Source organism: Chenopodium album, chromosome 3 (genome assembly GCF_948465745.1).
Source record: "Chenopodium album chromosome 3, dcCheAlbu1.1, whole genome shotgun sequence".
Taxonomy (NCBI): Eukaryota; Viridiplantae; Streptophyta; class Magnoliopsida; order Caryophyllales; family Amaranthaceae; genus Chenopodium; species Chenopodium album.
This window is the reverse complement of record NC_137836.1, coordinates 73,476,847-73,548,935: the sequence shown is the minus strand read 5'-3', so window position 1 is coordinate 73,548,935 and position 72,089 is coordinate 73,476,847. Positions and strand designations below refer to the sequence as shown.

At 33.0% G+C, this 72,089-nt stretch overlaps 3 protein-coding genes and 1 long non-coding RNA gene across 6 annotated transcripts; 2 read left to right on the top strand and 2 right to left on the bottom strand.

Annotated features, from left to right (window-relative positions):
* Positions 1 to 36,872: 36,872 nt before the first annotated feature.
* Positions 36,873 to 39,042, top strand: LOC145625351 (serine/threonine-protein kinase PBL27-like). Its single transcript, XM_081678410.1, has 5 exons — positions 36,873 to 36,945; positions 37,674 to 37,864; positions 38,014 to 38,209; positions 38,345 to 38,709; positions 38,875 to 39,042. The coding sequence occupies exons 1-5, from the start codon at positions 36,873 to 36,875 to the stop codon at positions 39,040 to 39,042; spliced, it is 993 nt and encodes a 330-aa protein (XP_081534536.1).
* A 2,359-nt stretch (positions 39,043 to 41,401) lies between these two features.
* On the bottom strand, positions 41,402 to 47,553 carry LOC145616585 (uncharacterized). Of its 3 annotated transcripts, XR_014107665.1 has the most exons (6): positions 47,001 to 47,553; positions 46,822 to 46,898; positions 46,581 to 46,652; positions 45,701 to 45,743; positions 45,059 to 45,158; positions 41,402 to 42,018 (listed from the first exon to the last, which is right to left on the bottom strand). It is a non-coding gene; the product is annotated as an uncharacterized LOC145616585 (long non-coding RNA). The 3 variants fall into 3 exon arrangements; XR_014107664.1 differs by lacking the exons at positions 46,581 to 46,652; positions 46,822 to 46,898; positions 47,001 to 47,553 and having other exon boundaries at positions 45,701 to 46,107; XR_014107666.1 differs by lacking the exons at positions 45,059 to 45,158; positions 45,701 to 45,743; positions 46,581 to 46,652; positions 46,822 to 46,898; positions 47,001 to 47,553 and adding an exon at positions 42,779 to 43,155.
* A 4-nt stretch (positions 47,554 to 47,557) lies between these two features.
* On the bottom strand, positions 47,558 to 52,929 carry LOC145616578 (TATA box-binding protein-associated factor RNA polymerase I subunit B-like). Its single transcript, XM_081671331.1, has 4 exons — positions 52,105 to 52,929; positions 50,696 to 51,517; positions 50,440 to 50,567; positions 47,558 to 49,049 (listed from the first exon to the last, which is right to left on the bottom strand). Exons 1-4 carry the CDS (start codon positions 52,613 to 52,615, stop codon positions 48,429 to 48,431), a joined length of 2,082 nt encoding a protein of 693 aa, XP_081527457.1. The 5' UTR covers positions 52,616 to 52,929; the 3' UTR covers positions 47,558 to 48,428.
* A 10,445-nt stretch (positions 52,930 to 63,374) lies between these two features.
* Positions 63,375 to 65,078, top strand: LOC145625349 (uncharacterized). The gene is made up of 5 exons (XM_081678409.1): positions 63,375 to 63,474; positions 63,516 to 63,658; positions 64,156 to 64,275; positions 64,327 to 64,497; positions 64,617 to 65,078. The coding sequence occupies exons 1-5, from the start codon at positions 63,375 to 63,377 to the stop codon at positions 65,076 to 65,078; spliced, it is 996 nt and encodes a 331-aa protein (XP_081534535.1).
* Positions 65,079 to 72,089: the final 7,011 nt, after the last annotated feature.

Genomic DNA, 72,089 nt, shown 5'->3' with positions numbered 1-72,089 from the left:
TCTTTCGTACGTTTCTAGATCCGTTATTTGTGTAGAATTATTGGTATTTTATTGAAAATAAAATTCTAAACAAAAATTTTTATCCAAATTTTCTTGAATATAGAACTCTTAAATAAATTTTTTATCCTACCGAGTCTATCCAAATTTTATCCTATTATATATATATATATATATATATATATATATATATATATATATATATATATATATATATATATATATATATATAAATCCTAAGTGCCATATTAAAGTTTAATTGTTGCCTACTTGGCATGACACTAAGTGTCGCTAGGTTTAAAAAATATATTAACTATTTATTAGTTATTCTAGGGGGTCATACTATACATTACATATTTCACTAGTTGGGCCATGGGGGGCCGGTCCTCCATTAGCCCCTCCCCCCCTCGTGGCTCCGCCCATGCTTACATATCATGATGTTAGTGATATCCCAGTTCGTTTGTTGGAGTTTTTCATAGTGACTTGGTGAGAGAGAGGTCTCAGGTCCGATTCCCCACTTTGAGCATTTTTTTTTTACCCTAGATCAATAAAGATTATGATAAATTTAAGTATGGTATTGTTGAATTACTACTAATAAAACCCATATTTTGCGAGAAAGTACCAAGTAAAAAAAAAAATGTTGTAATCAACTAACTAATAAAGGTAAAATGTTGTAAAAAAACTACCTAAGAAAATGTAAACTATTGTATAATACTACCTATACCAAATATTCACCATTAATCGACCTCAGAACACTCTAAACTGCTTTCATTCCCAAAACTAACACAACTTGCTTGAAAACCAACCCTCACGGTGGTTTTGGGAGTGTTCTAAGGGGGATCAACATCCAAAAATTAAATCAATGGTGAAATTTCGATTTAAGGTAGTATATTACAACATTTTATACACTACAAGAAAAATCTCTTTTGGTAGCGATTATTTCGTAGCGATTGTACATTAGCTACAATATGCAAGTACGTTTGTGAAATAATTAAGGATGCCGTATCATTTTTACAATCGTCGTGGTTTTCCCATATAAAATCGATACGGAAAATATAATAATGCATATCCACACTATTTTTAAACATTTATATAATTTTGAGAAATCGTATCATTTACAATCGCCACTAAATCCTAAAAATCGATACGAAAAGCGTTTTCAACACTAGATATATAAATATTGTTTGACAAAGAATACATAAAATATGTCATAGTTTATTGGTGAAACATTTAATATAAGTGTTTGAAGTTGCATAATGTTCGAATCTTGTAAAGATCATACGCATATTTTTTTTTTTTTTAAGAAAATGAGTTAAATATTTATAGCGATTGTAAATTGTAATCGCTACAATAATTACCACGATTTGATGTAGTTTTTCGTATCGATTATTGAGGCCAACCCCAGCGATATTGACAACCACTACTAAAGGCTAAGACAACGGGGGATATTGTATCGAATGACCATTCGTTGGGAAATCTTTTTGTTGCAATTACAATCGATACTAAAGGTTAAAATAATCGATATGAAAAGGTTATTTTCTTGTAGTGATAATTTATAAGGTAGTTTCTTATAACATTTTTTTTTATTAGGTAGTTTCCAACAAATTTTAGGTTGTATTAGGTAGTTTTTGACAAAAAAAAAAAAAAAGAAAACCTTATTTTTATGTATTAAATTCAAATATGATCCATTTCTTTATTCCACAATTTGAGCTATAATGTTTTTTTAACTAAATAACTAGCTATGGTACCGAATTTAGGGCAATGAAAACTTTCAAATTACATTAAAACAAAATTGTCAAACATCATAAAATCATCTCCATTATTCTCATCAACATTCATGACAGAAAATAAGTATAAACACTTTACTATATGAAAATAACAATAATCCAACAATAATGAGAAAGAAGAAAATTTAAATTAAAACATGTAACATAAGATTTAATTTTAAATAAAAGTGCACATAATTGCAAGAGGAGATGCTAGCAAGATCACAATTCTTAATCAAACAACAGCACCTCGAATCCTTGATCCTTAGCCAATACGTTGAACACGCCTTACGCCTATGCTCGGTCTCTCGGCCTAGTGGCTGCAGTCGTGCCAAAAACCCCCAAAAGAAGAAGTACAACAATAGAGCGGACCCGGTGTTGGTATTACGCTAGTGAAAATAAAAGTATCCGTACAAACTAATCCTTCGCAACAGTCACTATCAGTCTTGCAATCATAACCTTTTACGACGCACCACTGCGCTGAAGCCATATCTATAAAATTACAACCAACATTAATTGTTAATTAATTAACATTCGTTTGAAAATAATCGATATACATAAAACAATACATTGAAAGTATAAACATATGAGATTGATGTTTAATTTAACCTGATGCAATTAGGATTAGCAGTAATGCTACGAGAATTGGCTTCATATATTTGATTGAATGAGACGCCATTTTTTAGATCTCTAATTGAGTTATAGCAAATTACTTAATAAAAGTATAGATTAACAATAAGTATATTTGATTGGTTAGAAAATGGATTTACATCTTTGCTATTTATAATGGCTTTCTATGATTAAGTCAGTCAACTTATTATATATTTAGCAAGCTTAATGTATGATTTAATATTATCATGAGAATATAAGAGGAACCTTCAATCATGTGATCAGACCAATTAAAAAATTAAAGAGATGAAGCAAGGGAAGGTGATACCGTATTACCGTGATAGCTAATTAAGTAATTAGGTGACACGTATGATTTTAATATGCTTATCTTAATCAAAGTGTAGGTCAATTATTCCTTCAAAAAAAAAAAAAAAAAAAAAAGTGTAGGTCAATCATATTCTACCTCAACAATAATCAATGCAAACTAGTAAAGTTTTATTTTATTTAAGTCAATTAAATTGCCTAAAACTATATGTCGGTCAAACTATAACACTTACTAAAACACGTAGCGAGTAACATTACATTACTATATAAAATTAACTAGGTTAAATCCCTTTCCATGCTAGGGGATCTTTATACATAGTTATATATTATTGATTGAGAAATATTATAATCATAAATTAGTCAAGAAATAATAAAAGTATGTGATATGTTAATTTGATATTTGCAATTTTAACTGTAGCTTCCAATACACAACTAAAATAAAGTAGGCAAAAAATCTGAGCAATATTTTTTTTATTGTAAAATAGGTCAATAATTATTTAAAAATATTGATTTTTGTTATATATTGCCTAATTTTTTTTAAAAAAGATTTGTGAATAAATACTTTATTTTAAATATAAGGAAAATGATATACATAGCTCTTAGGGCTATTTATAAGAAGCTAAAAAAGGAAATAATAGGAAAAGATTAATATTAATTACATCGATCTGTGTGTGATTTTGTCTTGAATTCCCAACTTAATTCTATTTTAGGAAGTATATTTAATGCTTAAACATAGTCCTAAGTGCTACATATATCATTACCCTAAATTGCTAAATATAATAATTATCACATGTCAATATGGAATATGTACAAATATATATATATATATATATATATATATATATATATATATATATATATATATATATATATATATATATATATATTCAAGTTGGAGGTGATAGCTTGTCTCAAGAGCTTTCCAACGTCTGGTCATAAGCTCGATTTGGTTAAGAATCGAGGGAGTTATGGCTGTTTTAAGAATCGAACCTAGTTACTTATGAGTAATTGAGGCAAAATGTGTAGCCTTTTGATTTCTAGAGTAGGTTCGGTCGAACCAATGAATAAGTTCGACCGAACCACCTCATGTTCGACCGAACTATGGGAAGGTTCGGTCGAACCATCGAGCCCTGTTTAGCGACGCGATTTCTTTTATTTCGCTCGGGATGTAATCTTAGTCATTGATCTTCTAGCACTATATATACTCTTGTATTGTCATTGTAGAGTAAGAAATGAGATGAAGGGAAAGATGTAGAGATAAATAGAGCCTCATGTAAACCCAAACACTTAGGATTTGAGTGTTTGAGAGGGTGAACTTGGGGTGGGAGCTTTAATGGTGATTGAAGCTTGTAATCTACATTGTTTTTCACCAAATTGTTACTCCATAGTGGATTGGTGGGTTTTTCTCTCGGTTCTCGGGTTTCCCACGGTAAATTCTCCCTGTCTCGTTTATTGCTTGTATTTTCGTATTCGTTGTTGTTAATTGTCTTTAATCGCAAACTTAGCTAGCACATTCGTAATCCCTTTCATGGTCAGCATCGACGATGGTAGAGACATCAACCACACCCGTCAACTCGTAAATAAACCATGGTAGATCATCATCAAAGGTAACATTTTCTCGAACGTAACCCTCCATCATATCGGACTACTGTGGTGTAATGACAAAAATAGCCCTATAATACTTGTTGGTTGGTTCCGTCCACAAGATATTATGGTTTTCTTGGTAAATGGATTCTGGATCATTGCAATGATAGTGGATCTCAAGCTTATGGTGAAAGAAAAGGGAGACTCCAATCTCATGACTATCAATTCTCGACAAGTAGGGTAATCGTTCAATGGGGTCAAGGGTCATGGAACAAACTTTGTAATTGCTATCGAAAGGATTCAAAGTTGAATGTTGATGATGGTGTTCCATTGCTCAATTTGTGATAAGATGAAATTGATAAAGACTACGTTTAATTTTGGTTTTGTAGGTAAGAAATTGTAATATGGTGGTTCGGTTGTTGAATATTAACTAATAATTTTAACAAAGGTAACAAGTTATGAGTTGATGAGAAGTTTTTACTCTGAAATTTATAGGGGATTTTAGGGGAATTGCATAGGTTTGTTCTTTGCACAAGTTAAAGTATCCGGGAAAGATTTAGTTGATAACTAAAGCAAGTATACGATTAAATGTAAGATACTCCATATCTTTTTATTTCTATTTTTTTTAGACATAATCATATTTTCCTAAAGGTTTTTTTTTTTTTTTTTTTTTTTTTTTTTGGGGGGGGGGGGGGAGGGGAAGGAAATCTTATTTTCTTAATTAAGTTAAGTTATTTTTTAGAGAAGCATATTATATCCTTAATTAAGTGTTGGAAATATATCAGATCTCTAACAAATACTTAATTAAGTTAAGTTAAGTTATTTCTTCAATATTTTTTTTCAACAAAATCTTTCAGCATAAGCAAGTAAAGTTATTTCTTTAGTGTCAACTGTCAAGTAAGGCCCTGTTCTATTCACCTTTAAAAAATATTATTAAGTAAAAATAATTTCAGTTCAGTTCAGAAAAATTAATTTCAATTCAGTAAAAATAATTTCAGTTCAGTAAAAATAAGTTCAGTTCAGTAAAATTCAGTTTTTTTAAAGAAGAATTATAATAGAAAATCAGTAAAAATAATTTCAGTTCAGCAAAAATAATTTCAGTTCAGTAAAAATAATTTAAGTTTAGCAAAAATAATTTAAGTTCACTAAAAATAATTTCAGTTCAGTAAAAATAATTTCAGTTCAGCAAACATAATTTAAGTTCAGTAAAAATAATTTCAATTCAGTAAAAATAATTTCAGTTCAACAAAATTAAGGTGAAGAGAACAGGGCCTTAGAGGAAATATCGTATCTCTAACAAATTAACTTCTATAAATATTTATTTACTAGGTTAGAACCCGTGCGATACACGGTTTATATAAAACTTATTTTTAATTTGTACATTTTAAAAGTAAATCGCTATTATACATGAATGTAAATAAGAATTACGTATATTTTATAATTTTAAAATTTTTATTTTAATCAAAATTATATAGTATCTGTTCAATGTTAACTAATTCATAGATTAATGTAGTAGGTCATTTATTAGTGTGTTATTTAAAATTGTTTCAATAACCTACGATAAATTGAAAGATATTAGTTGTAATGTAGAAGCTTCCAATATTTAATTTTTAAAAATGTTAAATATGATAGCTTTCCAAAAAAAAAAAAAAAAAAAAAAGGAAAGATGACATCATCATTGGATTTAGGCGGGGAATTTTTTTTATTGAGAAAGCGACACATGGACAATGGTGATGTCAGCAACTTTTGTTTTACTAATAGTTAATAGATTTGGAAAAATACACATGTATCCCTTATAAAAAGCTTACAGTGAAAAAAAAATACATGAAATAATATAGTAACATTTATTCAACTCTCCTTTTTATTTTTTATTTATTTATTTTTTTTAAATAAAAGAGCCATAAATCCACAATGATGAGTGATGACAATCGATATCAAGATTACCAGTAACCGGAAGGAAATCTTTGACCACTTGAGCTTTCCCTCACTCTTAATTATGAAAGATACGGAGTATAATATATAGCTCAAAACATTAAACCAAGTTATTAATTATTCCAAGATGTTAGACTTACCAATTTGATGATCTTAGCATTATATTACAGAATTAAACACAAACAAGCCCAAAAACAAAGACAAATTTTTAAATAAATTGAATGTACAATAAAATAGTGTACATCCGTTATAAAGTTACCCAAATATAAATAAAAGTTACCCTGACATAAATAAACGTACGTCATGAAGTATTTATGTGGTTTTTTTTTTTTTCATAAAAGTTAATCAAAAATTTGTAAAAGCGGTCCTAAATTTGATAAAAGTGGACTCTTGATGGACTGTAAATGTACGATACATCTTTAAAAACAAAAATTAAATCAATAATGAAAGGTTATCTTGTTAAACATCAAATGGACATACTTTATGTTGGGGATCAGAACTTTCTTTATTAAATGCAATCTTTATCCATTAAAAAAAAGGAAATAATTTGAAGTTAAAAGATAAAAATTTCCTTATTTTAACCCATCAAAATTAAGGCACCGCTTTAATAATTCTTGTAGTGCAAGCATAATAAACTCGTATTTTCTTATCTCGTCAAAACCTAATTAATCTAGCCACAAAAAAATATACTCTTACCTTCATATTCAATCATGAAGAAGCCATCGAAAGAGGACTTAAAAGTTTGCTCCGTGACCATTAACCCCATCAAACGAGTAGCTTCGTCGAAAACTGATACTCATGAGATTCGTGTCTCTCTTCTCTTTCGCCATTGGCGTGAGATCTGCCTAAGTAATCCAGAGTGCCTTGCTCAAGAAGACCGCTACATCTTGTGGAAGGAGCCATTTAGCAACAAAATTTTCGAGGTAGCTTTTGTCATTAAACCCGAAAATCCTGATATGGTTGAATGCTACATGACTAATGCCCTAAGAACTTGTAAGACGAATCTGCCTATTTACGTGAGTCCCGGTGTTTTGAGTTTTGTAATTGCTAGGGTTTCGCAATGCCTCCGAGAGAATGTCGTCTTTGATAAAGATCTTCAAGGGTTCCGGTTCGAGTTGGCGGGTGTTGTTGATGTATCTACCGTACTCGATGTTGGTCGCGATGTATATGACGAGGGAATGGTGAATGTGATAGCTGTCTAGGTGTTTAGTTAAAAGTCAAGAAATAAGTTGTTGCAAATGTTAAAGATGATTTCAAGTTTATAAATTCGATTTTTTTTTTTAATTACACAAATTATGATATATAAATATTGCATTTTTGTACCCATTAATAATCGATATTAAATTTTGTAACTTAATTGACATGTGAGTTAGTTACTCGTTACTTTCATTATTGTCTTCATCGTAATGTATGGTTGGTGCACCCGGGTGCACTATGCGCATGGTGCACCCGAAAAGAACATTAGATATATTTAAAAGAACATGGGCGAAAAAAAAAACATTATAGATATTTATAAAGAACGTGAGCATAATATGTTCTTTAAATTTGATTATTATGTTCTTTGAGTTTGAACTATATGTTCTTTATATTATACAATATGTTATTTAATGTATGTACATTTATAATAAAATTAAAAAAAAAAAAAAAAATCAATCACCTGAGTAACTAGAAAAAAGAACATGTTCTTTACTGTACTATCATGTTCTTTTTGTAAAGACTTTATGTTCTTTGGCTAGAGGTGATCAAAGTTAGACCGACCCGGCTTGATTTTGGACGGGTTTTGGGCATAATTTTTTCGCCCCCAAATCGGGTCGAACCCGACCCGTAAATTTAAATTTTTGGGCGGGTTTGGGATCGCGTTTTATGCATTTTAGTTGATTTTTTTTACTCAGCCCGAAAAGCCCGCACGGCCGGACCATTTTGGGCAGGTTTGGGCACAAAAACTTCAGCCCAAAACTTGGCCCGATTCGAGAAGTGAGCTGATTTTTTAACCTTGGCCCGGTCTACCCAATGATCACCTATATCTTTGTCAAACACGAACATGTTCTTTTTTGTCAAATATAATGTTTTTTTTTCAAACACGTTCAACCACCCAAGTAACCATAAAAATAACATGTTCTTTTTGTAAAGACTTTATGTTCTTTGTAATGTCATGTTCTTATCAAATACAAACATGTTTTTTTGTCAAACGCAGGTATGTTCTTTTTCAAACACTAACATGTTCTTGTTTTTTTGCCCATGTTCTTTAAAATATGTCTAATGTTCTTTCCGGGTGCACCATGCGCATGGTGCACCCGGGTGCACTATACTATTTTCATCTTCATCGTTTGTAACTTTGCACATTGAGATTCTTATTTATTAGTATTATATCTATGATTTAAGTCAAAATATTGTATACACCCGGTTTTCATTAATTTACTGTACATCGGGTACACTTTTGTCATATTTAGTGTCACTTTTGTCAAATTTAGTATTACTTTTGTCAAATTTATCAATGAAACATAAATAACTTTTATATATGTCAGGGTAACTTTTGCACATTTTATTGCCACTATATAGTTTTATTTAAAAGTTTGTCTACAATAAAATAGAGTGGTCGTGAAGCATTTAATAAACAAAAGTATAATACTCCATTTATGTCTAACTACATAAAGTTTCAACAAAAAAAATAAGTAATTTTGAACATCATATTATTTGTCTTCGATCAATATTATATTCTACGAGTATATTGTTTAAAATAAAACATCTGATCTCTACTCTAACAAATACGGAGTACTTATTTTGTTGTTGATATATTTTGGAGATTTTTCTTTGACATAATCTTTTCTTAACTAAGGAAAGTTTCGTCAAAAAAACTAAGGAATGTTCATTGTATTTTATCCTCACTATCATTTATTTCCTTGATTGGTTAAAAGGGATGGTACCACATGACATCCTGTAAACTGTGACAATTTTATTATATAATTAAGTTCTTCTTCTACCACATGACATAAGTATAACAATTTGTAGGTGATTTTTTGTACTATTTAAGGGTCTGTTTTCATTGACTAAAATGAGCTGAACTGAACTGGACTTATTAGAGCTGATTTGAATTGAATTGAACTGAACTTATTAGAGTTGAATTGAACTGAATATTTTATAAGCGAAGGTAATTAGGAGCTGAACTGAACTGAACTGAATTGAACTGAATTGAACTTATTAGAGCTGAGCTGAAGTGAACTGAAGTGAAAATAATCGTATGAGAACAAACCCTAACTCTACTAATTTCAACTTGAATTATTTTTTGCTTTTAAGTAGAGAAATAAAATTCAAGTAAAATTTTAGTGTTAAGTTAATCGCATGGACATTACACTAAACTAATAAACTTACCAAATTAATTATATGTAATTAAACACACAAGAAGAAAAAGAAAAAAAAAAAAAAAAAAAAAAAAAAAAAAAAAAAAAAAAAAACCCAAAAAAGATTTTCATTGTTATTAGAGATAAGATACTTTCCACATTTTATTATGACACACAAACAATAATGTAAATATAATGTAGATAGATACTTACGCGTAGATGTTTTTATCAATTCAAATCCAAATTCAAATCAAATACTTATCACTTTTCCTTGGTGTGCAAGAATAAAATAATTCCCTTATAAATACTCCCCTTATTAAAAGCTTTTATATTTATTGTTTCTTAATTACCTTCATCCACCAAAAAAACCAAATAAAAAATAAAGAAAGTAGCCTTAAAAATTCTACTATATTTCCAGCAAACAATTTCAACAATGGAGATGATCAAAACCCAACAACCTTCAACTTTGAAGCATAACAAAGATGAATTCAAAACTTGCTCCATAACCCTTAACCCCATCAAACGAGTAGCCTCGTCTAAAACCGATACTCATGAGATCCGTGTCTCTCTTCTCTTTCGCCGTTGGTGTGAGGTCTGCCTAAATCCAGAATGTCTTACCCAAGAAGACCGCAACACCTTGTGGAAGGAGCCATTCAACAACAAAGTTTTCGAGGTGACTTTTGTGATTAAACCTGAAAATCCCGATATGGTAGAAAGTTACATTACTAATGCCCTAAGGACTTGTAAGAAGAGTTTGCCTGCTTACGGCGTGAGTCCTGGTGTTTTAAGGTTCGTTATTGCTAAGGTTTCGCGGTGCCTCCGAGAGAATGTCGTCTTTGATAAAGATCTTCAAGCGTTCAAATTCGAGTTGGGGGCTGTCGTTGATGTCTCTACCGTCTTGGATGTTAGTCATGCATGATATATATGATCAAGAATAATGATTCGGATTTATGTTTATCATTCTTGCATTGTTTGTAGGAACAAATTTAGTACTTGTGCTTATATAATTAATGTCAAAGCTGTATTTTTCTTTCTTTATCAATTTGATTATTTTTTTTTTGTAGCACTCGGCACAAATTTTTGTGTCTCTTTGTACACCGAGTATGTCTACTTCGAGAACTAGATTATATATTAGAATCTTTTTCTATACAAAAATTGCAATGAATTTAAGTTCATCTATACAAAATTACGAAGAAAAAATACCATAGTGAAGTACGGAGTACAACATATCGATTCAATATGAACCAATACGGCAACAACCCCTTTAATGTCCAATTAATATAGAGGTCAAGTTTGGTAATTAGAGTTTTGACAAAAAAAAAAGGAGTTATATATAGGGATGGCAATGGATCTGGACCCGACCCGGATCCGTGGATCCAGATCCGTTTTTCACGGATCCGGGTCTTCAAATTTTGGACCTGACGGATCCGAGTCGGATCCGGGTCCTGCTGACAAAAACGAATCTGGATCTGGGCCCTAGACCCGGATCCAAATCCGTGGACCCGTTTTTTTTATTTTTCCTATTAAAAAAAACTAAAATTGTTTATTTCTTTATTAAAAATGTTGATAATTTTAGTAATGATAAAGATTAACCTTTCAAGAGAAAGAATTTTGGATGCTTATATTATATATATCATCGTTATTTTTTCACTTGGTTAATTTGGGGTTGAACTTAATAACTAACAACGTAAGTTTGAAATAAATTTTTTGACCCGAGCATTACATTTATTGCAAAAAAATTAGGCAAAATATATTGGACCCAGATCCGTTGGGCCCGACGGATCCGAATCCGGATCTTCATTTTCTAGACCCGACGGATCCGGGTCGGATCTGGATCCTATATACTAAAACGGATCTGGATCCGGGTCCAGATCCGACCCGTTGCCATCCCTAGTTATATACAATTGAAGGTACTAAAGTTTGGGGAAAGTTGCAGTGAAGGTACTCATGTTTCAAAAGTTGCAGGTAGAGTACTCACCAAAAAATTAACCTACTGTAACAGGTTAACCAAACAAAAAAAAAAAAATTAAAATTCTGACATTTATGTAGAGGGTAGTGAAGTTTGCAATTGTTCAAGAAATAGAGCAGTTAAAATATAGCCGTTACAACTCCAAAATAACTGACTTCCATATATATTCATCTCCATATCCAACTTCTCCACCTTGCATCTGTTGGGAAAAAAAAATTCAGAAGAAGCAATTACAAAAATTACAGAAATACAAAGTTAATTTTGATAATCAGCCACAACAATAGAATTACCCAAACAAAATACAAGATGATGACAACAAAAACATGAAAATCACTTTTTTAAAAAAAAACCCCGAAAAAAAAAAAATTCATGAACTCTGTACAAAAAACACCTTAAATGGCAAAATTATGTAGTTAAAACAAAAAAAGGGAATATACCTTCGGTAGATTGCAGCTGGGCTAACTTTGCTTTCTTTCTGGAAGATTCACACTCACACTCCCACATTAATGGTGAATTTTGTTGAAGAGGAGGTACGAGGTTTTATTTATTTATTTTTTATTTTTTATTTTTTTTGGAAAGAAATGCTCTGCTTTTATTCTGAAAAAAAAAAGTGATGAGGGAAGCTAATGGGGTGAAAAGGTAAATAAAAAGGCATACACCTTTCTAATTCTAGCGCCAACTAGAGGTGTTCAAAAAAACCCGACCCGAATGTCCCGACCCGCTGTCTCGGCAACTAGCCGATGGGAATTTTTTAAAAAAAAACATGTTTTTTCGGGTTGGGTTTCCGACCCGGGAAAACTGCCTTCAATCCGGGTCGGGACATGGGGCGGATTTTTTCAGAAACGGGTACCCGAATACCCGAATTAAAAATTAAAAAAAAAAAATTACCCCCTCAAACTCCTCACTTCATCAGACCCCCAAAGCCCAACCTAATTTCACGAAATTAGGGTTCTTTCCCCTCTCTCTCTCTCTCCGCCGATCCCTCTCTTCCTCTCTCTCTCTCTCTTCCTACCTCACTCTCTCTCTTCATGCAAATCGAAGCAACAACAACCCCAACAAATCGAAGCAAATCAAAGACAATTCTCTCTCTTCGTCCCTCTCCTTCGTCTCCCTTCATCTTTGTCTCTCTTTCTCCGTTCCCATTTCTCTCTCTCTCCGTCCAGCAAATCGAAGCAACAACAACAAAAATTCTTAGCAACAATTGGAGTATTCTTATCAACAGAGAATCGGTGATGTGCTTGCTTCGGTAAGGTGCGGTGACTTCTCATGGTCAGATCTACAAGATTACAAGTTTCCAATATATTAATGGAGTATACTTGTTAATTAGGGATGAATATGTTTACCCAATTTAATATGGGTTTTAGTGTTTTATAATTCAATTAGTAGTAAATTGATTTTCATTGTGTTTGGATTAGTATACTCAATTATTCAATAGATTTGATATTGTTGGGGTTGTATAACTTATTTTTATTCAATTATACTGATAAGAAATTATGGATGAAGATTATTATTGTCTTTGATATGTTTTTCTACTGGATTATTTTCATTTCATGACTTTTTTATCAAAAAAAAAAAAAGATCCGGGTACCCTATGTCCCGACCCGAATAATTCGGGTACCCGGGATAGGACAAATTGACAAGTACCCGAAACTCCGGGTACCCGGATTTGAACACCCCTAGCGCCAACATCAGTGTAATGATGATTTTCGCTTCCCAAAGTACAGCTGAGTGGACATCTTAGTTTTTTTTTTTTTTTTTTTTTTTTATTCGAAAAAGGGGTAAACCGGTTACAGGCAATTGCCACCGGATTGTTAACCTACTGTAGTGGGTTCAATACCCTCTTTGCACAAATTGAAACATTAGTACCTTCTTTGCAACTTTCCCCAAATTTTAGTACCTTCAATTGTATATAACTCCCAAAAAAAAGCATAAAGTTAGAGGCCGGTTTAATTAACTACATAAATCATCTAATAAAGCCTATTCACTTCAGCTTAATTTCTATTCAATTCAGTTTAGTTTAGCTCCAATCAGTTCAATTCATTTCAGTTCCAATCAGTTCAATTCAACTCTTAATTTCCTTCTCTCATAAATATTCATTTCACCTCAGTTCATTTCAATTCAGTTCAACTCCATTCAGTTCAGTTCAATTCAATTTAGCCCAGTTCGGTAAATGTGAATAAGCCCTAAGTATTCTTTGCCACTCTAATGCCTCTAAAGCTCTAATTAGCATTTGCATATGCCCTAATTAAAATATACCCAAAAATCATGTTAAACCTGGTGGTGATCAAGATGGGCTTGTACAGTCGGGTTTTAGACATACAAAAAATCCGCCATGAAGTCATGCTCGGCTTGCCTAGTAATTTTTGAAAGGCCAATCATTTTTACAAGATTTGTTGATTTGATCAATTACTTTTTAAGCCCATTCCGATGAGTAGGGTAAACGTTCGATGGGATCAAGGGTTATGGCCAATCATTTTTAAGATTTGTTGATTTGATCAATTACTTGCTCTATCTAAGGCTACGTTTATTTCGGTTTAATTTTGTGGGTTAGAGATTGTAATATGGTTGTTTGGTTGAATATAATAGCTAAGTTTTAACAAAGATAACAATTTATGAATTGAGAAGTTTTATCTTTAAGATTTGTTGATTTGATACCATTTTTTTAGCCAAATTTATCAATTGTTTTACATGGAACTAGTTTGTACCCAGTGCGATGCCCGGGTTATTTATCGATTTTTAAAATAAAACATTTTATCTGTATATGTTATTTGAATTTTCTATTCATGGATTAATAATCACTTGACAGTCTTGTCCGTTTATGGGTATTAATAATGTACAACCAAAAAGAACGGTCGTCTAAAACTGTGATCTCTTTTCATTTTCTCTTAATATATAGGGAAAGATTGGTTGAATGTTAAGAGTTAAGAGAATGGGTATATATAATCACATGTCTATTTGATTTTTTATTTTTTTTCCTTTCGTACGTTTCTAGATCCGTTATTTGTGTAGAATTATTGGTATTTTATTGAAAATAAAATTCTAAACAAAAAATTTTATCCAAATTTTCTTGAATATAGAACTCTTAAATAATTATTTTATCCTACCGAGTCTATCCAAATTTTATCCTATTTAATATATATATATATATATATATATATATATATATATATATATATATATATATATATATATATATATATATATATATATATATATAAATCCTAAGGGCCATATTAAAGTTTAATTGTTGCCTACTTGGCATGACACTAAGTGTCTCTAGGTTTAAAAAATATATTAACTATTTATTAGTTATTCTAGGGGGGTCATACTATACATTACATATTTCACTAGTTGGGCCATAGGGGGCCGGGCCTCCATTAGCCCCTCCCCCCTCGTGGCTCCGCCCATGCTTACATATCATGATGTTAGTGATACCCCAGTTCGTTTGTTGGAGTTTTTCATAGTGACTTGGTGAGAGAGAGGTCTCAGGTTCGATTTCCACAGCTTGCTAAATATAATAAGTTGACTTGCTAAATATAATAAGTCAACTTATTATATTTAGCAAGCTTAATGTATGATTTAATATTATCATGAGAATATAAGAGGAACCTTCAATCATGTGATCAGACCAATTAAAAAATGTTGAAGAAAAATTAAAGAGATGATGCGAGGGAAGGTGATACTGTGATAGCTAATTAAGTAATTAGGTGACACGTATGATTTTAATATACTTATCTTAATCAAAGTGTAGGTCAATTATTCCTTCAAAAAAAAAAAAAAAAAAAAAAAAAAAAAGTGTAGGTCAATCATATTCTACCTCAACAATAATCAATGCAAAGTTTTATTTTATTTAAGTCAATTAAATTGACTAAAATTATATGTCGGTCAAATTATAACACTTACTAAAACACGTAGGGAGTAATATTACATTACTATAGAAAATTAACTAGGTTAAATCCCGTTCCATGCTAGGTGATCTTTATATATAGTTATATATTATTGATTGAGAAATATTATAATCATAAATTAGTCAAGAAAATAATAAAAGTATGTGATATGTTAATTTGATATTTGCAATTTTAACGGTAGCTTCCAATACACAACTAAAATAAAGTAGGCAAAAAATCTGAGCAATATTTTTTTTATTGTAACGTAAAATAGGTCATTAATTATTTAAAAATATTGATTTTTGTTATATATTGCCCTATTTTTTTTAAAAAAGATTTGTGAATAAATATTTTATTTTAAATATAAGGAAAATGATATACATAGCTCTTAGGGCTATTTATAAGAAGCTAAAAAAGGAAATAATAGGAAAAGATTAATATTAATTACACCGATCTGTGTGTGATTTTGTCATGAATTCCCAACTTAATTCCATTTTAGGAAGTATATTTAATGATTAAAAATAGCCCTAAGGGCTACATATATCATTACCCTAAATTACTAAATATAATTATATATATATATATATATATATATATATATATATATATATATATATATATATATATATATATATATATATATATATATATATATATATATATATATATATATATATATTCGCCAAGTGTTGTGCCACGTAGGATAGAGTTATATAGAATTCAATTTGTAGGATAAAAAAATTAGTTTGTTTAGAATTTTATTTCAATCAAATTTGGATAGAATTTTAGGATAAAATTTTTAATTTAGAGTTTTATTTTTGATAAAGCACCAATATTTTTATCATAGAATTTTATTTTTTTAATAAAGTACAAATTAAATTATAATTTTATTGAAAAAATAATTAGATTATAACTCTCATAAATTATCATATAAATTTATTTTTTGGATCATAATATTTTTCTGGAGCGAAGGAATTAGTTTAAAATGTACCACATCCATTGTTTATAATATATCCTAATCAATTAAAATAATATATATAATTTTATTACTGTGTGTAGACCTGTAAATCAGGTCGAGTTACCTATCATTTTAGGCAGGGTCATTATTTCAGTTTACGGGTCAAGAAATATTTTTCACCAATATTATTATTATTAGTCATTATTACATGTCTACAAGTTTAAATCGTCACAAAAACACATCAATTCTTAACTAATTTTGAATCAATAATATGTTTTAAAATTTGACATATAGATTAAAAATATATCTTAAAATTCAATAAACAACCCGGGCATCGCACGGGCACAAAACTAGTATATATATATATATATATATATATATATATATATATATATATATATATATATATATATATATATATATATATTTATTTATTTATGATTTTTGTAAATGATTTGTTTCCTTAATTTAAATATTTTTTTAAAAAGAAAAAAAAAATTAAGGACACATCAGAAGATGACATGTGTCATCGCTGGTGTGTCTTTAAGTATATAGTATTGATTGATTGATTGATTGTAACAAAATTATTAAAAGTCGCTTTATCAATATTAAAATTACTGAAATAACTTGTTGCTACATGCAAGATTACAAGTACATACTACAAGCACTGAAATTTATTAAAACTTTTAGAATTACATTGTTTCTTGACTCCTACCAACAATTAGTCTCCAACTAAACCCTATATATGACCATTGTCAAGACTCTCGGACATAGAACATCACCAACAACCAATATTGTAATGACAATCGTTGTCACGACTCACGATAGATCATAACTGGTCAGCATTGACGATGGTAGAGACATCAACCATAGCCGTCAACTCGTACATAAACCATGGTAGATTGGTAGATCATCGTCAAAGGTAACATTTTCTCGAAGGTACTTGGAAACCTTGGCAATCACGTAACTCAAAACACCGGGACTCACATAAGCCGGAAGATCATCCTTCTTACAATTAATTAGGGAATTTGCAACGTAACCCTCAATCATATCGGACTTCTGTGGTGTAATGACAAAAATAGCCCTATGATCCGGGAAAGATTTAGTTGATAACTAAAGCAAGTATACGATTAAATGTAAGATACTCCATATCTTTTTATTTCTATTTTTTTAGACAGAATCATATTTTCCTAAAGTTTTTTTTTTTTTTGGAAGAAAATCTTTTTTTTTTTTGACAGAAAGATGGGGATTTTATTAATTGCTCAAAACAACAAATATTACAGCATCTGAAGCACACTCAGGCACCTCCTCCATCCAAATTCTCATCTCCTCAAACATAACACTACTTTGAGCAAGACGTTGAGCTACCCCATTCCCTTTTCTACCCACATGTGAAGAAGCAAAACTATTACAAGAATTGGCTAGCTTAAGAATATCACTAATAATTAGTCCAAATCTGGAATTCTGACTTTTTCTATGTGTTAAATGCTGATGCAACTTCAAATTATCAGTTTCCAGGATTATGATTCGAAAGCCAGCTTCTATGGATATTGTGAGAAGATGTCTAGCAGCAAGGGCTTCTCCAATGTCCACCTCGAACTCCTCTTTCACTCTCCAGCTTGTAGACAGCAGCACATCACCCAGGCAGTCCCTGGCCACACCCCCAAAACCGGTTGTTTTGTCATTGAAACAGGCAACATCAGAATTGATTTTGCAAACACCTGCAGGTGGCATCTTCCAGCCTTGATCAGTCACCGTATTCTGAGTAAAAGGAGTTTCTCTTACTTCAGTAGCTTTAATAAACTCACCCACCAAATTCACAGCTCGTTGGATAATAGATTCAATTGTGAATGATTTTTTATCAAAGCACCACGCATTCCTTTTCAACCAAATGCCCCACAACAGACTCCAGAGTATATCCCACCACTCTCTCTTTTTGTTCTCTTTCATTTTTTGCTGGCAAAAGGAGTTGAAAGAGATAGAATTTTCAGCATCAACATTCAAACGGAGGGGGGAGAAATACCAAATGCTCTTTGCAACAGGACAAAAGAAAAGAGAATGCATAATAGTTTCAACATTCTCTCCACAAACAGGACAAACATCATCATCACATATGCCTCTTTTTTTCAATTTACATCTCACAGGTAACCCTCCATGAAGAGCACGCCAGCCAAAGTTCTTGACCTTGGGAGGTACATTTGCATTCCATAACATCTTCCAAATATCATTGCAGGGGTTATTTGACGATGACGTACCAGCAGCTTGCACAGAATGTAAAAAAGCAAAGTAAGCGCTTTTAACAGTGAAATCTCCAGTCTTTGTAAGCTGCCAAGTCCACCTATCCATTTGAGGGAAAATAGATAGTGGAATATTCTTTATTTCACGAGCCTCCCACTCCACAAAAGTGCTATCTATCAGTTGATAATTCCACCCTCCTTCCAATCGCAGCTCATGAACATAATTTGGTCCAGCAGGATTAATTTGTGCTCTTGGCAGTACCTTAAAATTGGGCAAAGTAGGTACCCAAGGATCACACCAGATATTGATTGAGCTGCCTGAGCCCACCAATTTACAAGCCCCCAGCCTCACCACATCTCTTGCAGAAAGAATTGATTTCCATGTATAGCTTGCGGTAGGAGGAACTTTCGCTTCCATTAGCTCAGTGTGAGGGAAATACTTTTGTTTCAGGGTACGGACCATCAGGGAATTCGTGTTGTTGATTAATCTCCAGACTTGTTTAGCCAGCATTGCTTTATTGAAACACAGTAAATCACGCATTCCCAGACCTCCTTCCTTCTTAGACACAATCAATTTATCCCATGCCACACCATGCTGTCTTGTGTTCCTCTTTCTTCTGACCCCAAAAGAAATTACGACACATACGTTCAATTTCCTTCAAGATGCTAATTGGCAAGTTGAAGCACTGCATTGCATAAGTAGGAATGGCATGAGCAATTGATTTAATTAATACTTCACGCCCGGCTTGAGAAAGATAACCCCCTTTCCACCCTTTTAATTTTTTCCAGACTCGATCCTGAATAATGGAGAAAATCCTTTTTTTTGAACTCCCTAAGTAAGTAGGGAGTCCAAGGTATTTGTCATGTCCTTCTACGGCCTTAAATGATAACTTCATCTGAAGCATATTCCTCTTCTCTGGCTCAACGTTTCGGCTAAAAGAGACTTCCGATTTCTCCATATTCAATTTTTGTCCCGAAGCAATCTCATAGGTGGACAGAATATCAAGCACATTATCCACTTCCTCCTCATTTGCTCTAATAAAAAGCAAACTGTCATCCGCAAAAAATAAATGTGAGATCGGATCCACTCTTTTTCCAATCTTCACACCATGAATGATTTTCCTTCTCTCCGCATCTCTAAGAAGGGTGGATAACCCCTCAGCACAAATGATAAAAAGAAATGGTGACAATGGATCACCTTGACGCAATCCTCTAGAAGGCAAGAAACGTCTCGATGGCTGCCCATTTACAAGAATTTGAAAGGAGGCAGAGGTCACACACTTCATCACATTTGTCACATAGCCACTCGGGAAACCCAACTTCATCATCATGCTTTCCAAAAAAGGCCATTCCACTCTATCATAAGCTTTACTCATGTCAAGCTTAAGTCCCAAGAAACCTGTCTTCCCCTTCTTCTTCTTGCGCAAATAGTGAAAGCATTCATATGCAACAAGAATATTATCAGAAATTAATCTCCCTGGCACAAATCCACTTTGGGATTCATGAATAATATCAGGCAAGACCAATTTCATTCTATTAGCAAGAACCTTCGTCACAAGCTTGTAAATCACATTACACAAGCTAATAGGTCTGTAATCAGCAGGAGACTCACATTCTTTCTTTTTGGGAATCAACACAATGTAAGTTTTATTAAACGACCCAATGTCACCCCCATTATTCAATATATCCAACACTAAGTCAATAATATCCGGACCAACAATATTCCAAAATTTCTGATAAAAAAGAGCACACATACCATCGGGTCCAGGTGCCTTTGTAGGGTGCATCTTTTTGAGAGCTTGAGTAACTTCATCCGCTCTAAAAGGATCAGCAAGCATAGCTATCATGGATTCTGAGACACGAGCATCAACCAAGTCAAGAACCTGACCCGTATCCATCTGGCAGGATGATTCGAATAAATTCTCGAAATGAGTAACAAGAACCTCCGAAATTTTTTCTTCTTCATTAAAAGAGTTGCCAGCTTCATCTGAAATGGCTGTGATGCTATTGCGTTGGGCTCTTTGCTTGGCCTTGGCATGGAAAAATTTTGAATTTTTATCTCCATTTATTAGCCAATCTTGCCTGCTTCTCTGCTTCCAATACAATTCCTCTCTTTCTTCAAGCTCATCTAATCTCTCATCAATGGCCTTCATTTGCTTTAGAACCTCAACTGTTTGCTCCTCCTCCATGAGCTTCGACATTTGGGACTTCAAGGTTCTCATCTCTTTGGCAAGGCTGCCAAATTTTCCTTTACTCCACGAGCCTAGTCTTCCCGCCGTATTGGAAAGATTAGATCTCACATCCCCCCCTCCATCCCATGCTTCGCGAATGATATCCATACACGAATCTTCTCTTAGCCACATCTCTTCGAATCTGAAGATTCTCTTTATTTTTTTCTTTTTTTTCACACAAGCACGCTCTTTGACACACAAGAGTAAAGGTAAATGATCGGATTTTCTTTTTTCAAGGTGAGTCACGAAAGCCCCTGCAAACATCTTTTTCCACTCCGTATTAGCCGTGAACCTATCAAGTCTCTCTTGTAAATTATCTTCTCCACTTTGATTGTTGAACCAAGGGAAAGGATATCCAATATAGCCCAGATCATCCAGCTTACAAATGGTAAGAGCATCCCGCATAATAGCAGCCTCTGCATATTTGAAGTTGGCTCCCCCTTGTTTTTCCGTAGACCACATCATCAAGTTAAAGTCGCCTCCAACAAGCCACGACATATTATTATTAATTGCAAGACTTTCCAGGAGAGAGCCAGTTCTATGTTTATTTCCATCCTCCGAAAAGCCATATATCCCCGTGAATCTCCACCAATCCTACTCCGCACACTTCACCTGAGCATCAATATGATTTAGAGAGTATGATTGAATTGAATTGTTCCAATCGTCCCTCCACAGCAATGCTAAGCCCCCACTCCGTCTTCTGCCTTCCCCTGTACACCCAACCGCCACCATCCCTGTAAATTTCAGCTTGTTTTTCACGCTTTCCATCTCCCCTTGACTAAGCTTTGTCTCTTGAAGGAACATCAAACCGGGATTTTCCTAATCTTATTTTCATAATTAAGTTAAGTTATTTTTTACAGCAGCATATATATTATATCCTTAACTAAGTGTTGGAAATATATCTGATCTCTAACAAATAGTTATTTCGTCAATATTTTTTTCAACAAAATCTTTTCAGCTTAAGTAAGTAAAGTTATTTCTTTAGTGTCAAGTAAGAGGAAATATCTTATCTCTAACCAATTAACTTCTGTAAATATTTTACTTTTTTGGAAAAATACACATGTATCATTTACAGCTAAATATTAAAAAGCTTAAAGTGAAAAAAAAAAATACATGAAATAATATAGTAACATTTATTCAACTCATCTATGCATAATTTTGTATTACATAACTAAATTTATACGGATCGGAGTACCACGTTATGAAAGTTTTTTGTTTTTTTAAAGAGCCACAAATCAACAGTGACGGGTGATGACAATCGATATCAGGATTATCCGTAACAGGAAGGGAAGCTTTAACCTCTTGAGCTTTCCCTCACTCTCAATCATGAAAGATACTAAATGTACGGAGTATAATATATATATAGCTCAAAACATTAAACCAAGTTATTATTCCAAGATATAAGACTTACCAAATTGATGATCCTAGCATTATATTACGAAATTAAACACAAACAAGCCAAAAAATAAAGACAAATTTTTAAATAAATTGAATGTACAATAAAATATTGTACATCCGTTATAAAATTACCCTAAAATGAGCAAAAGTTACCCTACTATAAATAAAAGTTACCCTGACATAAATAAAAGTTATGAAATATTTATACTTTTTCATAATATTTAACCAAAAATTTGTAAAAGCGATCCTAAATTTGATAACAGTGAACCCCGATGTAAAGTGAATGTACAACATTTGTAAAAAAAAAAATAAAAATAAAATAAAAATAAAAATCAATAATGAAAGGTTATCTTGTTACATATCAAATGGGCAGATACTTTACGTGGGGGATCGGAACTTGCTTTATTAAATGCAATCTTTATCCATTAAAAAAAAAAAAGAAAAGAAATAATTTGAAGTTAAAAGATAAAAAAAAATACCTTATTTTAACCCATCAAAATTAAGGCACCACTTTAATAATTCTTGTAGTGCAAGAATAATAAATTACCTCTATAAATATAAGGTTTAAACTCATATATTTTCTTACCTCGTCAAAACCTAATCTAGCCACAAAAAATAAACTCTTACCTTCAAATTACCGAAAAATTCTAATGGAAAACAAAAACTATCAACCTTCAATAATGAAGAAGACATCCAACGACGACTTAAAAGTTTGCTCCGTGACCGTTAACCCCATCAAACGAGTAGCTTCGTCGAAAACCGATACTCATGAGATTCGTGTCTCTCTTCTCTTTCGCCATTGGCGTGAGGTCTGTCTAAGTAATCCAGAGTGCCTTACTCAAGAAGACCGCTACATCTTGTGGAAGGAGCCATTTAACAACAAAATTTTCGAGGTGGCTTTTGTCATTAAACCCGAAAATCCAAATATGGTTGAAGGTTACATGACTAATGCCCTAAGAACTTGTAAGAAGAATCTGCCTACTTACGTGAGTCCCGGTGTTTTGAGTTTTGTAATTGCAAAGGTTTCGCAATGCCTCCGAGAAAATGTCGTCTTTGATAAAGATCTTCAAGGGTTCCGGTTCGAGTTGGCGGGTGTTGTTGATGTATCTACCGTACTCGATGTTGGTCGCGATGTTTATGACGAAGGAATGGTTAATGTGATAGCTGTCTAGGTCTTTAGGGGTTTAGATAAAAGTCAAGAAATAAGTAAAATTTAATTACTGTAATTAAAACCTAGTACTTGTTAATTTGCTATCATTCTTGTATGTTGTTGCAAATGTTAAAGATGATTTCAAGTTTATAAATTCGATTATTTTTTAAATTACACAAATTATGAAGTAAGTTGCATTTTTGTACCCATTAATAATCGATATTAAGTTTTGTAACTTAATTGACATGTGAAAATAATCGTACGAGAACATAAACTGAATTGAATTGAACTGAACTTATTAGAGCTGAGCTGAACTGAACTGAAGTGAAAATAATCGTACGAGAACATGCCCTTACTCTACTAATTTCAACTTGAATTATTTTTTGCTTTTAAGTAGAGAAATAAAATTCAAGGAATTTTTTTTTATCGATTTTATTAAACAAATAATTCAATTATTTTTCATGAAACGGATGTAGATAGTAATGTAAAAAAAATGTTATTTCTAAAGGATACAAGTATATATTAAACAAAGTATAATATGATGGAAAATTTATAGTCCTCTCACAAAGGGGGAAGAAGAGTTTTGAATTTATTTATTTTTCTTGAACAATTACAATATTGATTGGTTAAAAGGGATGGTGCCACATAACATAAGGATCTGTTCACATTTACTTAATTTCAGTTCCAATCATTTCAATTCAATTTAGTTCAACTCCAATCAATTCATTTCAATTCAGTTCAGCTCTTAATTTCCCTCTCTTATAAAATATTCATTTCAGCTCATTTCAGTTCAGTTCAGCTCCAATCAGTTCATTTTAGTTCAGTTCAGTTCAGTTAGGCTCCAATCAGTTCAGTTCAACTCAGTAAGGCTCTGTTCTCTTCACCTTAAAAAAATAATATTAAGTAAAAATAATTTCAGTTCAGTAAAAATAAGTTCAGTTCAGTAAAATTAATTTCAGTTCAGTAAAAACAAGTCCAGTTCAGTAAAAATAAGTTCAGTTCAGTAAAATTCAGTTTTCTTAAAGAAGAATTATAATAGAAAATCAGTAAAAATAATTTAAGTTCAGTAAAAATAATTTAAGTTCAGTAAAAATAATTTCAGTTCAATAAAATTAAGTTCAGTTCAGTAAAAATAAGTTCAGTCAGTAAAAATAATTTCAGTTCAGCAAAATTAAGGTGAATCAAACAGGGCCTAAATGTGAATAGGCCCTAAGTATAACAACTTGTAGGTGATTTTTTTTTGTTTTTTTTTTTTTAACTTTTTAACTCTATTAATTTCAACTTGTATTATTTTTTGCTTTTAAGTAGAGAAATAAAATTCATGTAAAATTTTAAGTGTTAAGTTAATCGCATGGACATTACACTAAACTAATAAACTTACCAAATTATATGGAATTAAACACACAAGCTAAGAAACCAAAAACGATTTTCATTGCTATTAGAGATAAGATACTTTCCACATTTTATTATGACACACAAACAATAATGGAAATAATAATGTAGATAGATAAAGTTTACGAGTAAATTATGAGTAATTTTTTTTTTTTTTTTTTTTATCAAATCCAAATTCAAATCAAATACTTATCACTTTTCCTTGGTGTGCAAGAATAAAATAATTCCCTTATAAATACTCCCCTTATTAAAAGCTTTTATATTTATTGTTTCTTAATTACCTTCATCCACCAAAAAAACCAAATAAAAAATAAAGAAAGTAGCCTTAAAAATTCTACTATATTTCCAGCAAACAATTTCAACAATGGAGATGATCAAAACCCAACAACCTTCAACTTTGAAGCATAACAAAGATGAATTCAAAACTTGCTCCATAACCCTTAACCCCATCAAACGAGTAGCCTCGTCTAAAACCGATACTCATGAGATCCGTGTCTCTCTTCTCTTTCGCCGTTGGTGTGAGGTCTGCCTAAATCCAGAATGTCTTACCCAAGAAGACCGCAACACCTTGTGGAAGGAGCCATTCAACAACAAAGTTTTCGAGGTGACTTTTGTGATTAAACCTGAAAATCCCGATATGGTAGAAAGTTACATTACTAATGCCCTAAGGACTTGTAAGAAGAGTTTGCCTGCTTACGGCGTGAGTCCTGGTGTTTTAAGGTTCGTTATTGCTAAGGTTTCGCGGTGCCTCCGAGAGAATGTCGTCTTTGATAAAGATCTTCAAGCGTTCAAATTCGAGTTGGGGGCTGTCGTTGATGTCTCTACCGTCTTGGATGTTAGTCATGCATGATATATATGATCAAGAATAATGATTCGGATTTATGTTTATCATTCTTGCATTGTTTGTAGGAACAAATTTAGTACTTGTGCTTATATCAATTTGATTATTTTCACATTTTAAAAGTGGTCAATTTTATATGAAAGAAGAAAAAAAAAAAGATGTATATAGAGATATTGTAGATGGGAAGGCTAAATATATACATATATATATCATTATTATTTGTTTGTCAAAAAGAAAAATAGTACAGAGTTTGTTGTGAATTTTAAAACACTAATAGTCAAAAGAGTATTTTTACAAAACTCATTTTGTTAATAAGCTCTTTGTACTTTGTTTGATTTTTCGTATTTTATTTTAGTAAATATTAGAAATAATAAGAAAATAAATATATCGTAGTTAAATGTTTCATGTGGTTTAGAATACTTCTATAACTATATACTAAAGGCGAAACCAAAGATGACACGTGTCAACTTTTGGTTAAAAAAATTTCCGCCAAAACTTTTTTTTTATTTATTTTTTTTTTTTTGCTTTTGGTTTTTTGTCAAAAAATCTTCTTAGAAAAGATTTAATATACGTAATACAAAGTATAATATTTTCATTCCTTTATAACAAAAATAATACTTTTTCCTTCCAAAATAATCATTATGTTTCTTCCTTATATATTATACTCAAATATTAATTATTTCATTATTTGATATGTTAAGTATCTTTAATTATATGTATAATTTTGGTTTCCTATCTTTATCTAATAACTACATATTGTAACATTATGAATTTATGATGCAACCGATGTTTTATTTTATTAAGCATACAATACAATTTTTTAATTAAAGATTAAATTAACAAACCTGTCAGATTTATATATACATTTATTTTTTTGGATAAAATAAAAAATACTAAGTACGTAGGTAATTTTAAACATATATCATAACTTTTTAAGTACTTAAAATAGGAATTATATGGGTTAAAAAGTTTTTAAAAATATTTTTGCATCAATACACCACGGGTTTTATGTTACACCACATGCCCAAATTATTATTACCACGGGAAATCTTATTGTGATATTATCTATGCGATAATATGACCTTTTTTTTTAATTATATTTTCACATTTTAAAAGTGGTCAATTTTATATGAAAGAAGAAAAAAAAAAAGATGTATATAGAGATATTGTAGATGGGAAGGCTAAATATATACATATATATATCATTATTATTTGTTTGTCAAAAAGAAAAATAGTACAGAGTTTGTTGTGAATTTTAAAACACTAATAGTCAAAAGAGTATTTTTACAAAACTCATTTTGTTAATAAGCTCTTTGTACTTTGTTTGATTTTTCGTATTTTATTTTAGTAAATATTAGAAATAATAAGAAAATAAATATATCGTAGTTAAATGTTTCATGTGGTTTAGAATACTTTTTGACAATTTAATTTTTGAAATTAAATACGAATTATTATGTTACAAGCACTAACGATAATTATAATTATATTGTTACACCAATAAAAGTCTTAAAATTACCGTGCATAGCACGGGAACTAACCTAGTATACTTATTATTATAGAAACCTATGCTAGGAAATTGGGAATACATAATAAACCTATAATAAATTATCACCTAATTAATCAATAATAAACATCTAAATAGCTACTCGATCTACAATAAGGACAAGTATGATTCTTCGGAAGCCAATTAAATAAACATTCTCTATGAAATAAATGTTTACAACGAGTCATCTTTATGATTTCCTCTTCACTTGACATCTTCTCAAAGCAAATCGAGCACATACTATCTTCACTTAATTCCTCTTGTTTTGCCAATAATCTCATTCGCCAATTTTGCTTACATGGCATTTGAATTATTTAATTCTAAAAAGAAATTAATAATCTCTTATTTAATTCGATACTATTAAGATTTATAATCCTATATGGCGCGCTGAGAAAATTAGATCCTACGTGGCTCTCTAAAAACTCGGGAAAAAACTCCCTTTTATATATATAATATTAGATTAGATTATTGTTAGGGTAAGCGTTTATTATTGTTAGGGTAAGCATTTTTAACCAAAACCTAGATCGGGTCAACCGACTTAATGGAAAATACAAATTGATAGGTTTATAGTTTATGAACCGTACAAATTCTAAAATAGACCTGGTCTACATTAAGTTTATTGTAGACCAACTACTGTCACGTGAGCTTTCTACGGGCAATTAATTTTCGTTGTTTCCCTTGCTTCATTACTCTCATCTTAGCTCTACCAATTTTACTCTGCCCCATTTTCTCTCTCTACCATCTGCATTTTTTTTTTATTTTTCACTTCAAAGATCGAATTACTCTCTATATGCACACTTTCAAGCTCTGTGATCTTCTTCTTCAATGGTGAAACGCAAGGTGGTGGAACGCCTCTTAGAGCGCGAGGAGGTGGAACACAAAACCGTGGTAAAATCTCTTACTTCACCTTGATTTTTCAACTTTGTAAGCTTTTTAAGGCTTTTTTTTTTTGCTTGAATTTTTGTTCATTAAAAACGAATTAGGGTTTCAATTTGTTCAATCCATGTATAATTATAATTATAATTATAATTAAATTGAATTTCGTTATTTTATTTTTTTTAATTAGTTGTTTGATTTAGGTAATTAGGGTTTTGATTAAATTTATCAGAAGGTGTTTGTGGTGGCTGAGTTGGGCGAGTGAGGCGAGGGTGTGGTTGGCGCGAGTTAAAAGTCTAGGTTTAAGTGAAGTTTGTTAGGGAGTATAAGATGTATAATGTTGTTGTTGGTGCGACTTCGATTTTCGAAGGAATGTATTATCGTAGTAGTTGTCTGCCTCCTGCTTCTGGCAATGTCAAGATTAATTCTAATAAAGCTTTAATGGAAGGTGTGGGTGTGGGGCTTGAGGCTGTTGGTAGGAACAGCGAAGGGGAGTTGTTGGCTGTTAAACTTGATGGAGAATGATAAAAAATCTTACAAAATTATCTAATTTCCACAACCTCTCCTCCTACTAATACCAAATCCCTCCAGTGTACCAAATTATATAAGAGTTTTATGTTGCGGAAATGCACAACTCAGGTAGCATTGACGCTAAAATATTATACAGCTCATTTCACATTTCAGAGTAAAATCTTCCTTTTACACCCTGTTCCACATATGTGATGGTTGCGAGAATGCGAGGTTTGAAATGCTAGCTTGAAATCTGAGTTATGTGAAAATCAAGCTCATATGTGATGCTTGAATGTTTGTAATGCTATCAAGGAGACGAAATGGCCGTTGATGATATTATACTTGCAGGAGAGCAATGTGAGTGTTTTTCTTTTAATCATGTTAGACAAAATGGCAATGTGAATGCGAGTTTCCTGCTAATGATGTAGAACAATCCTTTGCAAACTCTTTCCCCAAGGCTTTTTAGCTTTTGTGGATTTACACTCTGGTTGATTTAATAATATTGCTTCCATGTTTTCCCCTAAAAAAAAGCTTTATGGGCATGATATATAAGTGACAAAAGTGTAAGTTGGGTTAGTTTAATCCATTAATTTTACTTAATTAGTTTGATTAGTTGTAGATTTAGTTTGATAAGCTTGTATGAGTTTTGTCATGCTATATCTTGTTCTTCTTTAAATTAGTGAAAATTGTTCACTTTAATTTAAAAGTCTATTAGCTCAATTGGTAGAGCATTGTGCAGCTGCTCAATAATGTAGGTTCGAATCCTGCATAGGCTATGAAAAGCTGATTATCATTAAAGGGTGACTTCATTTAAATAAAGGTTTCAAATCATAACAATAGTGACCATATAAATTGGTCAGTACATGTGTAAATATGGGTTATTATGTTAGTTTAAATAAGATTCACTATATGTAAAAATAGGGCAGCTATGACTGTATTTAAATAGAGGTCATTATAAGTGTAAATATGCTTTGATTATGTTTAAATAGGAATCACCATGCATGAAAATAGTATTACTACAAAAAATAACTATATTCAAATAGGATTATTACATGTTAGAAAAAGGTCACTATATTCAAATAGGAGTTACTACATGTAAAAAAAATATCACTAGATTCAAATAGGGTTACTACATGTAAAAAAAAAAAGGTCACTATATTCAAATTCTACATGTAAATAAAAAATCACTATATTCAAATAGGGGTTACTTCATGTAAAAAAAAGGTCACTATACTCAAATACTACATGTAATAAAATAAAAATAAAAAAATAAAAAAAAAAAAAAAAGGGTCATTATATTCAAATAGGGATTACTACAAGTAAAATAAAGGTCACTATATTAAAATAGGGGTTAATCACCACATGTAATAAAAAGCCACTATATTCAATTAGGGGTTAATACCATGTAAAAAAAAGGTCACTGTATTCAATTAGGGGTTACTACATGTAAAAAAAAAAAGGTCACTATATTCAAACAAGGGTTACTACATGTAATTTGTGGTTGGTGCACCCGAGTGCACCATGCGCATGGTGCACCCAAAAGAACATTTAGTATATTTAAAAGAACATGGGTAAAAAATGAACATGTTTTTATTTTCTTACAACTTCAAATCCATCACTCTCTTCTCCTGCAATTTCTCACTCCTCTTTCCCTTCCTATCACTATCTTTCTTGCTGCCAATTTTTACTCTCTTTTACACCATCGTTTTCATTTAAGAATTTCAATGAATTTGGGTAAAAATCATTTCCAAAGTACTCATTTTCTCTCTCCATAACTTTTCTCTCTATCTTTTTCTATTTTTCAAAAAAAATTCAAAATAGCAAAATTGTTCATCTTCAAAGTGAAACCCAAGGGAAAAATTGAACTTATTTCAACAATTCAACCTTCAAACTTAAACAAATGGTGGATTCAAGTAAAATGTAAGTATAAATTTTGTACATGCAAATTGTTTTTCTTCAATAATTTTAAAGTTAAAGTGTTTAATTTTGTGAATTTGGGTTTTTTTTTAAAAAAAGAAATAATAATTAAAGCTATAAAGTACAAGTGTTCAAAAAAGAACAATTAGAGGAGAAAGAAGAATAGTAATGAATTGAAGCCAACTGAAAGATAACCAAGCAAGGTTAATTTTTCAAACACTAACATGTTCTTTTTATTCCAAGTTCTTTAAAAAATGTCTAATGTTCTTTTCGGAGGTCATGTTCTTTGGTCTTGTATGGACCCGGTCTACAATAAATTATTGTAGACCCAAAATTTGACACTTTCAAATAATATAATCACATTCTGGATTATATAATCACTTTTTTATACTATATAATTATTTTTTTCTGAGTCATATTTTGAATTATATAATCTTAAAATCATATTTTGAATGATGTAATTTACTATTTGATACTTTTTATAATGATAAGTTCACTTTTTTAGTGATACATTTACATAACAGTTTCAGAATGATATAATCACTTTTGTAGTAATATAATCACATTTCGTATGATATAATCACATTCGTATGGTATACTAGAAGGTTGGGTCTACATTAAGTTATTGTAGACCGGGTTTATTCTAGTTTTTACCTTTTACCAATCATATATCAGGAAAAAAAAGCGCAAATAAAATAAAATAAGTTTCGGTTATATGTTTTTTTAACGAGAAATTCTGGTAATATTCTATAATGAAATAACTTTAAATAAATTAATAAAAAGCAAGTAATTTGCACTATTTATTTGCAAACAAAATAAAATAATAAAAATATCTATTCAAAATAAATAAATAAATAAATAAAATAAAGTGAAATGATACACTGATATACATATGGTCATCGTCTCATCGACTTGTAATATTTTCTCAATTCCAAGTTACTTACAATATTAAACTGGACACACTTGTCGATGCACATGTTTGACTATCGATATTTTTTATAATATATTTATAAAACCTATAAAAAAATTTATATTCAGAAACGAACTATACATTAAAATAGATCCAATAACATTTAACATGATTACATTGACTTTATATAATATCTAAAAAAAATAATTAAAGTGAGATGTGCAAATAAGACAAAAGGTCAAAATGTTGCGAGTAATTTATGATAGACGGAGTAATGAAATATTTTTGACTTTATATACCAAGTACGAGCACTATGCCTAAAGAAAGATACCACATACTTCCTCTGTTTTAGTAATACTGCAATAACTGGACTTTTGCACCATTGTTTGACCACAAATTATCATTTATACGTGAAATAAAATATAGTCATGTGAGATTTTGTTAAATTTATTTTGTAAAATACTTTCACGATATCAACTTTTTATAATTTTTACTCTTATATAATTATAAATATTTAGCATATAAAATGTGTTTTGAGATGCGTAATTTCATTTTTAAAGCAATACTTTAGAACAAAGAAAGTATATTTTTTTGACAAGGCATAGTTTATTTGTTTGGTTTTTTTTTATTATTATTATTATTATTTTTTTTAACTACTTGCATAGATTCTTTTAAAGACAAATTAGACCGGCAAACTTTTTACAAAAGACAAAAAAGACGAGCATATAGCATATGAAAAAAGCAATAAAGATAAAAGCATAATAATAATAAATAAATACTCCGTATATGGTTCAATTTCCTTTTACTAAAAATAAAATATTCTATTTCCTTAAATGGAAAGTTTATTTTTCACGGACAATTTTTGATTGGCCACGGCCCATGGGACAGAATAGAATTTTGTTTAGGTTTATTGAAAAATGAAAATGCTTTTGGGAAAAGTAGATTTAATACTTCGTATACCGTTTTGTTGTAATTGGTCTAGTTTAATTCAATATTCCCTTTAGTTTTGATTGGAGTGCTTTATTACTTTATAGCATCAAACCCTATCCAGTTCTAAATCCTAGGTGCCGGATCAATATCGATTTGATAATCAATTTTTTCACTTAAATGTACTTATCAAAAAAATAATTAAACTTCTAAATTTAAGTTTCATAATTACTTTATACCTTAAATAATTACGTAGTATTTTGTAATATTATTATTAATTTACTCGAAAAATATGTGATAATGTTTTTTTTTTTTTGAATGTGATGATGTGTTTAATTACTGTTAAACTAGGTTAGTTCCAGTGTCATGCACGATAATTTTCAATAATTACTATTAAACTATCATTAATTATAATTAGTTTTTTATAAAAAAAAAAAAGGTTTTTCTAAGCTATACCCCTAAAGTATTTGAGTTTCTAAAGTGTATCTATGCTTTTTTAAGTTTCTAAGTTGTGCCCTTCAACTCCTTATCAATACTAAAATGTACCCTTATTAGTTGTTTAAAAGTTATTTGAGAGTGTGATTTCGTGGTTTCAGTTTTCATTATTAGGGTTGCGGTGGCTAAGATTTATTTCTCCTACCATTTCCTTACCTTTTATAATCTTTCTATTAAATTTATAGTTAACTTTAGGTAACGTGGAAGTCCCAAGGAGGGTATCATTCATTAATGCTAGTGAGTTGAGGGGCACAACTTAGAAACTTGAAAAAGCATGGGTACACCTTAGAAACTCGAATACCTTAGGGGTATAGTTTAGAAAAACCCAAAAAAAAAATCTAAAAATATAGCTGATAAATTTGATCAATATAAAGGGTTACGAAAGATATATTAAATATAAAATTATGTAGATTATAATCAAAAGTATATCAATAATATTTTTTTATAAATACATAAATATTTGAGTTAAAAATATGTTAAATCTATTTTATTTTAAGTTACTATATTGTATAAGATTTTGAAGTTATTTTTGAATAAGATTTTTTTAAATACAATTTTATATCAAAAAAAAAAAAAAAAACACTAAGGACACACCAGGAAATGACACTTGTCATTAGTGTGTCTTTTAGTATATATATATTTTAAGTTACTATATTGTATAAGATTTTTTTAAATACAATTTTATACCAAAAAAAAAAAAAAAAAAAGGACATACCATGAAATGACACGTATCATTGCTGGTGTGTCTTTTAGTATATACTACCTCCGGTTCATTTTACTTGCAACAAAGTACAAGTTTTCGGAAACCAAGGCAAAAGATTGAAAACATGATTATGGGAAAATAAGGGTATGTGATTAACTATTAATCTAACCAAAAAAAAAACAAATTCAAACTTAATTAAATTAAATAGCCCACCACCAGCAACACCACCAAGCACCAAGCATCACCCAGCAAACCCCGACGCACCACCACCACCTCACACACCCAGCTACCCCGACGCACCACCACCACCTCACACACCCAGCAAACCTCGACGCACCCCACCACCACCTCACACACCCAGCAAACCCCGACGCACCACCACCACCACCCACGAACCCAGCAACCCACGAACCCACCACCACCATCCCTCGCACCTAGCATTGTCGGTCCACCAACCCACCAAACCAATGAAACCATACCCACCAAACCTCACCAACCCAGCAAACCCATGAAACCAAACCCACGAAACTAACCCACGAAATCCGCCGATCTGAAACACGAAACCCGACCCACTGCAACCCCCCGCCGCTCGTAACACCATGAAGCCACCATGAAAATGGGGTTGGAGGAGGAGAGAGAATATTAAATGGGATGAGAGTTTAATTAAGGTTGGGATTTAATTTAATGAAATCAGATTTGTAATTTAATAAGGGTGTTTAAGAAAAAAAAGTAAGGGCATATATGTCATTTTATAGGCCAAAAGTTACCAAATAAGGAAAAAAATTGTTGCAAGTAATTTGAACCACCCCAAAATGAAAACTGTTGCAAGTAAAATGAACCGGAGGTAGTATATTATTAATGATTATTGATTATTGATGATAATGGTACAATTAAAAGTGGTCCCACTTACCTATCTCTCTCCTCTCTTTTTTTCATTTGTTATGCATTGGCAAATGTGTAACCATTTTTTTTTCTCTTCTTATTTATTTTTTTATTTATTTTTTTAAAAAACCTACGTGATTCATTTGCTACTCGTATTGATTTACAACGATAGGAAGTTTTTAAAGAATAAACATAATTTCCTTAAAAAAAAGAAAAACGAACGCAATAATATTTGAGAGATTATATAATCCCCAACATTTCCTAAGTTTTCGAATGTTCCTACAATATCTTATTAACACTTTCACATTAGATACTTGCATTTTTTGTCATTGTCATTTGAGTTTTTCCCCGAGTTTTTAGAGAGTCATGTGAGATTTAATTTTCTAACCGCGTCATGTAGGATTATAAATTTAAGTGATAACCAATTAAATAAGAAATTATTAATTTCTTATACAATTAAATAATTCAAATGTCACGTAAGCAAAATTGACGAATGAGATTTAAAGTTTAAATTAATTAAATACAAAATATTATCTTTTGAGATTAGGAATTTTATCTAATATTATAAAACTAATATAATAACAATTTTAATCACATAAATATGAAAAATATTTTTTAAGAAAATACTAGCAAACCGTGCATCGCACGGGGTTCATCTAGTAAAATTGAAGAAGAATATTTGAGAGGTTATGTAATTCCTGCACCATTCCGTAAGCTTTTGTATTACAATCTCTATACACACTTTCACATACTTACATTTTTCGCCATTGTCATTTCCTTTAAGCTTCAAAGACATTCATTTTAGCATAGTAAACGCCCAAGGTATGCAACACTATACTGACTGATATTTAAATAATGCTTGATCTTTATTGATTTCTTTAGTGTTATTTACTTATAGTACGAGGTATGTCAGCATTATATAAATATTTTTTTTTCAAAAAAAATATTATTTTTATTTAATTAATATTAATTTATAGTACGAGTAGTAGAAACTAAAAAGAAGCTTTGACTTTTTTTTTTTTAAAAAAAAAAGCGGCTAGTTCATTAATCATCCAAAAGTACATACAGGGCAATCTCGTTAGGCACGTGATTTTCCCAACATTGTTCACTACGCAACCGCACTAACCTAGCGAGGTGGTGGGCAAAAAAGTTCCCATTACGCCTTACATGAGACCAAATAATAGAAGAAAAACTAGAGCTAGCTACACTTATATCTTCAATAATACCATCAACAGAAGCAAAAGCAAGGGAATTCTTTTTGAGCTTGTTAACTAAGAGTAAAGAATCAGATTCGAGGATAATATCCTTGAGGCCGAAATCTCTCGCCTTCTTTATGCCACACAGGACTGCTTTGCTCTAGGTTCGCACCTCGCTTTGTTCAAGTATGTAGCATTATTTTTTCACTAAGAAAGTAAGCAATATTATTAATCTCAAGCTGTAATACTCGCATTTCGAATCCATTATTGAGACTATCGACTCGACACATTAACCGTTCGAGTCAATCTCAAATTTGAGTTGACCTCACATGAGTGGAGTTAAGACCAACTTTTTACTAACTAAAGCTCAATTAAATTACCCACAAGTTTTCTTGTAGATATTTTCATTTTTATATATGTTAGGTGGAGGTGATTTAATTTTTTTTTTTTTTAGAAATGACTATTTTTTTTAAAAGAGAAAATTAACGTAAATAATCCCACAAAAGTGATTAAGAAAGAAATAAAAATAGCGGTATTTATTTGTTCAAAAAAATAAAATTAAAATAGCCCTAGTAGCGGATGATTTTCAATATTTCATAGTGTAATTTGGTGCACAATTTGTCTCTGTGTGGAATTTGTATGTTGACAATGTGATGTGTTGTGGACTTGTGGTGTGCAGAAGTCACTGTCCCGGTCTTGTTTCACCCATCCTTTTGATGTATCGAATATTTTCCTTTAATCTTTAATAAGGAAGGTTCCTTTAATCTATAAGACTTAGATTTATAACTAGAAAATATGTCATTTAAATGAGAAACATGTTTGTTTAATAGTTCATCAAATGACTTGTCAGAACCTACTTTAACAAACTCCAAGTAATAACAATATATAATTTAGCATAACAACCGATGAATTCAGCATGTGAAAAGCCACTTTAACAATTACATTTATACATGTGACCAATTTTTCGTTCATGTTTTGATATTTTATGACAGTTCAAATCAAATTGTGAGATACTATAGTTGCTAAGATCATTTATGCATAATTTGATAAAACGCTCTCTCTGTATACAAGAAATTTTTGTATGATATAGTGTAATCAATAAAGCACTTATTTACTTCTTTACCATTAGCCCTCTAAAATGCCATGAATGTTAATTAATTAGTCACTAATCTCAACCTGTATAATCAACTCTATTTAACTTTGATGGAATATAATTTATTATTACAAAAATTGATTAATTGAAAATAATTTCAGGCAAGTATAGTTTGGGAGTTGGCCTGAGTTCGTTGCCTCGAAAATTATGAGTTGTTTCTGTTTTGGTGGCTCATCTTCCCAACACAGCAAAGAATCCAAAAGGATTACTGGCAAACTAGGTAAGTATTAATGCAATTTTAAATTTTGAATTATATATTATTTATATTAATCAATAGTTAGCCCTAAATTGAAATCTTGAATATGAAATTTTGGGTCATGTTAATGAATTTAATAATTTTGTATTCCCCTGCTCGTTTATGTCCAAAACCCTCCTTATAGTTTTTGTAAAAAAAATTGCATAATAATCTCGAAAATATTGTTTAATTTTTACCTTCATGCCCTTACTATGCATCTTAGCTTATTATTTGTTGGCCTTTATTTATTATAATAATCAATGTCAAGTCTTCTCTGGATTAGATTTTAATACTTGCTTAAACAAAAGTAATTGCACAAAATGTTCAAGCACAATCTATCACAATTGCTACTTAGTGATCTCTCCGGAATTGCTTACATTACCAAGCTTGTTTTGCCAATGTGTGTTTTGCCAAAGTTATTGTATCGATTTCATCTGATTTCTAGATTATCAACTAAAATTTTCATGTTCTGATCTCTTTTTAGCTTATATCACCATATATTATGTCTTTTACAATATTATATGGGTGTACTTATGTGTCATCAATATGCTTTAACATGCATTAACATGAAATAAGTCATTAACATGCAATAAGCTACTAATCAATTGAAGTTCTCCCCTAAATTTCATGCCTTTATCTTACATAAAATGTTTATTTTTGTTCAAAGGATTATAAGTAATCAACTGATGACTCTCCTCTATTTTCTTCTTCAGACGACAAAGAGCCTAATACAGCTGAAAGAGTAGATGATATTGAGGTCATTGACGATAGTCTTCCAGTTGAGAAGCGTTTATCTTATCAAGAGATAGAAATTGCTACAAAGAAGTTTAATCCGGAGTGTCTAGTGGAGGAAGCTGGCATCTATGGAAAAGTGTATAGAGGGACACTCGAAAACACTGGAGAGGTATAAACAATTAAACATGGACCTTAGTATGCTTTTTCTGCCTGTTTTTAAATGAATTGAATCAAATTCATTTTTCTGTTTATTACTTTGTGATTTTCTATCATGTATTTATTATGATCTGTTCTTCTTGATCGCTTGCTTGATAATAGATCGTAGCTATCGAGCATTTGGACAGGAGGGGATCACGTCGACGAGGTAGAGACTATCTTTTACATGTGAAGATATCGAGTCGCCTCAATCATCCAAATGTGATCCGTTTGATAGGATATTGTGATGAAGGAAATGATTGTAGATATTTAGTGCATGAATATCTATCTTTGGGATCCCTGGACAAGTATCTACACGGTAAAAAAAATTATCAACTTTTATTACATTGTTATCTGATTTTTAACCAAAATCTTATTTGTTTCAAGCTGATTTCTTCTGTCGTCGAAAATTTTGAAATTTCAGATAGGTGATCCCTGCAAACGCGACCTTTAGATTGGGACACGAGAATGAAGATAGCGTCGGGCATTGCTATGGCTTTGGAATATTTGCACAACAAAGCCGACCCTCCAATCATCTACCGCAACCTATGTCCCTTTACCATCAGCCTAGACGACAACTTTAATCCCAAGCTTTTTGATTTTGGGTTATCTAAGGTTGGGCCTTTCCATAGTGAACCGGTGGTATCCAAGAGGATTGTGGGAACCTATTTTGCGCCGGAGTATGGCTATGAAGGCGTGTTGAGTTTGGGAACAGATGTATTTTGCTTGGGATTAGTTTTATTAGAGCTAATCTCAGGGCGACGATCCTATGAAATCGCAAGTGCATATAAGGAGCATAAGGGCAATTGGCAATCTTGGGTTAGTTTCTATTTCCCTTGTTTTATATATACAAATGCAAGTTTAACTTCGGAATTTCCTAAAACTAGAACTAATTATGAGATACAACGTTTGTTTTATCAAGTATGCTGGATATTGGAGGACCAAAAGAGAATTTTAGACTTAGTTGATCCGATTCTTTATCAGGGGGGTTTTACATTTGTTAGAATCTACCAAGCACTCGTCGTGGCAAACATGTGTGTTCAAGAAAAACCAAAAGAACGACCCGTGATGAGCGATGTAGTCTCTATCATCCGGTACATTTCATCCGAGGAAAGCCTTGAAGATGACAACATAAATAATCTACCAATTTAGAACAAAGCTTGTGTAGTAGTGACACTGTAGAGGTTAATGAATCTTGTATATATTAGCATTGAGGCTGACCCCATTGATATCGGATATCAACAAACAATATTGTTAATGTCATGGCAATCTTGTAAATAGTAGGTTTGCTTTTTGGAAAGTATTCATAAAATATTGAAAGCTGAGTTGGACTCTGTTTTTTTTTTTTTTTTTTTCATTTCTTTTACAAAACGTGTTACGGATCTTGAATTGACGAGAAGAGTAATGGACGTTTACTCCTCCACTTTACTTAGATCTGGGTTGCAGGAGAGAGAAAATCAAATAAAAAAACTTCATGAGGAAATCAAATAAAATAAAAAAAACTTCAATTTCTATAATTATCAGGATAACAAAACTTAAAATTCTAATTGCATCCACACATTACAATACTCTAGTACAAATCATAATCATCAAATTATAGAACAATATCCAAATTCAATAAGTTCAATTACCCAATTTTACGAAATCAAACTAACGAGGTAGCCATGCCGTCGCCGGCAAAATTCATCATCATTTTTCTACTCTTTCTCTTCTCGGTTTTCTCCACCTATTTTTCAGATTCATTCATCGGTTTTTTCTTGGTCCGCATGAAATCTCCCTTCACCGCTTCGATGCGGTTAAAATTGGGTTATTCGAAGTGATCAAAGCCGACGGTTTGGTTTAGGGCTCGAGTTCAGAATCTGGTTCGGCAAGAGACGGGTAAGGTTCGTTCAGGCCAGTATCTGGTTTCGGTTCAGTTTTTTCGGATGAAGGCAGTGAAGGGGGGGGGGGGGGGGGGGGAGGAAACCATCGAAGAAAAGCTCATCAATTGATAAAAGAGTAGTGCTACAGCGGCGTCGGAGTGAATGAGGGGGTGGAGAGAGAGTGAGAGTTCTAAGGTATGGGTTTTAAATGAGGGTTCAGTAATCTGACGTCCATCGTTAACATCAATATTGGAGAAAACAAGGAACTCGTTACGGGAAGATCCATGTAAACTACGGAATGCCGGAAATACCAATTCAATTTGCCCATCATTCAAATGGAAAATAGACTAAAATGCCCTTGATATTAACAATACAAGTTGATATTGAAGGATTTATGTCTTCGTCATGTGCAATTACTAGATATATATAAATGGATCAAATTATAGAGATAATTAAGTTTGTACATTTGTTTCGTCGCCATATCATAGCTAGAGGTACCAACGATCTTTAAGCTAGTAAAATAGGCCAAAGCCCACTTGGACGGATCCTATAAGGTCACACAAAGGGCCTAAATCGAGCACGAGAGGACGAAGCCCATGACGGGCCTCATCCCCTAGTATGGCCGGCCATTTAGAGAAGGTTTGAGGGTTTTGGGCTTCCTAACCTAGTCAAATTATAATGTGATTATAAGTAGATTGACTATTTGCCTAGGTTTTTGCATAGCAATTCGATTGATCAGTAAGATCAAAACCTGAATTAGCAAACACGAGACCAAGCCCCTCAAATCTCTCTCTCTCTCTCTCACGGCACTCTCCTCCTCCCTTGGCGCCGGTTGTGGTGATTCTTGGTGGTGGTGGTTCGTGGTGGTCGGTTAGTCCATTAAAGGTGGTGATCGTGGTTTTCCCTTTCACTCGACCAATCTAGTATTGGTGGATGACTCGTTCGAAGCTCGTGGACTAATTAGAGAAGCAACGCTTAAGACTCTATTCTCTCCCTAGTTTGCCAGTCGATTAGCTTCGTGGAGATCACGCTTTAAAGGTATGATTATGTGTCTTGTGTGTTATGCATGCGATCTTGGGATTAAGTGCTTTATGAATATGATTCATGATTTTCCGCTTTATAGTACCTATAAAATCCTACAGATTTCTGATATCAACTTGTATTTTCCGCTTTATGGAGATAATAAGTTCGTTTTTTTGGGTCGTCATTATCTATTGCTAAATTATGATAAATGATCTTTGGACTAGTCAAATAGTCCAAAGCCCTCTAAAATGGATCCTATGATATCACACAACAAGGGTATTGGGATGGTTTCAAAACCTTTAGTATTTGGATGGTTTCAATGTACAAGCAAGGCTAGAACATTTCCCATTATTCCCCAAACTTTATTCTATTTTTATTGTAAGGCAAGAGATTAAAGCTAAATTCATTGTAAGGTAAAATATGAATACACCACCACATTTGATGATTTTTTTTAAAAAAAAAATAATAAAAGAGATGACATTAGATTAATAGGCTAATTGCCATAGTTTAATTACAAACTGCATCCCACTTTGTACAAGGGGCAAAATTGATGCACAACAAAAGCAGACCAACACACTGATCTATCATAAAACCGAAGCTAATCAACCAACCTAAACTGACAGTCATACAACCCATACCCAAAAGAAACTTCCATACAGCAAGAAGAGGGGAACTGTCGCAGAAACTAGATGACTGAAGCAGCTGCAACGCCTTCCAAATCTTCCTCATACAGGAACTGAACACATTCAAGCACTATGAAGTGTGTCATATAACCCACTGCCATATTTTTGCCAAACAACACAAGGCTATGAGCTAACTTATTTCTTTCCTTGGAACGTGAGTCACAATAGCCACTTCAAACTTCCTTAAAATCTGTGCTATATCATACACAGCAGCAGCTAATTTATGGTGTGGATTGGAGCCTGAAGTTAGAAGCATTGTCCTCAATGATTCTGCATCTGCTTCAATCTCGATTTTCTTTAGCTTTAAGTCCTCAGCTATGGCTAAACCATGGTTCATAGCATAGAGCTCTGCTGCAAGAGTTGATACAGCACTATACTTGCAGGAAAATCCAACATACCATGAATCAACAGAGCTTTTAATTATTTACCTAAGCACCGTCTGTATTGATCTCGAAGAATCCTTCTTTGGGTGCCTGCCCTTTCTTGTTCACAATCTGATCATTCCTCCATTTCTTGTTCACAATCTGATCATTCCTTGGATTGTTACTTTGACTAGAAACCTGGAAAACAACCTCAATAAATTAAAAATCAACCAGAAATTTCGTGAATAAGGATAAGGGACTAATAGTTTTTTGCTCAAAAATCATCAAATTTCTTTGTAACCACAGATGCCAGAAGGCAGTAACAAAGATTGATTTCCATTTTTTGTCTGAACTCAAATCATAATATAACCACTCCTTCCAATCAGCATTTTAAAAGAGATGAAAATTAAAATTTGGTGGTTAAAAAAGCCTTGCAAAAATATCATTCCAAACTATAGAAGAAGAGAAGCAATCACGTAAAATATGTAAGTGAGACTCAAAGGGCTACATCTTCACAAATTGGAGAGATTAGAGGCATACGGACTGCAAGAGATTCTGCACACAATTCCAACACATTTGATGATTCAAATGTTAATATTCTTGGAAACCCCCCTAATAGAATTCAATTTTTTTTCCCTAGAAAATATTCTTAGAAACCCCCCTAATCAGTATTCATTTGATGATACAAGGTCAAATCAGTCTAACATTAGAACACCCTCTAATTATAGGTAGCATTGAAGAACATAATACAGCAAGTTGAACCCTGCCAACAACAACACCCCGCGGATATGCGTCAACGGAAACGTGCTCCAACCAATTCAAAGGCTCTAATCTAGCAGCAAGATGGGCACAAGTATTCCTACTCCGTTTAGTGTGATAACAAGAGAAGGCAACAAATTCATCGACAGCGAGGCAAATATCTCCAACAAACATGACACAAGGCTTCCTGCCAACCTACCATATTTTCATTGATTGACCGCCCTTAGTTCCTCACAACATCTATTTCGTCACATTCAAGTTCCACCTGAGTGAACCCCAAGATCCCAAATCTCACCGCCAAAGCTTCCACCAACTCCACAGAACTGTCCACTTTCTCTCTTCGTACAGCCACAGCTACAATTCGTACAGCCACAGCTACAACCTTGCCACTATCATCTCGATACACTGCTCCCAATCCTGTCCCTATACCATCCAAGATTGCAGCGTCAGTGTTCACCACCCTTATTCTACCTGGTGCAAGTGGCTAGCTAGGGAAGCCCAGGAAAGGGGCTCCTCTCTAGACCACAGGCCATTATGCTGCAGGGATTCGGAAATGAACCAGTTGATTGATCAATCCCCTATGACGAAACTCCTGCCACCGCAACCACCACCATTACTGGGTTGCTGCAGAAACCCTTGAATTTCTCTCTATTGCAGCTATTCTCTTTTCTTCTCCCACTGGATTTCCAGAAAAACATTATATATATATATATATATATGTATATATATATATATGTATATATATATATATGTCACATTGGAAATCATATAAGGTGTAAAGCACATCAAGTTATTAGTAAGATAAGTATTAAGCTGCGAAATTGACATTGATCAAGTCTAACAATAGTAATTGGCAGTCTTTAGATAAAAGCAAGCAGTTCTATCAAATACTCTTCACTACTTCAATCTTTGTGGGAACAAAAAGATTTTGACGAATATTTAGAAACATTCTTCAGAAGAAACACAAAAGGCATAATAAGGAAGTAGACATATTTTGGATTACACTAATCATGATAAAACCATAAACAATGCATCAGTAATACAAGACAACTAAAAAACACTTGGGAAAAATCCTATATACTCGTAATTTCTTTAGTACAAACTACTTTGCCTTCCCCACTGATTGACCGAAATTTTACTCCAAGATAATCCATAGCTATTATTTCATAGAGAAAATCATCCTATCAGCACAAACAGAAAAAATTTGATAGTGCAAGTGTGGTTTTGTCCATATCTTTTGATAACAACACTTAAGTGCTATAGTAAACTCCATAAGATGAACCTAGTAAGGTCCTTTCTTTGTCCATAATGAAAACTTATCAAAAGCTAAACAATCCATAGAAATAGATAACTATACTCTCTTCATAAAAGAAATCAGCATTGCAGAATCTAAAAATTAGATAAACCAAAGGAAATCTGTAAAATTACCTGCAAATATCTTAATAATTATGTGTGTTAATTACACTTTTTATAGAAAAAACCTTAAAACCCACACTATATACTAATCTAAAATACCATAGTTTGCTTTATAGTGTTGAATTGTATGAATAATCCAAAGATCTATACTACATTAGCTTGGTATTAGAAGTAATATAAGGAACTATAAAAAAAAAGTCCACAGTGGATACCTATCTAAAGCTAGACAACCCACTTAGATTACATAGTAGATGATATTACGCCCACATTCACCTTAATTACGCTAAAACATGTCAAACAGGGAGATGACATAGGTATAAGCAAAGAAAAGCAACATAATAACTAATGAAATTCAAATCAACTACTCCCATTAGTTACCAGGGGGATGGGGGTGGGGCAAGAACGTTACTACAATTTTAACACCACAAAGGGGAGGGACACCGGTGGGGGTTTAGAAATCCATCAAATCAAGTTTGGCAACACTTTTAATTCATATTAGATCTTCTTCGAACTTTGAGTTCAATTAACAAAATTATGAAGATATAACTAAATTTCTAAATAAGAAATTATGAAGAAATTATTACATTATCAAGAAATTATGAAGAAATAGCTTCTTGCATAACCATGCAAGTTTAATTATTAAACTTCCATACTCATTGTGCCATATTTTACAGGGTACAGAGTCAGCAATAATTAAAATTGATGCAAACCTTCTCTTTTTTAACATCAGTTAAGGCAAAATAAACAAACGTCAACTGACCTTATGATATCCCCCCAACTCTTTGTTTTTAATTTAAATTTTTTTTACAGTAAATCATTATTTGGCATTTAGAATTGATTGCTAAAATTTCCCAATCTTTCATAACGACACTTGTTATATTATAAGTTCAATATTCCACCTTAGAAGAATCAAGAATCATAAAATGAGTATACTAACATTTAAATTGGAATTAGCACATAAGTTCTTGCCTAGAAGAGGATATTAATTGACAATGTTATGCATTTTGAATTTTTAAGCAAGCATTTAACACAACAAATAAATTTCAAGAGTTTGTTTCACTACCTTGATTCTTTCCATTAGAGTGAACTTCCTCTTCTGATTCAATGGCAACTGCATCCAAGCATCCCTAACCAAAGGAAATTGAATGTAGGGGATTTGAAACCTAGAAATTAGCAAACGGTTAATATGGAACAAAAACAGAGGGATTCATGAGAAAACAAAAGATTTGTAGAAAAATGGTAAACATAGATGAGATAATTGGAGCAATGTGAAATTTAAAATTAAAACATATATATAATTTATTTATTTTTTTTTTAAAAAAAAAGAAAAAAACGATGATTTTTTTTTAAAATTTTTTTTTATTTTTTGGAAAAAGACCAATCTCAATCAATGCAAAGCTCACAAAATCAAATGTCCTACAAACCACCAATATTGAATCACAACATCTAAACTCTAAAGTACAGTAGATAGGCAGAAAGTTAATAATCTAAACTCTAAAGTACAAATAAAAAGGAATCACATTGTCAAAACTTGTTATATAAACCTTAACAGAATCAAGATACCCAAAAACAATCAAAGCATCATTAATTGGGAAAAAAAACATAAACTTTATTAGTGATCACACCAATTTGCAAAAAAGTGCCTCATGAGATAGTGTAAAGAGCATAAATATACTATATACTGAGTTAATACTAACATATTTACCTTATGACTTGCAAAACGTACAGGCTCCTTTGGGTACACAAACCTAGCATAGATTACCAACAAAAGAAAAGAAAATAATGTTAATTACCAAATGTAGCAAGAAACATCTCTCAAGATATGCACTAACCCCAAAATTATCATAAGTTCTGTAATTACACTATTACAGGACATTGATGCAGTATATTAGAAGAAAGATCTCATGAAATTAATCAGATAACCAAAAAAAAAAAAAGGAACCAAAAATATACACATTTGCACTCCCCCGAGTTGGACAGCTCTAGATTGAAATTAGACAAACTAAAACCTTTAAAACAGAAACAAACTGTTTCTGAAGCATCACAAACTTAAACTCCCAATCAGAAACCAATCTGGGAATTGCAACTTTTAGTTCCCAACAACAAACACAATTGCTCTTCCCCAATCAAAGCAACACTAAATTGATATTTTCAACTAAAAGTCACATGAAAAGTACAAATTGAACTCAAATTTTCCAAACTTAATTCTACTTTTCTACATTTGCAAACCCAAACCATCATTCTAATTTGCTCTAACCAATGATCCAAATTATACAACCTAAATCAAGTTTCTATCTATTTTCTCCCAAAATCCTAGAACCTAAAATTTACAAGAAAAAGGGTATGAGTTCTCCGAATTACTAAAAACAAATATATATTTAGAAAAACATATAAATTAAAAGATACCTTTTCAACTAAAATACACATGAAAAGCACAAATTGAACTCAAATTTTCCAAACTAAAATCTACTTTTCTACCTTTGCGTGAAAGGATTATCGAATGTGCTAGCAAGTTTATGATTAACGACAATCAACAACAACGAAGAACGAAAGCAAGTAAAGCAAAGAAACAAGAACGAATTTACCATGGGAGCCGGAGTGCCGGGAGGAAACCCACCAATCCACTATGGAGTAACTTGATGATGATGATTACAAATCTTCATAAAAGATGGAAGAAATTAAACAGTATTGAACACGCCTAATAAAACCTATATGAGGGTTATAAGCTATAAATTATCAAAGAAGAAATGCCAAATACTAATTCTTCTAGGAAGATGTACTATAAGCAAAAATAGCAAGTAATCAAGATTTCAAATATTCTATTACCTTCATGCAGTCAAGCATCACATCACCTATGTTTTAGCTTTAAATAAAATTAAATTTTCACTTGCATATTTCCAAATCTGCAGTTTAAAAACAGAATATTGTATTAGAAACTTGTGTATTTCTTCACCAAATGAGTAAATTTAAATCATCTAAACTTATGTTGAAGGCGTGAATCTCACATTTATTATGGTGTATTGGTGTAAAAGAAGCCCAAAGGATGCTGATGAAGAGTCATAGGCACGACGACCACCACCACTCATCCCTATTTTACCAAATAAACTAGTTGTGATGCATATACGGAGTATATTACAATTGAGAACAGGGAGAAGCTAAATCTTAAGCATGAGCAATTTCTATTTGACAGTACAAATCCCAACTCTATATACATAAGAGGTTGGAGAAGAGGCAATATTGAGAACAAAGCAGGCTTTCTTTTATATAGAAACAAAGATCAAAAGCAAGCATGAGGCATGACCATAGAGAAATCTATTGTACATTACTCATTAAAATTTGTTAGAGTAGCATTGCCAAACTCCACTTTATAGTAATATATAGATATAGATAAAGAAACGAAAACAGAAGCAATTACATCCATAATCGATGTCAAACTGCTAACCACCTAAACACATGAAGGGTTAGGGCTTCCTATGAGATAGAAATTGAAACATTTGGTTTACTCCCAATGAATATAGAAAAGCAAGGAACAAAACAAATAAGATCTTTACCTCTCTCCTCCCCCACACCCCCCCCCCCCCCCCAACAAAAAAAAAAAAAATTAAAAAAAATAAAAATAAATAATTGACCACTTTGAGCATATTAATGACGAAAAGATAATTGTATAGCAGAAAGTTTAGTTGCAAGCCTTGCAGCATATCACTATGTCTTGTGAAAACAAGAGTCCCAAGTCCATGACTCTTGCCTCAAAAATCAAAGACTTCTCACTGCTCTTTCACTAGCTTGCAAGCATCCTTGATTACGGAAAACAACCCTTATCCACAAACCCAATGAGCCTAGAACACATCATCAGTGTTTATCCTTGATTGACATGCTGAAAGGGACTACCAAGAGTCACTGCCCCAGTCTGCACCATCCTGAACCAGAACCATTTATGCTTACTGCCTCTTGGTAATGTTGGTATGCTGCAAGATAGCTTACAGCCAACCGAACCATAACAAAAGACTGTCTCACAGTGTCCTCGCACAGTTCATGATAATCATAGAAAATCTGCACACTTCTGCTGCCTGCTGTACAATTGTACATAACAAAAGACCATCTCAAAGTGCACTCATGCAGTTCTCTGATATTTATCCCCCCAAAACGCAACGCAACTGTAGCAGCTCTGGAAAATTCTGCAGCCTGACCAATCTGCAGCTGGAAGCTGTTTCTCTTCAAGCTTGACCAGCACAAAACCACCCTCACCACACCTTTTCAACACTAGGATAGTAAAAGACAGCAGGGATATCTCACTGCGCATACTGGGAAGCCTCTTCTAGATATTCATTCTTGTGAGCAAACACTGGAAAATTGTCTCTACCTCTCACTAACGGCTGCTGATGACTTCATTAGCTGATGATCCCCAAAGTCTAGCAATTTTTCCCATCAACAAATTATATACTAATATTCGATAAATTAACAGATTCATCTTCTGAATCATCCACATTTGCAACAGGGCCACCAGAACATTTTTCCACCAAACTATGATCAATCCACTTTTCAATCCATCCCAATCTTCTTTCTAAACTGAGTACACCGATATGCATAATACGAATATCAACCTGGACCACTTTTGCACAAGCTCTAAGTAGGATATAGTAATCAGCATGGGCAACGTAGCCTAAAGAACCATCACCCCTCTTCCGTGAATAGTGCAGGTGGTCGCGTCTCTTGACTTCCACCCTTGGTGGTATGTAACAGAAACGGTGTTCTTCCATATCTATTTTCAGATATTTAAGAGCTATATCTTCCAAATTTTGAGATGAAGACTCATCTCTATCCATAGTTGCTGGAAATTGACATGTTTGTGAACTTTGCTGAGTATTATCAGCACTTGGATCCCAGTTGGGGCTGTTATAGTTAGACTGAAACCCACTATCAGCTGCTGGAGAGCTGGAAATTTCTTTATCATTATGCTTCTTGCTGCCCTTTGATGGGGTACTGAAAAATTTATCATTGTCCCTTGACCTCTTCTGATTTGATCCAGATTCAAACTCCCCAGATGTTTTAATGTCCTGAAGAGAACTTCCTTGTTAATAAAAACATACGACGATTCTTTCAAAAAAAAAAATACAACAATAAGAACAAAGATGTACAATATATTCTCAGTATATTCATCACAATACAAGTGCTTAAATTCAATAAAGAAACTAAATTTCTACCGTCTAAGAGTTACTAATGCTAGTTACCACTTAAGAGTTGGCAAAAACAAGAAATCACAGCAAATTCTAAACTACTAGAAAATATGGACAACCTTACAAGTTGTTCCCATATATGTTTAAGCATAGGCAAACAAATCGAAGCCCAAAGCATAACATTGTGGCACACACATCATAGACTAGAGGCACCACGTTCTGCAAGAATACTTATAAATCATTTAAAACATGTTTGTTTTGACTAGTAAAATAATAGCTACTCTCACCTCCATCCCTCAATTTATTCACACTTACTTAACAGTCCATTAGAACTCTTGTATTACTTTGTATATACCCTTTTTTTGTTCTTACTTTACACAACCATTTCTTTTTTTCTGCCCATTTTATTTAACTAACCCCAAATCATTTTGGGACTACGGCCCTGTTATTGTTATTGTTGTTGTTGTTGTTGTTGTTGTTACTTAATAATGGTGTCCTATATTGTTTCAAATTTCTTTTTGGGGGTAAAAATCACCTATTTAATTCCCCAAAATACCTTAAGGGCATAAACATTTACTCAAATTTATCTCTCTTTCAAAGTATGTCATATGCTCCACTGACCACTTTCCAATTAAAAATATTCAAACAATTACATGATTTACCCTGCCTTACTATTTGATAGGATACCTCACCAATATTAAAGCGAACAAATGTACCAAACCCTTCTGTAAAAATAAAAAAGAGTTGAAGGGAGTATTATAATGAAATATTCACATTCATTCTACCAAAGTAATTGAGCTATTATTAATTTAATTGAATTAATTAAGAAAACCAGAAGGACAAAAAAGGACTGAAGTGATGAATTCAGATCAAGTAGCTTGTTTTGTAGCACTGAGTTTCGCACTTCACCAAATACACTATGTTGCTGTGAAGAAGTCAGTGCCTCCATGTAAAATGTTCCTCTTTGTAAAAACTAAGCTCCAGGAGAATTAACTGCTCAATCGATGTTGTTCAGATTTTTCCATAGAATTGAATTCTTAGAAGTATCCATCAATTAGATGTTGGATGAATGAAAAAGAAGGATTTGGCATGATATTGGAGTGTTAGAGTAACAAAGTATTCAAGCCATAGCACCAACCACTTCATGAAGGCATAAATCAAGTTATTATCTAAATAATAGAAAACTGTAAATCGAAGATAGTAGCCAATGCAGATATATATTTTTTGATAAAGAAAGGCTATGGCTTGTCAGGAAAAATAATCAATGTACCTCTCGATTTTTCTCATAAAAATCCCAAAGTTCTTCTATAAAAGTAGGATCCTTGTATAATGGCTCAACACCAGCAAATACGACATCCTTGCAATACTGAAGATAGGTTGGTAAATCTTTGGAATATTCTGCCAACTCGAGAGAATAATAAAAGGGCAATGAGAAAGAAACAAAGGAAACAACACAACAATACATACATATTTGTAAGTAGATAGCTAGGGCAGTGAATATTTTGAAAAAAGAGCTCCAACATTACCAAATTTATCACCCAAATCATCGTATTTCTTTTCAAGGTTTCGCAAAAGCTCAGTGCTATCAGATTCAAATTTATGAACAGACAACAAATTTGTCCCAGGTTCTCCACTCAATTTTGTAGGTGCTTCTTCAGCCCCCTTCTTTGCATTGGACTTGTCAAAACTTGCTGCCAGACCATCCTTTAAAGAGACAATTGGAGGAGACAGAGTAGATTCCCACTTGCCAAAACCATTGAGATTATATAGAATCCTAATTGTGACAATCAGTATTGACATCACACAAACACGAGACGGAAGCTTTTCCTCACTTGCAGACAACCATAAATCAGGAGGCATTGACCACTCTTGTATGCGGCAGGCATATGGAAGAATTTTTTCCACAGGAAGGGATAACTGCTTTAGATAACGGTAAGATATTCGGTAAAAGTTGACTGGGGGCAAATTCAGGCCTACAGATTGAGCTATAGATGCTGCCATTGACTCCAACTTCTGTAAAGGAAGTTGTTTAGGCTTAAACATAGAACTTGCTTTTAATGGACATACCACCGAAGCATGTTGATGGTATTTCTCAATCTGTATGATGGATTCAGCAATCTTAGGAAAAGCACCAAAATAAGGAAGCTTCCCTTCAATAGACCATTTTATAATATCAGTTGGAAGAACCGGTTCTTTAGCAATATGACAGGCCAAATACGAAACAGCCAAGGAGCATGATAAGGGTATCCTTTTTTTCAAGGATTTAATCCATATGATTACCATACGTTCGTTAAGCATATTTCGAGGCTCCTTTTTACAATGGCTTCCGACTTGTAATCTCTTTTCACCTGAAAACAAGGCCCTCTACATGAATACATAGGCCAAATGACTAACTAATACGAAGTAAATGGATAAATGTTGAAGTGCCTGAAAAAACAAAGGTTCAAACAGACTGGTCTCAACTTAAGCTTAACAATACATGATATACCACCTAGCATATCAAATTACTCTACCTTCAAACCGCAAAACCAAAACTCTAATTACTCAAGCAGCACTAATCAACACTTATGCAACCATACTCAATTTAACTTATGCAACCACACCCAAAAAATCAATCACTACACTACCTTGGGCACAAGTCAATATTCTAAGACATTCTCAAGAGAACCAATGCAGTCATACCAATATATGGATTGCTACACTATATTTGGCACGAGTCAGTAGCACATGGAATTCTCAAGATAACAAATTACAACCATAACCAATAAAACTCTCAAAATAACCAATTCAACAATACTTGTTAAATCAATCACTATACTATATTCAGCACAAGTCAATAGTGTAAGATAATCACAAATTAATCAATGCAACCATACCCAAATCATCAACAAAACAAAAACAACAAAATTGACAAATAGTAACAAATTTATTATACCAGTTTCAGAATCCATGATAGTTTTATCAGCCCAATCATCGTCAAAAACCCGAGTAGAAGCAAGAAAGCGCAACCAAATAGAAGCAGCAATCCCACAAATCAAAGGAGTAACACCAAAATTCTGCACAAGAGATTCACACTGAAACTGAACCATTAACTGAAGACCCAAAACATATCTCTGACGAATAGCATTGTAGTAATCTTCTTCACTGAAATCACCCCTTTTAGGGGTCTTCCCAAAATCGGCAGGTTCAGTGGGACCCAGATGGGTTTCGTGGGGTTCAGTGTCGGGGGCAGGAACAGGGGCAGCGCGTCTGTGTGCGGCGTTGTAGATGGCGCCGCCATGGGTGCCTTTGTCGATGAAATCTTCGTCGGCGTTGGCGTTGTCGATGATGTCGGCGGCTTGGGAGTTGCAGTTGGTGCAGTAGAAGCGGCCATCGTCTTCGTCCATGTAAAGACCAAGGTAGCCGCAAGTGCTGCATTCCAATTTACTTGAATCGGTTGCCGCCATTGTTGGTGATGGTTTCCAAATTACCCTAAAAAACCATGCAAATTCTGCAAATTGAAATGCTGGAGAAACAATTTCAATTTGCAGAATTCCAAATGATGAATGAATGAATACTCTGGTCTGATTTGAGTATTAAAGCTGGGTTTTTTGTTTTTTAAACCAGGGTTTTGGGTTTATTGTGTGTTGTTTTCGCTGCCTTTGATACGGAGTACGCCAGTACCGGAAAAATAGGCCGGACCAGACTAGACCGTGTCTAAGATACGTAGTATTAGTTTGGTCTCGGGTGGAGAAATTTTAAAAAATGGTCTTTGGTGGTCTAAAACCCTTGAAACTCCAATCTTGTTTGTTTGTTAGAAATCATGAATATAAACTTTGAAATGCTTAATTTTTATTCCGTACCTTAAAAATGTTACAAATATTTTTATATTACTACGAGTTATATGTAGTGAGATCGGTTCGGCAAAATTCTCTCTCGATGCTTTTCTCTGCCATGGCTGAAAAAACCCATGCACATGAAAATTCCACTGAAGAAAGAGAACAATTAAAAAGCTCAAACAAAAAACCAAAGAGAAAGATCACTCATCTGATCTTCAATAAAGATCCACCTCCTGAAGAGAATACTCACGGCAATCCCCAATTGCCCCTGAACTAGAATGATAGCACCTCAAGAAATGTTCAATCGACCTTGTCCTTCAGAGACATGGCTCGCAACACTGAGTTGTATGGAAAATCTCCCCATCACCTGGATAGGGGAGAAGAGGATGAGGTTTCAGATGATGAACCTCCACCTGACATGGATGTAATCCTTCTTTCAAAGGAGGAAAAGAAGTGCATTCGTAAACCATGACAGCATACACTAATCATTAAGATGCATGATAGCAAAATTGGTTACATATCTCTCTTGAAAAGATTGAAGGAAAAATGGGAATTAATAAGGGGTTAATACTCACTGATATTGGCCATGATTTCTTTATTGCTCGGTTTTCTAATTTGAGGGGTTATAACCATGTTCTCACCCAAGGACCATGGCTGTTGGATGATAACTACCTCACTATTCGAAAATGGGTGCCTAATTTCATTCCCGATTATTCACCAATTAGATTTCTGACTGCGTGATCTGACAGTTGAATACTTTGATCAAGAATTGCTCCATAAAATAGGGAGCAAAATTGGAAAAGTCATTCGAATAGATAATAACACAACTTTGGATCAAAGGGGGCAATTCACAAGATTGAGTGTTGAACTCAATTTGAGCAAACTCTTGCTATCTAAGTTTTGGTTGAAGGGAAAAGTTTGGAGAATTTAATATGAGGGCTTGAAGATGATCTGCTTTGATTGTGGTAAAATTGGGCACCAAGGCAACAATTATCCTAAGAAAGCTAACAATTCGAATGCTGAAGAACAAGTCCATAATCAGTCTCACGAGCATCCAATAATCGTGGTTAAGTCTACAGCTGAAGTCCAAGACTATGCATGGTGCATGGATGTTAGTGAAAAAACCTCCACCGAGAAGAAGAAAACCCAGGCAAGATAAAAAAAAAACCACCAGCAGTGGAGAAAGCACCTCCAGGGAAAGCCCAACATGGGGGGAAAAGTCAACATGTTGACCAAGGGGGTTCAAGATTTCGATCTTAAATGAGCAAAATCAGGAAAGGGAAGAGCGGAATAAGGGGGAGGATATTAATTTGTCAACATAGGTTCTAGTTGGAACCGAGACTTACATGGAAACTGTAACACCTTATAAATTCATTTCTTTTAAAATACCTGTTTTGCCCTGTTTAAAACTTTAAATAGGAATATCTAAGATATTACCGCCACCGTGAAAACGGCTAAGGCAACTATCAAAGACACACAGCGGAAGCCTAATTTCAAAACCATTCAAAGCAAGTCAACTTGAAAAGTCAACCAACGAAAGTAAAGTCAAAACCAAAGTCAAACGAAGTAAAATAAAATCATCCTACAACTTGGAACCATTGTAAGGCCTTATTAAAACCAAACCAACTTCAAAATTTTGCGTTAGTCTCATGAATAATAATATCATAAAATAATCAAAGCAATAACACATCATAAACTAATAGAACCTAGCATGATTCGCTCTTCACTCATGCCCCGTCATGAATATGCTTCAATCACCTGAAAAGCTTCTCTTTACTTGTTTCCACTACTCTCCATTAAAATGGGCCATCATAGGGCCAAGATAAAGACAAGGCCAACAAACACACAAAACACACATTCAGCAAAGCTGAGTATATAAGCGTAATTAACACACCAACATGCATTTACTTATCAACACACAACTTACCTTGTTGTATCTGTTTTTCAAGCATACAACATTCAACAAAACTTCTCAACTAGCCAACTATATTATTTATTTAGCGTTGATTACGCATCGAACGGGTTTCCCACTAACCTCCCCCAATAAATTGAGGTTACTGACACTGGAGCTAACCGTGCCAGCATCAATAACCACTCGTAAGTGGCGGAATTCCTGCGCATAATAATAATAATAAAAGGAATGTACAATGTCCTGTACTCCAGTAGAAGTTATGGTTAAATATAAAACCCCGTAACTCACCCCATATGTTCATACTCAAGGTATATACGTTCCAAGAGTTTTGGTGGGTAACCTCTTTTACTTTACGTTATTTATAGATTATTAGACTTGGTGATGACTCTCAAACGATAATCATTCAATCAACAATAATTTTTCAAACAATCAAACATACCAATTTAATTTTTGAATAATTAGTGACCACATAATATTTAATGTCGAACCCTTTTTAATTTTATCTCGGTGTCAATGACACCTTAAACGCATAAAGCGCCACAAATCCTATCTCTCGGTGTTAAAAACACCTTAAGTGCACTAAGGCACCAAAATATAATTTATTCATCGTTTACAAAGACACTTAAATAGCTTCTTCTTCATGCTTAAAGCATCAATAAAAATTATATGAACTATAATAAAATTCCTTTTCAATATCCTAAACCAATTTAAACATTTAGTTTAATTAAACAAACCTTCAAACATGCTAAAATAAAAAATATGGTTCAATGAGAATTTTCCAATATCACCAAATCCAATAAATAATTTATTTCAACCAATCATGCTTCACAAATAATTCACCAAAACCATTCTTAATTTAATCAATTCAGTTCCAATCACCAATCTCATTTCAATTCTACCATTCCAATCAATTCCTAGCATGACACTTCTTGGAATCAATTAAATAAATTCCTAGCATGTTTCTACATGCTTAATAAATTTCTGAGTACGCGTTGTAGGGAATAATTTCAAGCCTTAATCCCACTAGCTTGAACCCCACTGTGATCATACACTAAAGTACGGTGGCGTCCAAAAGGGAAGAAGATAGAGCAAAAGAGTCGCCAACAAGTTTTTAAGGAACTTGTAAACCGTTCACGAGGTGAAGGTTACACCCCTTAACGATCCAAGAGATCGCCAACTCCATAAGGTCATGAACCAAATAAGGGTTCGGGGATGAAGGTACAAATCCAACCTAAAAGAGATTGAACCTGCCCTAATAATATGCCTCTACTTTATTCTAATCGTATTCATGTGCGCTTTTTGACTAACATGCAATCAATAGGATTAACCCTAAACCTGTTTATTTATGTTGGTTGAATATTAATGCACAAACAAAACTGTTATTGGCGATCACTTGAATTATAATCAAAGTTAACCTAACAAGATTATTAATTATCTTATTAAGCGTGATTACAAGTACCAAAATTCCCTTTAAACATGCATAAAAGGTGATCAAGCAATAAATATAAATCAAGCAACACAATAATCAAAGTATAAAATATAATCATGATCATAAAATTATAACAATGAAATAATCATCATAATAACAATCATATTAACCATAATAATAATCATAATAATAGCAAGATCCTAGGCATGATACTAACAAGATTAATAACAAACCCTAGCATGTCACTAAGCAATAAAAATCAAATCTTTAACCCTAACATGATACTAACAATCATAAATATTAGGAAGAAAATAGGAAGCATCATAACAATCATATTTAATATTAAAATTAACCTAGACATGATACTAGGAATATCATGATAACAATATAAACATGATTTCTACATCATAATAACAATAATCAATAAAGTAATTACTTTGATGCCTCGTACCTCTTTCTAATAACAAAATACACACGTTAGTAACTTCAAGGAAAATAATAAAACAAAACAATTAAATTAAATAATTGAAATAGAGATTTGGGACCAAACCCTCAGAAATTAAACCTTTCACGTCTAGGGCGAAGGCAACTTCGAATATGGCTAGGTGTTTCTAGATCTAATGAATGCGGAATTTTGTATGAAAACAAAGTAAGAAAGAATTGAAGAATGTTTTAAAGAATGCTAATTAAACTTGTTGTTGAGGAGAATTGGTTGTAGGTGAATGTAGATGATGAATTGGTGAATGAAAACGGAGTTTTTGATACGATATTTATAGAGAAAATCAGCCAAAAAAGATAATTTAACAAAACAGAGTCTGACGCACGCAAAACAAGGTTGGCGCCAACCCTGGCTAGCTGGCGCTAGGCACTAGTGGCTAGCGCCAGGCGCCAATGGCTAGCGTCTGGCGCCAAGCCTGGTTCCAGGCGCCAAGGCCTGGGGTTGGACGCCAGTCTTGATTTTAACGCGTTTTCAAAAATCCGATAAGTTTACCGTACTGGAGGATAAAATAATATAATTCCTTCAAAAATGCTATTTGATTTTGATTAAAACTCTGAAAAGTCAACAAAGTCAACTTATCAATGCTAATTGAATTAGGAATGAAAAGAACCTTCTAGAAGACTAAAACCATTCCTAATTGCATTAGGAATGATAAATCATATTAGGCCCTCCCCTAGATCATTGGGCCGCACATAAGGCTCAAACCGGGCCCAGTTTGGTAAATTGGCCATAACTTCCTCAATATTCATCGGAATTGGGCTTATAATATATCGTTGGAAAGGTCTTTGCAAGCCCCATCCAACTACACTACTATTGGACCCATATCATGGACCAACCAAACTGGATTGACTGTTTTCTTAAAATAAAGTTTTAAAAACAGAGAGAAGAGAAAAGAAATTAAAACTTTCCGCACCACTAGACCTTTCCACACTTTCACTTCATTCGATTATGATTCGACGCGAAAGGTACTCATCACTGGGTTTGGTTTTGGGGAGACACAAATGGGTGTCTACACGCGTACGTACCTCAAATAAGCTCTTAAAGTAGCCAAACACATTACAACCAGTGGCGGATCCAACGGGGGTTCAAATGAACCCCGTTAGATCCGGGAAAAAAAAAAATAGGAATGTATTTTAAAAAAAAAAAAAACAGAAAAACTATATATAAAATATCTGAAACAAACTTATACCATGTTACGCGCGAGCTCAGTTGGATAAGTAAAGCTGAAGGTAGACAATAGGTTTAGGTTTCGACTCTCACGGGAAGCGATTTTAAAGTTTTTTTTTTTTACTTTTTTTTTCATTTTAATTTTCTCTTTTTTTTCCTCTATGACTTTCGTTCTCTCTGGAAATTTTGTTCCCTTTATCTTCTCAATTCTCATAGACAAAACTAAAAGCTAAAACCCTAACTTTCTTTCTCACTTTTTTCTGGTAACTTTCTTTCTCTATCTTTTCTCACTTCTCCTTTTTTTTTTCTTTCAATTTCTTAAGTATTTTAATTTGTTCATTTGTACTTGTTTAAAATTTTATATTGTAGATTGTTAATTTGTTTTCTATTAAGTATTTAAGTGTTAATTTCCTTAAAAAAAAGTATTTAAGTGTTAATCTGTTTTTTTCAATATGTTTTTGAGTTTTTAAGTTTTCAATTTCTCAATTGTTAATATGTTGATTGTTAATTGGTTTTTTTTTTTTTTTTTTTTTTTTTTAAAACTTTTGTTCATTTGTTGTATTGTTAACTATTAAATGAATTATGAATAAATGGGCAGTAGCCAGTAGATATTGTAATCCCCCGTATTTTTTAAATATATTGTAAATGATATTATATTTTATTTATAATATTTATTTGTATTTTTCCGGAATTTAATTTCAAAAGTTTCAACTTTTAATTTGGGTCGAAAATGATTTTGGTACAAATTATTATATGTACCTTCATTCTATAATTCATGTCCAAACTATCAAAGCCAACCTCACTTTACTTACTTAATTGACCCATTAATTTTATAAGGCCTAATCTTACTACTTACCCTACACCACTCTCTCTCCTATAAATACCCCATATATCCCCAAAAATTTTCCCCACATAAAAGGTTAGTCTATTTTCTCTTCTCTTTATTTTATTTCTTTATTTTTCCTTTTTTCTTCTTTTCTTTTTCCTTTTCTTTTTTTTCTTTTTCTTTCTTTCTTTCTTTTCTTTCTTTTCTTTCTTCATGTGAGCATAGCTCACTGCTTCCCATTGTTGCCGCCCAAGCTACCGCCTGCTGCCCACCACCGCCGGTCGCTGGTCACCGCCGGCGACCCACCAAGCGGCCCAGCCGTGGCCCACCGTGGCTGCCCCCTTTCCTCCTCCTTTTATTTTTGTTCTACTATCTTGTTTATTATTAATTTGTTTTGGGTTTTGATTTTGTAGTATAAAGATTATATTTTTAGTATCAAAATCATATTTTTGATGTTTTAAACTAATAATTTTAGATTTTAATTATGTTATAAATTTCAGATTTTATGAATTATAAACCTAGGATTTTAATTTATTGAAATTGAGATTTTAGGGTTCTTATGATCAATTAATTTGGGGCTTTTGTTCCTATTGTGTATTTCTATTGATTAATTAAGCATAAAAACATGTTTTTAAGGAAGTTTTAAGAACTTTTAATCTAATTTATATTGTTGGAAATTTGGTTAAGTATTAATTTATTGTTGTTGGTTGTTTTCTAGGAAGTGATTATTACATAGAAGACTTTTAAGTAATTAAAAGTGGCACAAAGGATTGTTTATACGAGGTACGTACATGTCTACTTCGTTGTAAATAGTCGGAGTATCATGTTTAGGTACCAAAAGGAATGAACTTAGTTTCATGTTTAGGGAACACTTGTATGGAAATTGTTTGGTTATACATTGAATTAATTCATGTGCTTATGTTTATGAGACATGTTTTGGTGAATTGATTATGTTTGTATGGAATTATGGATGCAAACATGTTGAATTATATTAGATTAATTGTTTGTATGGAATGTTAGTTGATACAAGCATAATTTTATTAAATTGGTTTGTTAACCACATTTGGATTATTAAAGGATTGAAATTGAATTATTTAAGTGGAATGAATTTATTAATTATTCCACAAGGTTGTTATTTATTTTATTTATTACTCAATCATGACTTGTTAATATGTTGAGTAAAGGTGGATTAAGCCGAATGGCTAGGTGGGTTGACTATATTCAACAATTTTAGATAATTTGGAAGTTTAATGGAATTAAAGGTCAACTTGTGATGTGATCACCATTTTCCTAAATAAGATTAAAAGTGAATTGAGGTATGATTGTTATGTATGGTCTTCTTGAATGAGTCGGCTATTAATTAAAATTGTAATCACGTAAAGTGAAACATGGATGAGCAATAAAACTCTGGAAAGCGTGCACTTCTAGAGTATTGACAATTATGGGTTGAGGACACGGTGGTAGCCCGTGGCTTTTCGAGGCTTGTTTGATCAACATGTCCTCTTCTCTTTTGGTATTTACATTTTATTTTACAATGAAAGTTAGATGGGATCCTAGACTAATTTTGTGAGAATAGAGTCGCGCCCATTCTTACATCGCACTAAACTTTATTTTAAATGGTCATTTGGGACCAAAATGATTTGGTGGATTGGGCAACCTCGTCTATTGCTTACTCCAAACTAAATTAATTAAATAATATAAAGAGTCAAGTGTTTGGAATTGGTTAGTAAGTATGTTGAGTCAATTGAATTATTTAAGTGTGGAGTCTTGATTAATGAATTCACGTTGTATGTTTATTTACTTTAATTAGTTGAGCATGCTAGGTTTTGTGCGTTGTACCTTGTATGTACTTAGCTTTGCTGATTGCGTGCTTTTATGTGTCTTTTCTTTGGTCATGGCCTTCGCCTTTTAATGACCCTGTGATGATCCAATTATTATACTTGTATTATTGGGGAGCAGTATCGCACAGGTTAGCTTGATGATGTGAAGTTCGGGATTTGTCATACGCATTGTCAAGGGATTGGTGTGATTGAGAGTATTCGATTCTTGTGCTGAACTCATTTATGATTTGATATCCATTTATGTTTTGGATTTTGATTATTGGATTGGTTTTAAATAAGGGCCTTTATGGTTCCAATTTGTAAGCTTTGACTTATTCGTTTTTTCTAAACTATGTTATTTTAAAGACTTAAGTTTGATTTTCCGCTGCGATACTTTGATAAAGCCTTAACGTTTTAACACGTGGCGGTAACATGCCAATAGTTCTTCACTATTTTATTTAAATTAAGTGGTTTGAAAAAGGGAGAATTATTGGGGTGTTACAGATGTAGTACTAATTTTATGTATTGTATTTTGACATTTAATTGAAGTTATGTATTATTGTATCGGATCATTTTAATTTGCAATTTTATTGAAATTTGGACTTATTTTGTTGTGTATTTGTGTATTGATATTTATTTGAACACTCTACTCTATACTTGAATACCCGATTTATATCCCCACATTCAAATATTGGGTGTTTGAAAAAGTTCGTACCCCCTAGGTACAATTCCTGGATATGCCACTGATTACAATAATTCCCGAATCAAGTCTCATACATAAAGGGGACAATAACACTATATTACTTCTCTTTGTATACATAATTTCCAGCAACTTAAATTCACTTTAGACTACTTAAAATAATCTGAAAACTATTTAAAACCCCTTAATTAAACTCTTCTTTGATGGGTAATTAAATCCTTCCATTAAAATCACAATTCCACTACTTTAAATAAAATTCCAGCAACATTATTTGATTAAAACTCCCCTAAAAACTTTATTAAAACATACTTTTATGCCCAATTAATCAATAAAATCATTAGGTATACAAAAGTCCCAAATCAATTTGTATAAGAACCCTAAAAATCAAGTCTTTAATAAATTAGAAACCCTTACTTTAATCATATCAAAAATCTGAAAATAATAATCATAATAATAATCTAAAATTATATCTCTAAATCAATTAAAGCATGATTTGATACTAAATTAATCATTTTGAAATCAATAAAATCAAAACTAAACTAATAAATAAAAATAGGAAAAGGAAGAGGAAGAGAAGAATCAAGCCAAATGGGGGTAGTGGCTGACGACCTGCTGCTGGCCGGAGGTTGCAGCGACGCCGGCGGATAGCTGCGGTGGAGCAGCGGTAGCAATAAGATGGTGGCAGCGGCGGTGACGAGTGGCAGCTCCTGCATGAAACAAAGAAGAAAAGGAAAAGAAAGGGCAAAAAAGGAAAAAGAGAAAAAGAAAAAAAGAAAAGGGGAAAGTTGTTTACCTTGACCATTTGACCATTGCTGCCCATTCCCTTAACTTAAGGGATTCGAAATATTCTTCCCAATCTTGAAAGAGTTATTGTTGGAAAGAATATAAATTGGCTGAGAAGATTTGCCCAAATCAACAGTTTCTGTAATACCCCGTATTTTTAATGTATTTTTATATATTATTTATTTATTTTTAAAATATATTTTGGGTCAAATTATTTTATTATGGGATTTAAATAATACAAGTATTAACATTTGGGCCAATAAGTATTTAATTTAAATGTAGCCCATCTTCACAATAAGGTCAACCATCCTATTTTATAATTTGGGCCAACTATTTTATTATTCAACTCCATAATTTTTATAAATCCCAAACCTACCCTAAATGTGGTTTGTTTAGGGTAGGTTTGGGATTTATAAAAATTATGGAGTTGAATAATAAAATAGTTGGCCCAAATTATAAAATAGGATGGTTGACCTTATTGTGAAGATGGGCTACATTTAAATTAAATACTTATTGGCCCAAATGTTAATAATTGTATTATTTAAATCCCATAATAAAATAATTTGACCCAAAATATATTTTTAAAAAAACAAATAATATATAAAAATACATTAAAAATACGGGGTATTACAGAAACTGTTGATTTGGGCAAATCTTCTCAACCAATTTATATTCTTTCCAACGATAACTCTTTCAAGATTGGGAAGAATATTTCGAATCCCTTAAGTCAAGGGAATGGGCAGCAATTTTCTAAGCAAGGGAAAGATTTTAGGAAGCAAGATAATTTTGTTCCAAAAAATATCCTTCGAGATAAAACTAATGAGTTGGCAAACCAATTACATGTTCCTATAATCTCTCTGGTTGATTCTGAAAAATATTTGAACACGAAGGCCACTCAAGCCATTGATCAATCCACTACCAAGACCCCTTTTACATGCCCCCCAACAACCATCTCAAGCAAGCCAACCTCCAAACACTCCTACCCATGTCTCTGCTACTCCCAAACACAGTAACTTAGCACATACCCCCCGGAGAAAATTATGTGCATGACTATGCCCACGGAACCATACCTGGGCATAGCGAGCCCCCTGACTCACAAACTGGAGATGAAGATACATTCATGGAGGGTATCGAACCAGGAGCATTTGGAACTAATGGTGACATTACAGTTACCATTGGAACTTAGAATTGCCATAAGGCATATTGAGGCTAGCTTCTTTCAAAGCTAAATATCCAAACAAAATGTTTCCCATGAATAATACAAATATTGGTGGTGCGGATTCGTTTTCAATCACGGGCTTGGTTTGGAATGTTCAAGGTGCTGGTAGTAGAGATTTTATTGCGGCTTTATGTGAAGTAATTCACATTAATAAACCCCTTGTCTTGTCTTAGTCGAGACTCACATGGGAGGTGATCATACTGAAAGGATTTCCTCATTGCTCGGGTATAATGGCCACACTCGGGTGGATGCTCAGGGTTTTAGTGGGGAAATTTGGGTTTACTGGAAGCCAAAATTAGTTACCATTGATCCCATTGTAAAATCCAACCAATACATCACAATGACAATAACTAGATGAGGAGAAGAATCGTGGTACTTCACTTCAATCTATGCTAGTCTTGACCCTTCCAAACGCCAAGACTTATGGCAAGAACTCTCTGATTTTTCAAGACAGAATAACAAACCTTGGTTGCTAGCTGGTGATTTTAATGAAACTCGTTTGGGTAGGAAAAAAATTCAAGTTGTACTGAAACAATTAGGAGAAGTGAGCGCTTTAATCACTGGGTGGAAGATTCTCAATTAATCGAAGTTGAATTTTCAAGCTCACCTCATACTTAGGCTAGAGAAAATTCCATAGCTACTAGAAGGAGTACAAGATTGGACAGATGCCTTTGTAATTCTAAATGGGGATTGCGTTTTGACAAGGATTGTGTAAAGCATTTGCCAGCCATTCAATCCGATCACTATTCTCTATTAATATCTTCAAATGGATTTGCTCCTATGGAAGCCATGAACCGCCCTTTTTGATTCCAGGCTGCTTGGTTATCACATGAAAAATTCTCTAATTTTCTTTGTGAGAAATGGCGAACTGACATCCCCTTCGTGAATCTTCTCAAATCTTTTTCTTCTGATCTGCAGCAGTGGAATAAAGAGGTATTTCATAACATTTTTAGAGAAAAAAGAACTCTAATGGCTTGCATCTAGGGGATTCAAACAACTTTAGCCAATGGAAGGGACTCGGGATTGCTGAAACTCGAGGAAAAATTAAGAAGGGATATAGTGCTAAACCAGGAAGAAATGTTGTGGTACCAAAAAGCCCGAGTTGATTGGTTACAACATGGTGACCGCAACACTACCTTCTTTCACCTTAGTACGGTAGTGAGGCATTGGAGAAATAAGATTGTATCGATTAATGATGCTGATGGCCAGTGGATTTTTTTATCATAATCAAGTTAAAAATCAAGTAGTGTCTTACTTTTCTCTACTATACACAGATGATGGTGCATATGATATCCCCTTTGGAGTTTGTTCTGCTTTCTAGCTCAAATTTTAATTGGGATAGCCTAAATCGACCTTACACAAATTGTGACATTAATAGGTTGTTAAAAAAAATGGGCTCTCTTAAATCTCCTGGGCCAGACGGCTTCCAGGCTCTTTTTTATCAAAAGAACTGGGATACAGTTGCTCAGAATGTGTACGATTTGGCTAAGGATGTGATTCATGGTAAGGGGCTGCCAGATTCCTTGAATGAGACTTATTTGGTTCTTCTCCCGAAAGTTGACAATCCTGACTCTGCCTCTCAATTTCTCCCTATAGGCCTCTGTAACATGGCATACAAAATCGTTACTAAGGCAATTGTTAACCAAATAAAACCTTTGCTTCCCAAAACCATAGCAAACACTCAGTCAAGTTTTGTCCCTAGATGCCAGATAACAGACAACATTGTCATCATGTAAGAGGTTTTGCACACTATGAAGGGAAAGAAGGGTGGAAAAGGGTACATGACTATCAAAATAGACTTTGAAAAAGCCTATGATCATCTCAAGTGGGTTTTTATTTGTGATACCTTGATGGAAATGAATTTCCCTATTTGAATGATTGAGGTTATTATGGAATGCATCACTACTCCATCGATGACTATTTTGTGGAATGGTGAAAAGACGGATGCTTTCTACCCCACCCGTGGCATTAGACAAGAAGATCCACTCTCCCCATATCTCTTTGTCATTTGTATGGAGCGTTTAAATCAAGTTATTGAAGAATCAATCAATCATGGCAAACAAGTGGAACGAAGCCAAAGCATGGGAGGGCCACTTATCTCAAATTTATATTTTGCAGACGACTTGATTCATTTTGCGGAGGCTTTCATTGAACAAGCTGGGGTTGTACGGGACTGTCTTGATAGGTTTTGTGCAGCTTCAAAGCAGAAAGTGAGTTAAGTCTAGGGTCTTTTTCTCTCATAATGTTAATGAGGTTACTCAAAAGGGCATTAGTGAGGCTCTAGGCATCGACATAACAGAAGACTTATGATTTTATCTAGGTATGCTACTCTAACTAGTAGAGTGACAAAGCAAACTGATGAGTCTATTTTATATATATTTTTATTCCCTGTCCCACGGTCATATTTGTGTTTATTGAGCTCCGTGGAGCTTTTTTTATTACTAATATACGTTTTCTAGTGTTTTTGTAGAGTTAGTATTATTTGTAGGAATTTTCACATTTATGATAATTCCCGAGCTTAATAAGCCACTACAAAGATATTGGTGTCGGATCGTATTTTATGACCGTATTATAAGCCCAAGGTCGAGTGATGTGTCTGTTTTATATAGTATTTTACCCCCGTCCCTTGGTCATAATTAGTAGTGTTTTTTGCTCTTTAGAGCCACTTTTATTACTAATTGGTGTTTTCGTAGATTTGGTTGACTTTTGCAGGGATTTATGCTTTTGGAGTATTTTCCCGAGTTATTTTGGAGCAATCACGAGCATTAGAGAAATACAACCATCTTTGAAGCCCAAGGCCGGTTAGAGTCATCGAGCCGGTGATTAAGGGCTCGGTCATTGGGATTCCGAGGTATTTGGACCGAGTATTCAAGACCCGAAGAGGAAATCCGGATTGGGCCGAGAAATCAAGCCCAATCGAAGTCCGAGCCTCAAAGTGAAGCAAGGGCCCGATCGGGCAAGGTCTAGCACGATCGGGCGCGACATGCTTAGTGCTGTGCGTAGCTGATAGCGCGCCCGATCGTGCGAGCGTCTAGCACGATCGGGCGATGCTGCTGAGAAGAAGCGCAAAGAAAAAGGCGGGCCCGATCGGGCGAGGCTCGCCCGATCGGGCGCGTGTTTTTATGGAGCCTGATTAGTTTAGTTTTAATTTTTGTTTTAGGGAACGTTTTTATACGAGTTTTGTACGGAATTTTGATTACCTTCCTTCTTAGACTTTCTCTCTCTACTTAGGATTTTTCTCTCTCTTAACTTTTCTCTCAACTCTTGTTCTTAATTAATTTCCATTAATACAGATTAGTTTGGTAACTACTCTTAATCTTAGTTGTTTATTTTCTTCCTTTCATCATGACTTATTTTATTGCTTTGATTAGTTTAGTTTTTAATATGTGTGAGTAGTTTTATTTCTAGGGTTGATGGGGATCCATAAATAATATGAAGGGGTAATTTGTTGTTGTTAATTATCAATGCTAGATTAATTTCCTATTGATTGATTTAATGCTCTGTGACCAGATTAGGCTTGATCTTTTATGCATGAGTTTGACAACATTGATTCGAGATTCGACAGATGAGAGTTGATGTTTAGGTCTAGTTTCAATAGGAAGGTTAATTTATAAATGGTTAAGTCGAGATTCGAGAGATGAGATTTAACACCGGTAGATTAATTCTGTGATTGTAATACGTAGCGAAAGCCCTTTACAATCTGGTTAATTGATGCATTGATGATTGACTATTATTGATTTTTGGTATTGCATGATAATTTCTTATTGAATTGTTTTAACGCTTTACAATTGCGACTTGTAAAAGATAGCAATATTGAATTGATGAATCGAGCAGATGTTAATTTGATATTAAAGGCTATTTCCAATAAGAACTTAGATCTAGTAAATTGCGAGAGCCTGTTAGATCTATGTTGATTAATAAATTGCGAGAGCCTGTTAATCATGTTATTTATGCAATGTCAATGATTGATTATTATGTTTTACCCTGGAATATTATTTATTGGTGAACCTATGCCCTAGATCCTTTTATATATTGTTTTCTCCCTATTCTCAATCTTAGTAGTTTAGTTTCTTATTCAAATATAAATATTGGTTACTTCATATTAATCTAGATTATTTTATTTAATTAGGAATAGAAAGACTTGTTTCCCTGTGGAGATCGACCCTACTTCCCTATCTACTTTAGTTAGAGGAGTTAGGTAATTATTTTTTATTAGGGGATACGACTTTACCCTGTCATCGAGCTACATAATTTAGTTCGGTAATTAAGGGCTCGATTGAATAAGCAAGCTACAAAGTTCATGTTACTAGTACGGACCAAACAAGTATCACGATATCTTACTAGATGAGCCAAGTGGTGATTAGAGAAAGTTTTGGGCCTAAAGAAAACGGAAGCCCAACCCCAAGTGATCAACTAAGTTGGCGTGAGAATAGGCGGGCCCGATCGGGCTTCACAATAATCGATCGGGCAAGTTTTATTTCATCCACCGACTTTGAGTTTGCTAAGTCGGTCTTCATATTCTGTGGGTTATAAAAGCCAGTAAATTGGGGAACAAGGAACAACTTTTCATTATTTGGCAGTAGGCTTAGCTTTAGTAGTAACCCGCTTCAGCAACGAAACAACATCTTTTTTTAAGAAATATTAATTATTATTATTATTATTAAATAATATTAATTATTATAATAATTCAATATTAATTATTGTTTTCAAGCATAGAAGACCATATTGAAGCATAGCAGAGCTGAATAGAGCAAGACTCAATAGAGCATAGCAGCTCTAAAGAACGGAGCCTTTCTCGTTTATGAGGAGGGAAGGTAATTTTGTAGCCCAAAATTTAGCCTCTTTTGAGCAGGAACTATGATGATCCTAAAGTATGGTTTGGGGACTTTCCCCCTCAATTGTAACAGTTGTTGTTGCTAATTTTGCTTAATGAAGTGGTTCAGATTGTTTTTCTGTTAAAAAAAAAAAAAAGGTTATTTGTACTATTTATACAACTACAACATTTAATGGTACTATTTACCTATTAAATGATACTTTATACTCCCACTACAACTTCAACTTTATTACTACATTGTCATCCTATATGCAATGTTTGCATATAGGAGCTATGCGCTAGACCTTCTCCATAAACATTTAACTAAACTTTGTGTCCCTTACCCTTTATATGTCTACCTTTTTAGAAACTATTACTTTGAAAAGTGATTTGTGAAACCTAATATATAAATTATTTAGAGAAATTTTTTAGCTAACAACTTTAAAGAAAAATGAGCTAAAGTCATTAATGGGCCACCAATGATATCAATTTATAAAACAATGTTAACGTAGCGTAGGTATAACAACTTAAAGTGAAATGGGGTGCTTTGAATATTGTCATGGTTGTCCGCTTGAAGAGTTTTGGGAGAACTTCTCTATTGACTTGATTGATTGTTGAAGATATTTTTCATATCGAATTGGTAGGAAATTCAATTTATTTGCATGCAACGTATTCATGTCAATAGAAATGAGAATGTAACGAGATAAATTAAAGCAACTTTTTGTTTATTTTTTTTTCTACATGGAGTTAGTAATGACATTGATGGGACTTTTTTTCTTTTGATGAAACTGTGACAAAATTTAACATTATTTTAAGCTATGTTTTATATAAATCGTTCCCCAAGCTCTTAATACTCTCACAAAAAAAAAAAAAAAAAACCTAACTAACTAGTTGTAGTTTTGGTGCAAGCTTTCCAACAAGTGAGTTCAAATCAATTTAACTTAATTCTTTTTTGATAGGAATTTAACTTAATTCTTAACCAAAAGTAAATGAACACATTATCTTAAGGAAAATTTCACATTTGCTACCACTCAAACACCCCTGCTTCCCTTTTGCTACCCATCAAACGCTTTATTTTATTTTGCTACCACACAAAATCACATAATATAATTTTGCTACCACTTAACACTTTCCGTTACAATTTCCGTTAGTGAGATCAACCACACCCTCACTGCCACCCCTCCTTCCTCGAACACCCTCACTGCCTCAGCTGCCCGTTTGCCACCTTCGACCCACCATGATTTTTTTTAAAAACCCAGCAACCCCCCTACCCCCTGCCGGCACCGGTGACAGCTCATCACCTTTCCTAATCCCCTCCTCGCTGCCCCCACCCCACACCGGGATCGGCCCCCTCCCCTTCCCCCACCCAAAACAGCCACCCCAACCCTTAAACACCAGCCCCGACACCACCATAAACAATACCCTAAATCCCGTTCCCCTTGTCGGCGACCGGCCATTAATTTTTCTCTCTCCTTTAGTACGAGCCCAACCACTTCCTCTGCTCCGACCCCCCACACTACTGTCGCCTCTCCTCCTTAACCTTAACCACAATCCCGAAGCCCACGAAACCTTAGAAATAAAAACCCATCCCCTACCTCTAAAACCCCCAAATCGTTCCTCTTCCACCCTCGAAAATCCTGTTTCGCGTCTAAGCGAGGAGAAATCGGGAGATTTCAAGGGTAGGGGAGGGGTTATACTAGGATTTCTTGGGAGGGAAAGATGTTTAGGGGGTACAACAAAGTGGCGGTGTCGCGTAAAGGTCTGGGGTTCGCCGGCGTCGTGAGAACGGCGTTTGAGCACCGGTGCCGGGAGGGGGGAGGGTGGCTGACGGGGATGGGAGGTGGCTGGGAATTTTTTTTAAAAAAGTTTTGTTTTTCTTTTTTTTTTTTTTAAAAAAAAAATTAAATTATTATTTTAATAAATAATGGGTCCCACTTAACGGAATTCGTTTACGGATTCTGTTAAGTGGTAGCAATATTTATAACTATGGGATTTGGGTGGTAGTATGATAAAAATAAAAATTAAACCGATAGTAAATGTGAAGCAGGGTGCTTTCCCGGGTAGCAAATGTGAAAATTTTCTTTTCTTAAATTATTAATAAAAAGTTAAAAACATTTTATATAATCTTTGATGATGGCTTTAAAATCCTAAGAATTAATTCATATTATATTATATATTATATATTGCACATAATATTGGTCTCTCCTTCTCTCTTCTAAAGTTTCTCCAAAATTTTGGTCGTTTAGGCTGAAAATAGTCAAATTTTTCGGAAATTAAACTATTTTTGACCCTTTTTCCTTAATTTTCTTTAGTTTTGCAATTTAGGTTTCAATAAATCTACACAAGTAGTGTAGATGTTTGTCCATCTCCCTATGATGGAGAGTCAAAGTTTCTTTCTAGTTTCTACTACTCGCACTATAGTTAAATTAACATTAATAAATTAAGACTAATTATTTTATAATACCAATAAAGATTATAATACCCCTTAATAATCATCCTACTTCAATTCACTATGTACGAAGTATATAGTTAATACTTACGAAAAATACACTATTCGTGTGAACTTACTTCCTTCTATTTCCCTTTTCTAATTTACGTTGGTACGCACTTGAGTGAGCTTACTTCGTTCTTCGGGTTCTCCCTCTTGAGTCATGTTCATCTGGTGGTTCGGCAAACTTGGTATTGTGTTTCATTCAATACTCATGGGGCAAGGGCGGCATTTATAGAGGTTTGCCTAGAAGCACCATTATACTTTTTGACTTAGCATCACTACCATTATATTATAGTTGATTAAATATATACAGAGTAATTACTATTAATAAGATAAACTTTTACTGTGATTATATGTGAATTGAATTTAGGAATTACGTTTATGTGTATTGATTAAGAGTGGAATCTGTTAGTAAAACTATGTCTAATAGGAAATTCTCAACAGTAATTTAAACCCCCCCCCCCCCCCCCCCATTATTGTGATCTTGAAATGGTACTCCACTTTTTAGAATTATGAAAAATGGCTCGCTCTAATTATCTATTTAATCTTAATTATGACATTAATGAGGATGTCTTGGTCAAAATCTGAACCATGGTTAAGAAAAAGTTGGAAAAGCCGTAAATGCCCCATCTAAGTTCCATCAACTTCCTTTTAAATACCTCCCTTCCCTCGCTATTTCTTTCCATCATTGATAAATTCTACTTTCTCGTTTGTTGCTGTTAGATTATTGATAAAGGGGAGGCTGAAAAAATTGCATCTTTAAGTGAGACACTGCTTTGGATATTTCGTCATCGCTGGTCTAGTGCAGTGATTTTGGATATTTCGTCATCGTTGGTGTAGTGCGGTTATTTTATCTTCAAGTACATTATTTGGTACATTTTTAGGCCTAATTTTGATAATTTTTTTTTTCAGTTTTCATATTTGTGTACTCTATTATGCAGGAATGTTTACGATATGAATTTCAAATATATTGTTGACAATGTTAATGGAACCCTAAATTGTAATCATGTTTATGGTGTTAAATTGTTGATTGAATTTCTAATGTATAGTTGATCGGAATTAAATTGATTGGGTTTAATTTGTTTCTTTGTGTTTGGTTATTCGTTTGGTTCTTATGGTAGAATGAGTGATGTTGATTTCCTAACCATGGTTAACCATCTGTTGTTTTCTTGTTTACATTATTTTTACTAAACAACAACAATAATACATGTGTTTGATTAATAATAATAATATTTAAAGAGTTATTACAAAATTATGTGATTTATGTATAGATTTATGCTAATTAATTTGTTAATATGAAATAATTACATTACATTATGTCCCACACTCCCACCTTAGAAAATATACTCAGTACTAATTAAAAGAAGTTTTCTTACAAAAAAAAAAAAATTAAAAGAAGTTGAACAATTAATAATCTTGACCTTTCACTAATAGGCTTAAAAA

Excerpts from the sequence above, each read along its gene's own strand:
- LOC145616578 (XM_081671331.1), bottom strand. The coding sequence starts at position 52,615 with ATGGCGGCAACCGATTCAAGTAAATTGGAATGCAGCACTTGCGGCTAC. Across the intron at positions 50,568-50,695 it reads TGATTTGGGTGATAAATTTG|AATATTCCAAAGATTTACCA; the intron begins GTAATGTTGGAG and ends TCGAGTTGGCAG. Across the intron at positions 49,050-50,439 it reads TTTATGAGAAAAATCGAGAG|GACATTAAAACATCTGGGGA; the intron begins GTACATTGATTA and ends AGTTCTCTTCAG.
- LOC145625349 (XM_081678409.1), top strand. The coding sequence starts at position 63,375 with ATGAATAATACAAATATTGGTGGTGCGGATTCGTTTTCAATCACGGGC. Across the intron at positions 63,475-63,515 it reads AGATTTTATTGCGGCTTTAT|TCGAGACTCACATGGGAGGT; the intron begins GTGAAGTAATTC and ends GTCTTGTCTTAG. Across the intron at positions 64,276-64,326 it reads TGCAGCAGTGGAATAAAGAG|GGGATTCAAACAACTTTAGC; the intron begins GTATTTCATAAC and ends GCTTGCATCTAG.
- LOC145625351 (XM_081678410.1), top strand. The coding sequence starts at position 36,873 with ATGAGTTGTTTCTGTTTTGGTGGCTCATCTTCCCAACACAGCAAAGAA. Across the intron at positions 36,946-37,673 it reads AAGGATTACTGGCAAACTAG|ACGACAAAGAGCCTAATACA; the intron begins GTAAGTATTAAT and ends TTTCTTCTTCAG. Across the intron at positions 38,210-38,344 it reads CCTGGACAAGTATCTACACG|ATTGGGACACGAGAATGAAG; the intron begins GTAAAAAAAATT and ends CGCGACCTTTAG.